This window comes from Dipodomys merriami, unplaced genomic scaffold (genome assembly GCF_024711535.1).
Source record: "Dipodomys merriami isolate MVZ:Mamm:240054 unplaced genomic scaffold, mDipMer1.0.p SCAF_712, whole genome shotgun sequence".
Taxonomy (NCBI): Eukaryota; Metazoa; Chordata; class Mammalia; order Rodentia; family Heteromyidae; genus Dipodomys; species Dipodomys merriami.
In genome coordinates this window covers 119,701-188,679 of record NW_027206305.1, presented here as the reverse complement: position 1 = coordinate 188,679, position 68,979 = coordinate 119,701, and the positions used below count along the sequence as shown (strand labels likewise).

At 53.0% G+C, this 68,979-nt stretch overlaps 3 protein-coding genes across 7 annotated transcripts; 1 reads left to right on the top strand and 2 right to left on the bottom strand.

Moving 5' to 3' along the window:
• Window positions 1-10,835: 10,835 nt before the first annotated feature.
• On the top strand, window positions 10,836-26,026 carry LOC138818116 (acyl-CoA (8-3)-desaturase). The gene is made up of 13 exons (XM_070009032.1): window positions 10,836-10,899; window positions 11,227-11,453; window positions 13,125-13,235; window positions 13,767-13,964; window positions 14,968-15,069; window positions 15,173-15,301; window positions 19,744-19,804; window positions 21,735-21,811; window positions 22,445-22,542; window positions 22,715-22,811; window positions 23,239-23,318; window positions 23,413-23,538; window positions 23,741-26,026. Exons 2-13 carry the CDS (start codon window positions 11,247-11,249, stop codon window positions 23,790-23,792), a joined length of 1,338 nt encoding a protein of 445 aa, XP_069865133.1. The 5' UTR covers window positions 10,836-10,899; window positions 11,227-11,246; the 3' UTR covers window positions 23,793-26,026.
• Window positions 25,998-32,683, bottom strand: LOC138818118 (flap endonuclease 1). Its single transcript, XM_070009033.1, has 2 exons — window positions 32,358-32,683; window positions 25,998-29,782 (listed from the first exon to the last, which is right to left on the bottom strand). The coding sequence occupies exon 2, from the start codon at window positions 29,762-29,764 to the stop codon at window positions 28,622-28,624; it is 1,143 nt and encodes a 380-aa protein (XP_069865134.1). The 5' UTR covers window positions 29,765-29,782; window positions 32,358-32,683; the 3' UTR covers window positions 25,998-28,621.
• Window positions 32,684-36,476: 3,793 nt separating this feature from the next.
• On the bottom strand, window positions 36,477-67,202 carry LOC138818114 (myelin regulatory factor). 5 transcript variants are annotated; one of them, XM_070009026.1, is made up of 27 exons: window positions 67,063-67,202; window positions 56,503-56,590; window positions 56,117-56,380; window positions 53,384-53,445; window positions 52,232-52,502; window positions 51,308-51,558; window positions 51,095-51,218; window positions 49,525-49,720; window positions 47,884-47,960; window positions 47,587-47,697; window positions 47,079-47,169; window positions 46,595-46,795; window positions 46,290-46,401; window positions 45,713-45,822; window positions 44,747-44,907; window positions 44,593-44,665; window positions 44,308-44,396; window positions 43,995-44,063; window positions 43,555-43,635; window positions 43,321-43,409; window positions 43,024-43,209; window positions 42,570-42,821; window positions 40,593-40,680; window positions 40,361-40,435; window positions 39,983-40,088; window positions 38,853-38,927; window positions 36,477-38,694 (listed from the first exon to the last, which is right to left on the bottom strand). In XM_070009026.1, the coding sequence occupies exons 1-27, from the start codon at window positions 67,106-67,108 to the stop codon at window positions 38,614-38,616; spliced, it is 3,429 nt and encodes a 1,142-aa protein (XP_069865127.1). In that variant the 5' UTR covers window positions 67,109-67,202; the 3' UTR covers window positions 36,477-38,613. The 5 variants fall into 5 exon arrangements, with proteins under 5 accessions (XP_069865127.1, XP_069865128.1, XP_069865129.1 ...); XM_070009027.1 differs by having other exon boundaries at window positions 43,321-43,406; XM_070009028.1 differs by lacking the exon at window positions 43,555-43,635.
• Window positions 67,203-68,979: the final 1,777 nt, after the last annotated feature.

Genomic DNA, 68,979 nt, shown 5'->3' with positions numbered 1-68,979 from the left:
CTAGGATTATGGGCGTGAGCCACTGGTCCCACCCACAGGCAACATTTTTTAGATTCTAGATAAAGTTGTTAAACTCTTTTTCAACAGAAGAGCTATAGCACAGTGCCTAGTACACACAAAGCACTAGGTTTAATCTCTAGCAGCATACATGGGCAAGTGTGTGCACACGCACACAGAAAGGTTAATCATTTTACACTCTCCATTCTCACCAGCAGCTATAGGAGCTGTTCTCTCCCAGTGCATTCTCGGTGCATGAGAAACCACTGAAGCAATGTGGGTTTCCCACAAAACTGGAATCAGGACACCCATAATCCTGAGGGTTCTTTTCTCATTGGAAAGTACTTTCTAACCATCAGTATAGTTCACATGCTGGTCATTTGTACTCACTCTTTAATTATCACTGTGCTGAGAATAGTCCATTGAGGTTGAGAATTTTTTTTTATGGTCAGAACTAGGGGTTGATTTCAACTTCTGAGATTCAGCTTGCTATATTAGTGACTTGGCTTTGTCTCACACCCCTTACTTTCCTGAAAGTGAAATTACTTGATCAAAGGAGTTCAGGCCATTTTATGGTTCTTGGTATACACTGCCAAGACACTGGGTGGGGATTTGTAGAAAGGACTATCATATCAGCTGGATCTTTCCGGCAAGGCAGCCCTGGCATCTTTATTGGAAGCCAAGACTTCTGAGTTTCCCCATGGGAAGGCGTGTGGGAAGTCCCTTCCTCATTCTGAATCTTGGTTTTCTATCTATTAAACAGATTAGGGTATTTCTCTACCAGATAGCCAAGCAAAGTTCTCTTAGTCTGTTCTGTATCAACCTCCTTGACCTTCAGTAGAAGCTCAGACTCTAGCTTGGTGTTTGAGTGAACTGGACTTCCCTCTCCTCAGATACAGAGTCCCATTGAAGTATCCCAAAGCAATGAAATCAGAGGACAGAAGTGGTTCAGACCACAGGCCATATATAAAACTGGGCCCTACTACTTACTAGCTGTCTGACAAAACAATTAACCTCTCTTGGGCTCAATTTCTCCATCTGGAAGGATGCTACTAATAGGGCCTTCCTTCTAGTATTATAAGAATAAAATGAGCTAATGTGTGTAAAACACTAAGAAGTATTTAGCAGAGAGTGGGCACTTTATAAAGTGCTAGGTTCAATTCCTGGGATTGTAATCAAGAAAGGATAAGTAGGGAGGAAGGAACATGGGCAAATAAGAAAATGGAAAGAAAAGAAAGGAAGGAAGGAAGACAAAAAAGAAAGAGAAGAAAACTAACTCGGGCACTTGTTAGAAATACAGATCAGGGTCCACATGACTTGAGCTGGAGCTGGAGCTTTAACTAGCAAACTTCCTGCCATCTTGCTAGATGGAGCACTTTGAACCTTTACTGTTTCAGAGAGCTGTCCAATTCATGAATTATTTCTTGGCTGAAATACACTGATACATAATTTGTTTTTATTGCTTGCTTTGAGCAGGTTGGTGCCAGAAATGGTATCTCCATTGACTTCCCTCCTGATCAGGTGATGAAATGAAGATCTCTGCCAGAGCCTATGGACTTCTTACATTAATTAGAGCCATGAGCCATGAGCTTATATATTACTCCATAGATATGTATTTTGAGGTCTCTGACTTTTTCTGACTAATTTTTGACTGGTTTGGGCCCATGATTGCATTGGATCAGATAATTTACTAGATTGTTCCCAGTTAGAGGCCTCAGATACATATATTTTTCTTTTTCTTTGTTCTTTCTTTATGTTTTTGCCAGTACTGGGGCCTGAACTCAAGGCCTGGGCACTGTCCCTGAGCTTCTTTTGTTTAAGACTAGCACTCTATCACTTGAGCCACAGCACCACTTCTGGCTTTTTCTGTTTATGTGGTACTGAGTGGGTTTATGAGTATTTAAGGTATTCCCTTAAATTGTTTGTAAATACTATTCTTCAAAAAAAAATCTCACAGGCTATATCCCTAAACACATAATTACTAGGAACATTTTTGTTTGTTTTTGCATGCTAGGCACACACTCTACCACTTAGCCACATTCCATGCCCTCAGATATACATCTTTTGAGAGAAAATATCCCCAAAATTGAGAAGTCTGGGATTCTTGGGATCTGGAATTCCCTTTCTAGGATATTGGCTAACTTTATGTTAAAAAATTATGGGCCAACTAGGCACTATTAGGCTCACATCTGTAATCCTACCTACTCAAGAAGCAGAGATCTTAGTATCACAGTTTAAAGCCAATCCAGGTTGACACATCCAAGAGATTCTTGTCTCTTGCCCAGCAAAAATCTGGAACAGGAGGCTTGGCTCAAATGGCAGTGTACCAACCATGAGTGAAAAAGCCGTGTGAGACCTTGAGGCCCTGAGTTCAAGCCCTGGTACCAGCAAACAAATTCATGTGTTCTTAGGCAAATGGGATAATCTTTTTTTTAAGTACAACTTAAAATTGCAGTGGCCAATATTAAGGAACTTTTAGCATAGATAAAATTCTTTCTGTATTTCATTAGAAAAGAAAAAAATTAATGGGATATGTTTTTGAAGTTTATACTCAGAGGCATCTAAATGACCAAATGAATAACAGATGGCCCTTTAAAAGATTTGCTGTAGAAATAATAATAACATAATAATGAAATAATCTTAACTTAAAAATATATAGCTAATAAAATTAGAGACCAGGATGGGAACATCACAAAAGAAACAAGCAAGATTCAGAAAATTATAAGGTAATACTTTGCAAACCTTTATACTAACTAATCTGGAAAGAAATGGAAGAATTTGTAGAGAATACTGATATGCCCAAATTGAACCAAGAAAATTTAAGTCAACTAAATAGACCCATAACAAGTAATGAAATAGAAATGCCAATAAAAGACCTCCTATCCAAGAAAAGCCCAGGATATGATGGATTCACAGCCAAATTCTATAAGGGCTTCAATGAGAACTCACTCCAATACTCCTCAGACTCTTCAATGAAATAGAAAGGGAAAGATCACTATGAAGCTAGCATAAAACCAGATAGGGACTCATCAAAGAAAGCCAACCTTAGACCCACTTCTTTGATGAACATCAATGCAAAACTTCTCAATAAAATTCTGGCCAACCAGGGCTGGGAAGGTAGCCCAGTAGTAGAGCGCTTGCCTTGCATGCATGAGGCCCTGGGTTTGATTCCTCAGCACCACATAAGCAAAAAGAAAAAAGCCGGAAGTGGCACTGTGGCTCAAGTGGTAGAGCACTAGCTTTGAGCTGAAGAGCTGAGGGACAGCGCCCAGGCCCAGAGTTCAGGCCCCACGACCGGACCCCCCCCCCAAAAAAAAAAATTCTGGCCAACCGAATTCAATAAGTAACCAAAAAAAAAAAATCATACACTATGATCAAACACGATTCATTTCAAGGATGCCAAGCTGGTTCAATAAATGCAAGTCAATTAATGTAAATTCAACACAGAAGCAAGGACAAGAACTACAGGATCATCTCAATAGAGGCAGAAAAAGCATTTGACAAGATTCAACATCCTTTATGATAAAAGCTCTGGAGAAGCTAGGAATCCATGGAATGTTCTTCAATATCATAAAGGTTGCATATGACAAACCTACAACCAACATTATAAAGGTGAAAAGTTAAACCCATTTCTGATAAAATCAGGAACAAGACAAGGATTTCCACTCTCTCTACTCCTCTTCAAAGCAGTAGTGGAAATCTAGCAAGAACATAAGGCAAGAGAAAAACATGAAGGGGATCCATATAGGGAAAGAAGTAAAACTATCCCTCTTTGCAAATGAGATGATCCTGTATTTAAAGAACCCTTTAGATTCATTTCCAAGTTACTTGAGCTGATCCAAAACTTTGGCAAAGTAGCAGGGTATAAAATTAACTCACAAAATTCAGTAGCCAACAATATGAAGATCAAGACTGAAATCAGGGAAGCAACTCCATTTGTGATATCTTCCCCAAAAAATACCTAGGAATTAATTTAACCAAAGATGTGAAGGACCTCTATTATGAAAACTTTTAAAATCTGAAAAAAAGAAATTAAAGCAGATCTAAGGAAATGGAAAAACCTTCCATGCTCTTGGATTAGAAGGATTAACATCATGAAAATGGCAATACTGCCCAAAGCTTTTTACAAATTCAATACAATACCCATTAAAATCACAACAACTTTCTTCAATGAATTAGAGCAATCCAAAATTTCATATGGAATAATAAAAGACTCTAAATTAGAAAAATCAATTGATATCAAACTTCAAACTCTATTACAAAGCCATAGTAATAGAAACAACTAGGAACAGGTACAAGAATAGGCCTGAGGACCAATGGAACAGAATAGAAGATCCAGAAATGAACTCACAGACCTAAAGCCACCTAATATTTGATAAGGGAGTCAAAAACACAGAATGGAAGAAAAACAGTCTCTTCAACAAATGGCGCTGGCAGAATTGGCTATTCACATGCAGAAAATTGAAGCTAGCTCCTTACATATTACCCTACAACAGAATCAATTCTAAATGGATCAAAGACCTTAATGTAAAGCTAGATACCATAAAAATATTATAGGAATAGGAAGGGGAAAAACTAGGGCTCCTAGGCATGGGCCAAAACTTTCTAAGTAAAGGTTCAGAATAATAACAAATCAAAGAAAGACTGGATATCTGGGATTGCGTCAAACAGAAGAGTTTCTGTATGGCAAAGGACTAGCAAGATAAATAGAAAACCCACAGAATGGGAGAAGATTTTTACTAGTTATGCATCAGACAAGGGCCTCATATCTACAATATACTAGAGATAAAAAAAATTAACACCTCCCCCCACAAAAATCCCTCCAAGAAACAACAATCCAATTAATAAATGGGCCAAAGACTTAAAGAGAGACTTCTCGAAAGACAAGTAAGAATGGCCAATAGAAACATGAAGAAATGTTCACCATCTCTGGCCATAAAAGAAATGCAAATCTAAACACCATAGAGATTTCACCCCACCCCAGTTAGAAGGGCCATTATCTAGAAAACTAACAATAATAGAAGCTGGAGGGAATGTGGCCAAAAGGAAACACTACTACACTGTTGGTGGGAATGTAAAATTGCTTAACCATTCTGTTCTTTTTTTTTCTTTTTGTCGGTCATGGGGCTTGAACTCTGGGCTTGGGTGCTGTCCCTAAGCTCTTCAGCTCAAGGCTAGTGCTCTACCACTTGAGCTACAACGCCACTTCCAGTTTTCTGGTGGTTTATTGGAGATAAAAGTTTCACAGACTTTCTTGCCCAGGCTGGCTTTGAACCTCGATCCTCAGATCTCAGCCTCCCGAGTAGCTAGGATTATAGGCATGAGCCACCGGTGCCCAGCTGTTTAACCATTCTGGAAAGCAGCTTGGAGGGTCCTCAAAAGACTAAACATATTGCTTCCCTAAGACCCAGCAATTCCATTACTGGGCAATTTATCCAATTGACCACAAACCAGGTTACACTAAAGCTAGCAGTACAACCATGCTCATTGCAGCACTGTTTACTATAGCTAAGATATGGAATCAAGCCAGATGTCTCTCAGTGGACAAATGGTCCAAGAAAATGTGGTATATACACACTATGCAATTCTAGGCTTCCATCGGAAAGAATGGCTTTGCATCATTCATAAGGAAATGGAAAGACTTGGAAAAAATTATATTAAGTAAAGTAAGTCAGACCCAAAGAAACATAGGCTGCATGCAAGTAGAATGTGCCTATAAACCTACAAGTGTAAAAGACAAAAGAAATATATTTTAGCCAGGTACTGGTGGCTCATGCCTGTAATCCTAGCTACTCAGGAGGCTGAGATCTGAGGATTACAGTTCAAAGTCAGCAGGAAAGTCCATGAGAGTCTTAGCTACAATTAACTACCAGAAAACTGGAAGCCGTGCTGTGGCTTAAGTAGTAGAACGCTCACCTTGAGCTGAAGAGCTGAGGGACAGCGCCCAGGCCCAGAGTTCAAGCCCCACAACTGACAAAAAAAAAAAAAAAAAAAAAAAGGAAATTCAGTTGGAGGCTAGCTGCTTAAAGGTTTTTTTTTAATTTTTTTAAATTTTTATTTTTTTATTGTGAAAATACTGTACAGAGGGTTTACAATTACATGGGCAAGATAATGAGTACATTTTTTTTTTTTGGGTCCGGTCCTGGTGCCTGAACTCTGGGTCTGGGCGCTATCCCTCAGCTCTTCAGCTCAAGGCTAGCGCTCTACCACTTGAGCTGCAGTGCCACTTCCGGGTTTTTTCTTTTTGTTTTTGTGGTGCTGAGGAATTGAATCCAGGGCCTCAGGCATGCAAGGCAAGTGCTCTACCACTAAGCCAACTTCCCAGCCCCAGGAGTACATTTCTTATCAAGCATTATAGCTTCCTCCTTTGTTTCCTCTTCCCATCCCTTCCCATCCTCCCCCTCCCCTGCCCCCCCACCCAATCTTCCCCGCCCCCCCCCCAAATCTTGTTTTTATAAGCAATCCAAGCAAGCTGCCAAGCATCAGTGGCCCACGCCTGTAATCCTAAACTCTCAGGAGGCTGAGATCTGAGGAACAAGGTCTAGAGTCAGCCTGGGTGACTCTTATTTCCAATTTACCACCAAAAAGTTAGAAGTGGAACTGTAGTTCAAGTGGTAGAGCACCAGCCTTATCAAAAATCCCAAGCAAGAATGTGAGAGAATGAGTTCAAGCTTGAGTATTCCTGCATGCATGCTCACACAGCACCTGCGCATGGTCCCTCACACACACACACACACACACACACACACACACACACACACACACACACACACACACACACACACACACACACACACACACACACACACACACACACAAGTAAGCTCTATCCTATCTCCAGGTAAAAGATGGCTTTCCTGTACTAGAAAACTTTAACGATGAGGCTGAGGGGAAGTTACACAACCATTTGATTCTCAGACTTAGCCAAAACAAAACCAAAACCAAACAAATATTCCTAACAGAGGCAAAATCCTGATCCCTCTAAAGTCTCTTACATCTCTTGTTATAGAAAGTCCTGTTCAGTATCACACTGACATATCTGCAGTGTGAGGAAGCACCATGCTTTTAGAACTTAGGACTGATGTATTTTCCTATGTACACAGGAAGATGTGACAGTTCACAATTTTTCTTTTGTGCTGGTACTGGGACTTGAACTCAGGGTCTCATGTTCTTGCTTGGTTTTTCTGCTCAAGGTTGGTACTCTACCACTTGAGCTAGACCTCCACTTCCAGGTATTGTTGTGTTTTTGTTGTTGTTCTGGTCCGGGGACTTGAACTTAGGGCCTGGGCACTGTCCCTCTAGCACTTGGGCCACAGCTCCACTCTGAACCTTTTGGTGCTTAATTGGAAATAAGAGTCTTGTGGACTTTACTGTTTGGCTTAGCTTCAAACTTCATCTTCAGAGCTAACTTCCTAATGATGACTAGAAAGTAAGGTCCCTAAGACTTAAAAATTCTAATTAATATGTGTAATTAAATTCCCTAGAAACAGTGAGGAGAAAACTATATGTAAGCTCTTTTGCTCTTCAAGGTTAGACTCCATCACTTTGAGCCACAGCACTACTTCTAGTTCTTGAATGGTTAACTGGAGATAAGAGTCTCACAGACTTTCCTGCCAGGGCTGGCTTCAAACCATGATCCTCAGATTTCAGCCTCCTGAGCAGCTAGGATTACAGGTATGAACCACTGGCGCCCAGGTTTTCCCTGTCTTTTTTTATTTATTTTTATTTTTTTGTCAGTCATGGGGCCTGAACCATCAGCTCTTCAGCTCAAGATGAGTGCTCTACCACTTGAGACACAGCGCCACTTCTGGATTTTCTGCTTATGTGGTGCTGGGGAATTGAACCCAGGGCCTCATGCATGCAAGGCAAGCACTCTACCACTGAGCTACTTTCCCAGCCCTCCCTATCTTTTTAAAAAGTCTATATAGCACCCTGTATTTCCAGACTGTCTCCCATCTAAATACTAAGGGAGAAATAACCCCTTCCCTTGGTTCTCTCTCTGTGCACCCTAGAATTCCCCAGCCAGCACCTGTAACCCAGGCAACTGGCATGTCTGGGGGCAGTGGGGGTCCTCCAGGCTCTGAGATCATCTTCCTGTCCACTGTGGTCACACACCCTCCCCATCTAATCTCTCTCCTCCCACCGTAAGCTCTCTTGCTCCCCACACCTCCATCTTGGGCTGGTTGGCAGTTCGGTTACTCTCACTGAATAAACCCTCTTCTGCCTGAACCGTATGAGCATTTCCTTTTGGCACCCCTTACACTAATCAAGATTAACTTTGTTTAGCTTCCACAGTAAAGGCATGTTCAAAGTTGGGAAGAAAAATCTGTTTGGCTAAGGGGAAGTGAATCATTTAGTCCTAAAGTAGGTTGAGAAAAAGTATGGGGAAAGAACAGAGGCACAGTGATGCATACCTATTAAGGAGTCTACCTTAGTCACTTGGTATTGTCTTCCTGATAGATTATTTTAACAGTCTTCCCTGATGTGTTTCATTTGAAATGCTCATATGCAGCCATCCTGTGTCTACCTACTGACCTACAAAACTACTAGAAGAAAACACAGCAGAATGGCCTGATGACCTTGAACTGGGTGATGAATTTTTGGATGTATTCTCAAAAGCACAAGAAACATAGTCAGAAGTGGAATTGTGGCTCAAGTGGTAGAGTGCTAGCCTTGAGCAAAAAGTTCAGGAACAGAGCCAGGCGCTGGTGGCCACGCCTGTAATCTTAGCTACTCAGGAGGCTGAGATCTGAGGATCATGGTTCAAAGCCAGCCCAGGCAGGAAAAGCTGTGAAACTCTTATCTCCAATAAACTACCAGGAAACCAGAAGTGGCACTGTGGCTCAAGTGGTAGAGCACTTGCTTTGAGCTGAAGAGCTGAGGGACAACGCCCAGGCCCAGAGTTCAAGCCCCGTGACCAACAACAACAACAAAAAAGTTCAGGAACAGTTTGGGCTCTGAGTTTAAGCCCCAGGATTGGCAGGTACACAAGAGGCGGGGAGGGGGGTGGGGTAGGGTGGGGGGGAAGAGCACAAGGAACCAAAGTAAAAATAGACAAATGTGAAAACATGAAACCAGAGCCTTCTTGCCCAACCAGGAAACAATCAACAACAGCGAATGGGAGAAATACTTGCAAATCACAAACCTATTATGGAGTTAACATCCAAGAAAATATATTAGGAATTCAACTCAAAGGCAATAAAATGAGAAACATAATTAACAGTGGTCAAATAAACCAGGTGTGGTAGCATGTATCTGTAATTTCAGCACTTATGAGTAGAAGTGGGAGAATTGTGAGTGTGAGGCAAGCCTTACAAAGCAAGACTCTATCTTAAAGCAGAGAGAGAGAGAGAGAGAGAGAGAGAGAGAGAGAGAGAACGCACTTTTTCAGAATTTCTTAAAAGAAGACATAAAAACGGCCGACAGGTATATTCTTCAAATGTTCAACATCAGTAATCATCAGGGAAGAGCTAATTATAGCATGAGATAGCATTTCCCGCTAGTGAGAATAATGATCACCATCAGGGAATTCTTGTTGACTGTTGGTGGAATTGTAAATCACTAGTACAGTGACTATATGGAGGTTCCTCAAAATATTTTTAATAGTTATTCTATGATCCAGCCCCCACTATTGAGAATACATTCCAAGGAAAGTAATCTGTATGTTGAAGAGATATCTGCCCAGGTGCTATTCACAAGGGTAGGATTTGAAGCCAGCTCAGGCAGACAAATCCATGAGACTTCTCCATTAACCAACAAAAAGCCAGAATCTTAAGTGATGGGGGATGGGGGGTAGACCTGCATTCTTATTTGTATTGCAACATTATTAACAATAGCCAAGATATGGGTTCTACTTAAGTGTCCATCAATGGATAAATGGATAAAGAAAACGTGTTATATATACACATCAGACTACTCTTCAGTCACAAGAAAACGAACAAAATCCAGTCATTTGCAACCACATGGAGAAAATGGAAGGATGTTATGTTAAGTGAAATGGTACATGCTCTCAATAAAGTTGTGGAATTAAAAAAAAAAGTGGGAATAGAATTGTTACCAGAATCTGGGAAGGTGGGGGAGGGAGTTAATGTGAAGCTATCTGTCAAATGATATAGAAGAGGAATATATTTAAGAGTTCAGTTATACAGTATGTCTATATCAACGACATCATATCCTTGTGTGTTGTAATATCCTGCATTCCTCTAATATGTAGAGTGGATATTAAGTACTCTCATTACAAACGCTATAAAGCTATGTGAGGTAATGCGTCTTGTTAATTAGGTTTAACCATCCCACAAAGCCTATGTACTTAATAGGTAAATTGCAAGCAGAAATTATTTTGTTGGGGGAAGTCAGGGCCTAGCTTAGGGAACCTAGCTTTCAGCCAATCACAGGCCGCGAACGCCTCACTCATGCCCAAATACAGCAACCCACTGGGGTCCATAACCAATCAGATGGCTTTCCTATGTTCCTTCCTCTCTTCCCCCCCCCCCTTTTAGGTGTATAAATTCTTCCTCGCCTCATCTCCACTAGATCAGGGTGGTGTTTCCTCCCTCACTTAAACGGCTAATTTTAATTCTGTCCCAAGCGTTTTCCACTCAACATACCTACAGGGACAGAAGCCAGGATTCCTGCAGGCCCAGCTGGGCCCATGGGTGCTCTGGGCCTCGGCCTGGGTCGTCGAGCTGGAGCGCACCCAAGGGCTCCCAGGAACCGTTATTCCGTCCGTCTGCGACGGGCGGCGGGGGGGGGGGCGGGGGGAGGAAGGGCATCCCCGGAGCCGCTAGCTCGCCGCTAGCGGGTCGCGGAGTCGGGAAGCGGCATCAGGTGGCGGTCGCTGTCTGGCGTCCGCTAGGAGGCGCTCTCCCGAGGACCACACGTCTGCTGAGGCGCTCGGCGGAGGTGGCGGCGGCGGTAGAGGGTGGGTGGGTGGAAGGATGCCCGCCCTCCCGCCCTTTCAGGCTGGCCGAGTGGGCGTGGTCAACTCCCCACGCCACGCGGCTCGGCCAATGGGAGTGCGCGCTGCTCCGCTCGGCGGTCCGCGCCGCGGGTGCTGAAAACCCAAAGGCGCGGGCGGAGGGGGCCGGGCGCGCGCTAGCGGACCAGCCTTCTCCTGCTCCTCCCGGCGGGCGGCGGGCGGCGGGCGGCGGGCGCTCCCTTGGCGTCCCGAGAGCGCGCCAGACGCGTCCGCGACTGACGGACGGACGGACGCACTGACTGGTTTTCCAGACCTCGCCAGCCAGCCAGCCATGACTCCCGGCGCGGTGACCGCCGGCGGCGAGGCCCAGCGGCCCAGCCCGCGTTACTTCACTTGGGAGGAGGTGGCGCAGCGCTCGGGGCGCGAGCGGGAGCGGTGGCTCGTGATCGATCGGAAGGTGTACAACATCAGCGAGTTCACCCGCCGGCACCCGGGCGGCTCCCGGGTCATCAGCCACTACGCCGGGCAGGATGCCACGGTGAGCGGCTGCGGGCAGGGGGAGGCGCCGGAGGGGACGCGGGACCCGGCGGCCCCGGTTCGAAACGGGAAGTGTAACCCGTGGCGGAACACCCCGCCGATTCCGGAGGAAAGCCACCCCGCGGACCGATCTGGTGTTCGGAAGGAGGGGAGAGAGGCTCCGAGGAGGTGGGGTGGCATGGAGGCCGGCAGCGTGCACGCACAAAGAAACGGCTGGCTGCGGCCGTGCGTTTCCTCTGTGGTCCCCGTCCTCCGTCGGCAGGATTGGGCCGGATCCTGAGCTGGGTTGGGAAGGGGAAGGCGTCAGGGGGAGAAGGCTGGGATGGCGCCGGGGACGGATGGCGATCGGTGCTGCCCAGGACGGGGTTGGGAGCGGAGCGGAGGAAGAGGGAGCCTCGGCTGGTCTCGAGGGCTGGGAGGGGAGCGCGCAGCCGCGTGGGATTCGTGTGCGGGGGGGCGGGGGGGGGCGCGGGTGTGCCCACTCGGCCAGCCGAAGCCGGGAGGGAGCCGCAGAGAGCCGGCTGTCCTGGGATCCCCTGCGCGGCGTGACGAAAGAGATGAGGGTTTCTCCTCCCCCACGCTTCAGTAGGCGCAACGCGTAGCCCAGTCTCGGTCCTGCTGCTTTGTGTCTTTCTAGACCATCCATCCTCAGAGCCGTCCCCTAGACCAGAGCGCTGGGATCCCCTAGGGATCCAAAAGGTGGGGCGGTTGCTTCCACTCATTATCTACTCAGGATCCTTTCTTGTTGGATTCCTCTGTCATCCTATGACTTGTAGTGTCTTGGGGTGAAGTCTCCCCCGCGCCCCCTCCCCCTTAGCAACAAGAGTACTGTTCCTTTTCTTTGCCCCTGGACTTAGAATATGGGGGGGTGGGGTGGGGGGGAAGAGAACCCACGGCTCCCTTTGAAGTAGCCTCAGGGCCAGGCCACAAGCTGATCATTCCAGTGACCTCTGTAACCTGGATAGCTTTGCTGGCCTACCTAGGCTGGCGCGTGTGCAGAGGGAGCCTTAGCAGTTGGCCTTCCTACCCAAGTGTGATTTGAAGTGGCCAGTGTCATTGTGGGAGAGGGGTGCTCCTCCCCCACTGCCCGTTCTGTGGTTTATTGGGCTTGGGGTCCCCCCATCTACAGACATGAATCTTATCTGGGAGGACCCCACCTTACATAACCGAAATTTAATCATTATGGGGACAAGGAGTGGTCAGGGTGCCGGGAGAAAAATAGGAAATCTTGCCCAGAACAGCTGTGGAGGGAAGACAGAAGATCTGGGTCTTCCTCATGGCCGTTTATGGAGAAACGGGCTAAGAAAGGAAAGAACTTGTTGAAAGTCCTGCTATAAAAGAAATCCACAGTTCCCTGCTCTGGCTTTTCTAGTGGATGCTAAATCCCTAGGTAAAAACTGCCTTCAGACCCAAAGATCAGCCCAGTCAGGTCTTTCTGGACGGCCCTCAGGGGAGGCTACTGATTCCTCTGTGTAGCAGCCCCGTGATGGGAACCTAAACACTAGGAGATCTTGAGCTGTGGCAGTAGGGATGCCCAATCACCTTGGAAGGAAAGCTAGCAGGAGGAGGTGGTCTCTTCTTCAACTTGCCAGCAAGAGGATGGCCTCTGATGTGAACCCCAGGAGCCTCGGACTGACCCCCTCACCTTGTTGCCTTCTCCCCATACTTACAGGATCCCTTTGTGGCATTCCACATCAACAAGGGCCTTGTGAAGAAGTATATGAACTCTCTCCTGATTGGAGAACTGTCTCCGGAGCAGCCCAGCTTTGAGCCCACCAAGCATGTGAGACCCTGTTTGCTCTTGGGGAGGAGGGAGAGGGACAAAAGCCTAGATAGGATCACAGGTAGCCATTCACAGGAGTCTTTTGGTCTCTGCCTCACAGGCCATACAAAGCAGGGCTTTGAAACCCCTGCTTGTCTCAAGGCTTCCACTACTAGTACTACCAACATCATCATCATCATCATCATGGAGACCTTCCTGTTGAATACTTATCAAGCATAAACTTACACAATTCTCATGCATTTACATATGAGAAAATGGAGGCTCAAAGTTAAGTGACACAGCCAGGGGGGGATCTCACACAGTAAGTGGCAAAGCAAGAACCAGAGTCAAGTTTACCCAGCTGTTGGGCCTGAGTCCATTCAGATTAGTACCTCTTTGTCAGACTTCCTTGTTGTCATGGTATTTTTGCCTCAGACTGTAGACTCCCCACAGCTTCTACAGGTACTTGAGCCTGAAAGGGCCCTTGTGTCCAGCACATGTGGGTTGTAGGGTCATGGCTGAGAAGAATTAACAGCCCCCATTTTTCCACAGAAAGAACTGACTAATGAGTTCCGGGAACTGCGGGCTACCGTAGAGCGAATGGGGCTCATGAAGGCCAACCACTTCTTCTTCCTCTTTTACCTGCTGCATATCTTGCTGCTGGACGTCGCTGCCTGGCTTACTCTGTGGGTCTTTGGGACATCTTTGGTGCCCTTCCTCCTCTGTGCGGTACTTCTCAGCACAGTTCAGGTGAGAGCCTTTGCCTGATCAGAGGCAGAGTTGTGCTTGGCATTGTGGCGAAAGCTTTCAGAAGGCCAAGAATCCTGCCTGAAGATTTGAAGATATTCAGGGGAGTTGATGCAGAAAGTAACTGCATATTCTATTGTCTTGTCTTTGGGTTTGAACTCAGAGCCATGTGCTTGCCAGGCAGGTACTCTACCATTTGAGCCACCAGACTCCCAGCCCTTTTTGCCTTTGTGGGTTTTTTGTTTCATTTTGTTTTGTTTTTTTAATAGGGTCTCACTTCCCCCCTCCCCCCCCCGAGTCTAGCCAGGACTGTTATCCTTCTAGTTAATAGCTGAAATGACAGGAGTGTAGCATCATGCCTAGCTTTTGATTGGTTGTATGGGATCTCATGTACTTCTTGCACAAGGAGCCTTCAAACTGTGATCTTTCTCATCTCATCTTCTCAGTTGCTAGAATAAGCCACCTTGGCTGGCCAGCTATGGCTCTTACCTGTTCACAGACCACGTGGCCATCTTCATTTTTCTCTCTCTCCCTTTCCAGTTGCTCTTCATGTGCTTCCCTTCTTCATATAGAATTTGTTTTCTGAAACTTCTTGTTCAGGTTCTGCCACAGCCCAAGTATGCCAAGAACCAAGATCCTGACTTTGCACCTGTACTTGGCCTTCTCCCTACCCTGACTTTTTTCCACCTGCTAATCATGGTTGGGCCCCCATACTTGGCTGTCAGAACCCATTTGGCAAGCCTTCTCCCTACTTCTGAGTCCTTACTGTATTGTGGATGTTGATTGCACTTCAGAGCAGGCAAACTGATTTGCTTCCACTCACATGTGAGTCGGTGACCGAGGCAGAATTAAGACTGGGGTTTTCTCACTCTTCTTGAAGTGCTCCCTTGGGGGAGAGTGGCCATTAGACTGCATGGATAGAGGGTGAGGCTGAAGGGACTGCTAAGGTCAGTGCAAGGGATTGTGGGTGGGTGAGCTGCTCTCAGTGTTAATTTTTCTCTTCTAGGCCCAGGCTGGGTGGCTGCAGCATGACTTTGGGCATCTGTCAGTGTTTGGTACTTCTACCTGGAACCACCTGCTGCATCATTTTGTGATTGGCCACTTGAAGGTCAGTGGTGTGAATAGGAGTTCTCTGAAACTCCAGTCAGTGGAGGGCTAGGGATGAGAGGCGGTGACACTAGGTTTTCCTCCTCTCCTTCCATCATCTGTAGGGAGCCCCAGCCAGTTGGTGGAACCACATGCACTTCCAGCATCATGCCAAGCCCAACTGCTTCCGCAAAGACCCAGACATCAACATGCATCCCCTCTTCTTTGCCCTGGGGAAAGTCCTGTCTGTGGAGGTGAGTGGAGGTGTCAATGCAAACATCTTGGGGAAGGGAGAGAGCCAGCATGGAGGGCTTTTGGGGAAAACAGTGTTGGTCGTGTATAGTGACAATGGGCTGTGCTGGCTGAGACCCTTGCCCTTGGGAAGTGAACAGGGTCATCCAGGAGAGAATCACCCAACCCTCCCTGTGAATTCCATTGGCAAATAGTTAACCACTTGCTGCATTAGATCAAGAGAGTAACAAGAGACTTCTGGGCAGGCCCCTGCTCATCCTTGAAGGTGATGTGTGACACCTCCCAGGGGACTGTTTGACACCCTGCTGCAGGGCAGGTGTCACCCATCCCGTCCTCCAGTGCTTGGTGCTTCTTTCTCTTACACCAGATTTCCTGCTGTGTCAGTCCTGGCCTGTCTCACTCTGCCATGATGCCCAGTTCCTGGAACATTCCTTCACTGAGCACAGCTGGCTAGCCATATGTTTTGAGTCAGCATCTGTGCATTTAAGTAACCATGGATCTCATCAAACGTGCAGATATGTTTTATTTGTTTTTCATTATTTGTTAACACAGAACTATTTTTTTGTTTGTTTTGTTTTTGTTTTTTGGGTCCGGTCGTGGGGCCAGAACTCTGGGCCTGGGCACTGTTCCTCAGCTTTTCAGCTCAAGGCTAGCGCTCTACCACTTGAGCCAAAGTGCCACTTCCGGCTTTTTTCTTTTTGCTTATGTGGTGCTGAGGAATCGAACCCAGGGCTTCATGCATGCAAGGCAAGTGCTCTACCACTGAGCCACCTTCCCAGCCCAACACAGAACTATTTACATAGCATTTACATTGTGTTAGGTATTGTAAGTAATCAAGAGAGGATTTATAGTATATTGGGAGTGGGCTGGCTTGCCTAGCATGAGTGAGGTCCTGGGTTCAACCCCTGGCATCACAAAAAAACCCAAAAAGTAACCAATCAAAGCCTTATCTCACCAGCGTCATGGGACTCAATGTAAAGTATCCTGGGAGGCTGTACTTCTGTTATTTCCAAATAAGATGCCACTTTGTAGAAGAGATTGGAACACCTACAGGGGATCCTGGTACCAATCCCATGGAACCAAGGGAGAAGTCTGCTTCTTCCCACCTTCCTGAGCCCAGCCTGACTTCCAGATGACTTATTATCTGAGGTTATGAGTGAAAATCAGGTTTTTTTTGTTTTTTTTTTTTTTGGTCAGTCATGAGCCTGAACTCTGGGCCTGGGCACTGTCCCTCAGCTCTTCAGCTCAAGGCTAGCGCTCGACCACTTGAACTACAGCACCACTTCCGGCTTTTTCTGCTTATGTAGTGCTGAGGAATTGAACCCAGGGCTTCATGCATGCAAGGCAAGCACTCTACCACTGAGCCACCTTCCCAGCCCTATGAGTGAAAATCAGAATATAGGTACGGTGCCTGCCTAGCAAGCACTAGGCCCTGAGTTCAAATCCCAGAATGCAGCAACCGAAGGAAAAATGATTAGGAGACCTAATGAGTTTTCATTGAGCATAAGCAGTTAAAAGTTCCAAAGGCCAGTAGAGTTCCTTAGAAAGTTAATTAAAAACCCTTTGTCCCCAGGTTCCATGCTGTCGTCAAGAGTTCTGCCAGATCCCTTCCCCCAACCTAATGACATTTCAGCTTGCCAGGAATTAATCGGTTGTGGGATATGTTTGGGTTTCAGGCATGAGTTCAAGGTAGTGTGACCCAACTCTCCCCTCTGGCCTGAGGCACAGCTCTGGAGAAAGGCTTTGGCAGCACTGGCTGTCCTGGCACCAGGCACTCAGTGCTTGAGGTTTCTGCCTTACCTGTCCCTCGGGATCTCATTTTCCCTTCTTTTTCCTAAGCATTAACTTCTTTATAGTTTGTTTCCTGTCCTGTGCTGTGTGCGGGTCAGCCCTGCACGGGCTACCTACCAGCCCCACTCCACCCCCCTTCCTGGATCCCAGAGCTGCTTTGAGGGAAGCATGGGTTACTTATTTAAAGCAACATCAGCTGGGTTCCTAAGGAGAGGGGCCAAGTGGAAGGAATCTCCCACTGCCTGCACTGCTTGCTGGTGCTGGGTTTTCAGAGAACATCTGTCTGCAACCATGAAAAATCAGAATGATTGGGGAGCCAAAGTAGCTCCTCATGTTTTTTTTTTCCTCCTAGCCTACCTCTTAGAGCATGTCTTTGCTCTAAGTTGTTTGGGCCTGGTCTGGTCCCTCTGGGGAACAAACTTGGCATCTGCCCAACACCTCCTACCTCTCCTGGATGACAAGGAGGTGGAAGGGGCACTGCCCTTAACAGAACCCTTCTGACCTCTGGAGATCTAAATCCAGTGAGGGCATCTGACCATCTCAGGAGGCAGTGGTGAAGGGGCCCCTTCGCACAGCCGTTTCCCTGCTCATGCCAAGAGGGCACTTCTCTGTGGGGTCTCCCCTCAGTTTATGTTGCTCAGGATGGGATGACGTCATTCCCTTCTCTTACCTACCTGCCTCCAGAATATGATGCAGCTCCATCAAACCTGCATCTCTACTACCTCCTCTCCCCTGGTGTATTAGCCCATCTTCCATTGCTGTAAGAAAATGTCCTAGGGTTGGGTACTTCCTATAGAAAAGAGGTTTATTTAGCTCACAGCTCCTGAAAGTTCAGGAGAGGTGGCCCTAGCCATTTGGTTTCTATAAGTCATGCAGATGCCATGACAGTGGCCAAGTAAGTACCTGTAAGGAATAGTCACCCGAGGAGATAAGGAGGGCAGGGCAGGCTTGCTCTTGTAACAACCCATTCCAAGGCAATCAACTAGGGACTTACATGGGAAGAATTTCACTGGTCCCCAGAGATCTAATTCCCTCCCACTAGTATCCAGCTCTAAGGTCTCATTACTTCGCAATAGCTTCACATTGACCAAGCCTCCAACACACGAACTTGTAGAACATAAACCATGTTAAACTCTAGTCTAATGTATCTCGGTGAGAATGAGCTTTGTAACTACATCTGCCCTGTGATTCATTTCCACACATCTGGCCAGATGACCCTCTTAAAGCATAAAGCAGGTCATGCAACACTTCCGGACTTGATTACCAAGGCTTCTGTGAGGTGCTGTATGGCCTGGCTCCTCCCGAGTTTTCTGGTCTTGGACAACACAAGAGCCTTCATTCTTGCTGTTCCTTCTGTTTTTTGTTTTCTTTTTTTGTTGTTGTTAGTTGTGGGGCCTGAACTCTGGGCCTGAACACTGTCCCTCAACTCTTCAGCTCAAGGTTAGCACTCTACCACTTGAGCCACAGTGCCCCTTCTGCCTTTTTCTGTTTATGTGGTGCTGAGGAATCGAACCCAGGGCCTCATGCATGCAAGGCAAGCACTCTACCACTGTACTACCTTCCAAGCCAGTTCCTTCTGTTTTTAAATGCTCTTTCCTAAGCATTTACATTGCTGGCCCTTGATAACATTCATGTCCGAGTGTAGGTGTCAGATCTGTGGACCTTTTCCAAATCGCTGCTTCTCTGTTCATGTTTCCCATCTGCAATTTCCTGTTGCTTTGAACTCTGTCTACAAGTTTTTTTTAAGCAACTTGCATCCCTTAATTTACAAGCATTGTATAGGCAGGCATGGTACCATTCACCTCTGTACCCTCAGCGGGAAGAACAGTAGTTGGCAGAGTAGGCCTCCAATGTTTGAATGAATCTGACCACCTACAAAGAATGCTCTGTCTAGCTCAAGTGTCCTGTACAGCATAGGTTTTTAGTGAATGACCTGAGAATGCTTTCTGTATGTGAGAGGACAAGCCAGAACTCTGCCTGGTCACCAAAACTACTTGGAACAAGAAATGCAGGAGCCACGGAGAGAGGCAGACATGGGAACCCACTAAAGGGGCTCTGCACTGACCCCTTGGTCTGCTAGCCTCAGCCTGTCCCTTCTGTGGCCCAGCTTACAAAATAACTACTACCCACTGGGGAACACTTTGCCAGAACCTTCAGATGACTCCTTATGCTCAGTAACCTTTGCACAAGTATTTGCTATACTTTGCTTAGCTTTCAAGGGATTTTTTTTTCTGTAGGTTACCTTGAGATCAAAAGATTTTGATGGAGATTAAGCATAGATCAAATACCCACACAAGGGTAAGACAGCTTTCCTTACAGACTCTGATGTCCCATAACTACAAGATGGGAGATAGCAAGTGTAGGAGATATCAAGTGTGGGAGAGGGGGCCTGGGAACCCCAGGACAGAGAGTCTTTAGAGAAATGTGACAAGTCCAGAAGACCTGTAGACAGCATTGCGCATGTACTCTACATGACCCTCACTGAGGGCAGCCCAGGCCTCTTGCTCCAGGTGATGGGCCTAAGGCTGGGTCTGTGGATACCTTCCAATCGGCCTCAGCTTCTGAGTAGGGAAAAGCCTACGTTATGGGGAGGAGAGAGAGTGACTGGTCCATGAATGATAACTGCTGACCTTGTGTTTGCTCTGCTTCACAGCTTGGGAAACAAAAGAAAAAGTACATGCCCTACAACCACCAGCACAAGTACTTCTTCCTCAGTGAGTAGCTGCAGTCACCTGGGGGTTGGCCTTTGGGAGCTGGTGCTAAGGGATATGGAGGACATGGCTCCTCAACTACTTGTGAGCAGATGTCTTCTCCACTGAGCAAAGGCAGCAGGCTAAAGTTTTAGTACTCAATTGTGTTGGGGGCAAATGGGTTCTTCTTGTCTCAATCTTGCTCCCATGAGAAAATTGAGTAGTCTGTAGGGACCTCCTATTGAAACTCCGTGCCTGTCTGTGTGTGCGTGCATGTACAAGCACCAATACTGGGGTTTGAACTCAGGGCCTTGGGCTCTCAATTAGGCTTTGTCACTTACTGCTGGCATTCTGCCACTTGGTGCTTTCCCACACCTCTACTTCTGGCTTTTTGCTGGCTATTTCGAAACAAGAATGTCAGATTTTTCTGCCTGGGTTGGCTTTGAAGTGCAATGATCAGATCTCATACTCCTTAGTCATTAGGATTATCCATGTGAACAGCCAACACCTGGCTTTCTGCTAAAGCGTTCAGCCTTGTCCAGCAGAGATTAGAGGTCATGTCAGGGTAAACGGATAGGGTGTAGTTTTAATTGTTGTGGCTATTGGGCAAAAGACTTTTGTGCTGTCACTTAAGCTCTTTCGAGAATCTGCGTGTAGTTCCTGCTTTGAAAGTCTGCTCTATAATGCCACGAAATTTGACTTTAAAACTCCAGTAAAAGTTTGAAGGCAGCTGGATTCAAGTGGCTCATGCCTGTAACCCTAGCTACTCAGGAGGTGAGATCTGATGATCATGGTTGGAAGCTAGTCTGGGCAGGAGAGTCAGTGAGACTCTTTTATCCCCAGTACACTACTCAGAAAAAGCTGGAAGTGGTGCTGTGGCTCAAATGGTAGAGCACCAGCTTTGAACAAAAGAAGCTCAGGGAACAGAGCCCAAGGCCCAGGGCTGGCAAAATAAATAAATAAGTTTGAAGGCATTTATCCAAACTATTTATCATCAACGGTTCCTACTGAGAAAAGTGGGTAGGGAAGATGGTAGAACAGAGGCTTCTATAAGAAAGAATATTAGAATCCAGAGCACATCAAGATGCAGGAGTCACTGGGCACTGATGGCCCATACCTGAAATCCTAGATATCCAAGAGGCTGAGATGAGAATTACAGTTCGAAGCCAGCCTGGGCAGGAAACTCTGTGACACTCTTAACTCCAGTTAACCACCAGAAAGCTAGCATGGAGCTGTGGCTCACATGGTAGAATGTGAATCTTGAATACAAAAGTTCAGGGACAGCAGCCAGGCCCTGAGTTCAAGCCCTAGGACCAGTACCAAAAAGAAAAGATAGAGGAGCTGTGAGTGGACATTGCAATGAAGGGTTAAAGATAGCGTCAGGTGCATCTCTAGGGCTGGGAGGGGTCAGCAAGGTCCATCCCACACTTTGCTGCCCCTTAACCTGCATGATGGAGGTTGGTGGAGGAGTCAGGATAAAGGCAGGTGACTCAGAGTAAGGCTGTGGCCCAGGCAGTGCCGAAGGTATTAACAGTGTCCTTTCAAAGGTGTGGGAGCAGACCATGTACTAAGCCTGGGCCTTGAGTTTGTAACAACCTACTCCAAGACAATCGACTAGGGGCTTACATGGGAGGAATTTCATTGGTCCCAGTGATCTAATTCCCTCCCACTAGTGTCCACCTTTACAGGTGGACCTTTAGTTCCACAGTGACCAAGCTTCTAATGCAGAAACTTGTAAAGCCCAAATGTCAAACTCTAGCATCCACTGGGAAAAGGGAACTCTTCCCCCACTTGACTCCTGACACCATCTGGAGAGCTTGTATCTGTGCCCATCCTCGGTGCCTGTTGGCTTGGAGCTGCTGGAGGGGCGACAGGGGGCAGCCGTGCTGAGGACGTCCTTGTGTGACCCTGCCACTGCTCACAGCTCCTCTCTGTCTCCTCCCCCCCCCCCCAGTCGGGCCTCCAGCCTTGCTGCCTCTCTACTTCCAGTGGTATATTTTCTACTTTGTTGTCCAGAGGAAGAAGTGGGTGGTGAGTATCCAGGACCTGTGGCCCTCTATCTTCTCCAGTGCCCCAGGGGACCGGGCCTCTGCAGGTGGCACTGCCCATCTCCAGGTCCAGTTGAGAGCAAGATCGGAGAAGTAGGTGTGAGGTACTCCTCTGTAGGACCATGTGACCTGGGCTCAGCAGATCACCTGACTCCCCAACGCTGCAGTCATTGTCCCCCGATGTTCCTGGGCTGGGCAGAATATTGGAGCCCTCAGGGAGTGATGGGGAGGATGAGCTGGAGATAGTCCAACTGTTGGCTCCAAGCAGAGAAGCTGGGAGGGGAGGGAAGAGCTGAACCACTGGCCTGCTGGGTATAATGGGTCAGGGGGAAGACTGGCACTTGGTTGATGGTGCAGAACAGGAGTTGGGGCTTTGCCAGATTGGCTTAAATGGTACCTTGTCCTGGATGCTCCTTCTGTGAGCAGTTAGACAGGTTAGGGGCTGGAGGCAGGGAGACCCTATGTACCCTAGAGAAGGTGGCGGGCAAGGGGCAGCAGTGCCACCAGGAGAAAGGTATATCGACACTAGATGTAATGGGGCAGGGTGCTGGCCCGGGGCTGGGGGATGGCTGGGGGGTGGGAGGTGGGAAGAATCATTCTGATGTTCTCACCGCAGGACTTAGCCTGGATGGTCACCTTCTATGTCCGAGTCTTCCTCACGTATATGCCGTTGTTGGGGCTGAAAGGCTTCCTGGGCCTATTCTTCATTGTCAGGTAGCGCACGAAAGGCAGGAGGGGCTGGCACGGGAAGGCACAGGTGCTGGTGCTGGGCCTAGCCAGAGGTGATTGTGGAGTTGGCTCGCACAGGCAGACAGGGCCGGGTCAGCTACCCGAAGAGGGGTAGGAACCTTGGGCTCTGCTTGTACTGTTGATGTCTACATGCCAGGTTCCTGGAGAGCAATTGGTTCGTGTGGGTGACACAGATGAACCACATTCCCATGCACATTGATCATGACCGGAACAAGGACTGGGTCTCCACACAGGTAAGGGACAGTTACTCAGAACACCTGGGTAGAACAGAACTAATAAAAACATGGGCCAGACACCTGTGGCTCACACCTGTAATCCTAGCTACTCAAGAGGCTGGGATCTGAGGATCGTGGTTCAAAGCCAGCCTGGGCAGGAAAGTCTGTGAGACTCTTATCTCCAATAAACCACCAGAAAACCAGAAGAGGCGCTGTGGCTCTTGTGGTTGAGCGCTCTCCTTGAGCTAAAGAGCTGAGGGACAGCGCCCACGCCCAGAGTTTCAGCCCCATGGGTGACAAAACAACAGCAAAATAACCTGTGGGTCATGGGCACTAATAGAAAGAAAAAAAAAGTCCTCTGTGCTTGAGGCATCTGTCCTGCTGGCGGGTGGAAAGGAGCCCTTCTTTCCCTCTCACACATCATGCTCCCCCCAACCTCCTCCAGCTCCAGGCCACATGCAACGTCCACCAGTCCGCCTTCAACGACTGGTTCAGTGGGCATCTCAACTTCCAGATTGAGCACCAGTGAGTGGGGAGGGGAAGCAAGCACGGTCCTGGGGGGGGAGGGAGGGGGGGCGTGGACACCAGCCACTGACTTTCCTCTCCCGCCCTCCTGAAGCCTCTTCCCCACGATGCCCCGACACAATTACCACAAAGTGGCACCCCTGGTGCAGTCCCTGTGTGCCAAGTATGGCATCGAGTACCAGTCCAAGCCTCTGCTCTCAGCCTTTGCGGACATCGTGCAGTGAGTACTGGCTGGCGAGAGGGGCCAGGGGTGGGGGGGGGGAGATGTTGCCTGTGGGGGGAGGTGACACAGGAAGGTGACAAAGGCAGGTCAGGACCTGCTGTCTGGGGCTATCTAGTGGCATGGCCGTCACAGGGCTTCTCCACTGCTGGTGGGCTCTGTTCCACCTGCTGACTCACTGTCCACCCCTGTGTGCCTGCAGCTCATTGAAGGAGTCGGGGCAGCTCTGGCTGGATGCCTACCTTCACCAGTAACAGACCCCTTGGTGTGGAAGAGACTGAAGCCAAAGCAGAGGGAGACTCGAGGGACTCAGCCACTGGTTCTTATGTTCAGAGGGGGGTGGTGGGTTTGGGGACAGAAAGGTCTGTGCTCAGACCTCACCCCTTTGCCTGCGAGGCACAGATCTATGACTAGCGGGGTGTGGGGACACTTGCAACAACTCCCCGGAGGAGTGTAAGTCTGTTGAATTGTTTTTCTTCTTTTGGTGGTGGTATTGGGGTTGTAACTCAGGGTCTTGTGCTTGCAAGGCAGGCACTCTACCACCTGAGCAAAGCCCAGGATTGTTTTTCTCCACTTTGGTTATATGCAGTTCGTGAGCAAAAGGTAAAAGGGGAGAGGGTTCAGTTGATGGTAACTCCTGAGCCCAGTGTCAGGCAGATGTACCCCAGAACTCATGTAAAGGGGGGCATGTCTCCCTCTCCTCCCTCCCCCCTCACTTGCTAACCTCAGACTGATCAGCTGAATGTTTATAGCAAGATCTAGAAAGGCTTTGAAGCATTCATGTGTAGAATTTTGAGTCTTGACCCAACTTCCCTGTCTGGGAACTCAGTCACTACCCTGGGCAGGTGTCACCCACATCTGGCTGGGGTTGCCAGAAGCCATTTTCCAGCCTTAGAAGCAGGTGGGGCAAAGACCAGGAGTGTGGTTTGGGAGTCATTCAGCTGATGATCCTGGCACTACTGGTTTTGCTCTCGTGTTGCCTCCGGTTCCAGAGGGAATGGCAGGCATGTTCTTTTGCCAAGCATATGGTAGAGTCACTGGGAATGAAAAATCCCCTTGATCCACTTCTAACCTCTGCTTAGAACAGACATCTGTCAAGACTGGGAGAATGCTCCTAGCAAGGAGAGGGGAAGAGTTTTCTTCCTCCCCAGAAACAAATGGGGCTCTCCCTTGTTTCCATTTGCTGCCCAACCTGTAATTCCAAGTTTAATAAAATAGCAGTAAGCACAAGTGAGAAAAGTTTATGACTTTTTGTCATAAAGTCCAAGTGTAAGGGCGGTAAGCAGAAACAGTTTTTATCTCCTAAATTATAGCGTTACTAGGAGTGTGGGGTTAAGCAAACTACTTCCTAGTTGTAGTAAGTTTAAACACTGGTTTGTGACTGTCGCTGTAGTCAGAGGTCTCTGTCCACTCTCTCTCAGTATCTTATTCTGGAGACCAGATAGGAATTTAGGATAGCCTTTTCCAAAGCATATCTGTCTAACACTAAACTAGTCTACCTAATCTTCCAGTCCAAAAAGATAAGGAATGTCTCTCCCCAAAGAGCACACATAGGAATGTGCCTCGAGTCTGACCTAACTCCCAGGGGCCCAGTATCAGCAATCACTCTCCTGCACCCCAAATTCCACAGCCTTACAGTCCAGGTGAAGATATTTCTTTGCCTGTTCAAACAATCTAAGCTTGTTAACTATGAGAAAAAGTAGAAAAGAACAGGCTAGAAGGCAAAAGCAGAGCCATCTTGAGTTTTGTAGGTAACAGCGGGCAGTCGGGATGGAAGTGACAGAGTCAGCATTGGGCACGAGGCTGCTGGAGTTGGACATCTGACAGAACCGGGCATGGGACAGCGGGTGGCAGAAGAGTTCGTCTTTGCTGAAAGTTGGCCCTGCAATTGGTTTGCAATAGGCTGGGTAGAAAAATTAGAAGCAAAACTGAACAATTCCGCTTTCATTGGATATTTCCCTCCAGACCAGGTGCTCATCCCTCCACATTCCTGTTCCCTGCCACCTGGGGTGTCAGTGTGGGGCCACCAGCCTGTCATGCCAGCTAGCTCTGGCACAAGCCACCAGTCAGAGCAAACACTAGTGCACCTGCTCTACTGTGCCAAGACCAGGTCTTCAAAGCACCTAAACCACTGTGGCCTTCCCGGCCTTCACCTGTGTGGCCTCGGATGGCCACAAGGGCCATGGAATAACGAAAGACTAAGAATGGTGAAGTGGGTAATCTCAGATGGACTGCAGAGAATAGGAGTCAAGAGAAAAAGCTGACCCTGGGTCATAGATGGTGACGGGACATTGCACTCACCTCAGTTTTAGAACTCTGATTTCTGAAACTGTTTTTAATGACTTTACCCTTTTTGCTATCTTGAGGTGTTTTCTTTAAATTGGGTCCAATGTCAGTGTCTTCTATGTGTTAGTGTTACCACTTATCCTGATGAAGCTAAAAAAAATTAGTTAATTTTGACCAAATAAAAACTATTTGTTTAAAAATCCATGCTGCTTGTTGCCATGTTCCCTAGATTTCTTGTGTGCACCTGTGTGTTTCTTTCCAAACAACCATCATCACCCCAAAGCCCCTTATGGAAGCCTTATTATGGGTAGAGCGAGGACCAGGACTCTCCATGCCAACACACAGGTCAGAAGCAAAGACATGTCCTCCTCCTAATACCTGTAGGAACTGGACTGCTTAGCCCCCCTTGCCAGCTTTCATGGGCATCACTGCCTCCTCCACACCCTTACCCTGTCAACGTTTCCAGTTTGTATGGTTGGTTTCCCTACGCCCTACTTGCCTTAATCTTTGCAAACACAATGACTCCACAGCAGCGCCTACTAAAATAGCTTTGAGCAAAAACAATGGAACCTTTCTAGGCAGGTGTGATCCTGCAGGGAACCTGTGCAGAGCTATAGGTGAACAGACTTCTAGAAGACTAAGCAGTTCTGGTTTAAGAAAAAGTACTGCCAGTTGGCACTGCTGTGCTGAGGGGGTGATGTCTGATCTCCCCTTAGTGCCCACCACCATTACTACGGGTTTACACCCAAATAACCTGAGTCAGAAAATGGAGCTTAAGCTGGCTATCAGTGGCTCACACCTAGCTGCTCAGGAAGCTGAGATCTAGGGATCATGGTTCGAAGTCAGCTGGGGCAGGAAAGTCCATGAGGCTAATCTCCAGTTAACCACTATTTAAAAAATAGGAAAGGAAGCAGTGGCCCAAGTGGTATAGCACTGGCCTTGAATGAAAAAACTAAGAGAATCCAGGTCTGGAGTTCAAGCTCCAGTACTCTCACCAAAAATTAATTAAAAATTCTAAGTACAGAGCTGGGACTGTGGCTTAGTGGCAGAGTACTTGCCTAGCATGCACGAACCCCTGGGTTCAATTCCTGAATACCACATACACAAAAAAAAGCCAGAAGTAGTACTGTGGCTCAAGTGGTAGAGTGCTTAGCCTTGAGCAAAAGAAGTGCAGACAGTGCCCAGGCCCTGAGTTCAAGCTGCAGGACTGGCAGAAAAAAATTTGTCAAGTACAAGTGACCCAAGTTCCTTCCCTGGGTAGAATGCATCTCTTGGAGGACTTCAATCTTGCTACAGGGCCATTGTTGAGAAACTATCCTGCGTTAGCTAAAGTTCATCCTGAGGTTTTACCTAAGGTTTCACTTGGACAATTGTTTCCATCAATAAAAGGCTAGAAACCATGCTAGGTGCCGGTGGCTCACACCTGTAATACTAGCTGTTCAGAGGGATGACATCTGAGGATCGTGGTTCAAAGCCAGTCCAAGCAGTAAAGTCTGTGAGACTCTTAGCTCCAATTAACCACCAGAAAACTGAAGTGGCACTGTGGCTCAAAGTAAATGTGCTAGCCTTAAGCAAAAGAGCACAGAGAGAGTGCCAAGGCCCCAAGTTCAAGCCCACAATTGATAAAAACCACCACCAAGATCAGGAACCAATGGTGTTTTTGTGCATTAGATGTCAACACACATTTTGGACCGTTAATTCCCTTCAAACAGCAATGTTACTAATGCTCAAAAAACAAAAACAACTAGAAGCTAGCTCCCCACCAAACTCTGAGGACTAAAATTTTCAAAACATTCATTTCTAGGAAACTGACCTGAATTCACATATCACAGACTGGGTTTCTGAATGGGAGTCTAACTTAGAAACTAGCAAAATAAATGCTGTTAGGAGCTGGTTGATGTAAATTACAAAGCTTTCCCAAAAAAGCTTCTTTACCTCACAAAGTAGGTGGGACATTAGAGATCAACTAACTCAAACTCCTCTCAGCAAAATAAACTAGGCATCCTCTAAAGGACGCACAACTGCCACAGCAATTGTGTGGGGCACAGCGCCACCTCGTGGTCACTCTCAAACTGCCTATGAATCCCAACCTATCTTATTTTAGAAGGGCAATGTAAAAGTCCTCAAAGAATAGGACATCTGACAACTAATGCAATTTTATTTTTTTTTCTCTTCATATCTTCAAAACGAAAACAGCACATGCAAACCAACGTCTTATCCCGAGGTTTCAACTCAGTAGATGCCTCAAAGAGGCCACAGAACATTTACTCCTCTGAATAGCAAATTCAAGTTTCTGCTCAACTCAGCCACTATAAGCCAACCTTTATTACCCATGACAGACTACTGTGCTCTGCTTGTCTCTTGTTTTCTGTGATCTGCTAGACTAGGAAGGCAGGTTGTAGATGAGGAAGAAGCAGGCACATTCTGCCATCCCTTCCCATCAGCCATAGCTGGCCAACCAGGAAGGCCTCTCCGTATACTCATGCCTACCATTTAGCTCTTTTTTCTTTAAAACTTTTCACCTAACAACGGGTCCAGTGTCCATTAAGCTGCCTGAGAAGTGGCTTGAGCCTAACACACTTTCCTGAGCTAAACCAAGAAAATAAAAATAAAAAGCACTCTGTGGCCTTCCTGCCATAAAATCAAGTGAAAAGGGGGGGAAAATGCATTTGAGAAGGGTAGCACTGGCAAAGCAATGGGATCCCCTCCCCGCCCCATGGAAAGTGCTAGCTCTAGCTCGTGGGAGGGTCTAAGGCAGACATTCTGGGGTTAAAGAGGGACAATGTGGGGGATACATTTATTTTCCCCTTTTGAACTTCCCCGCTGCCCCAGTCTTGGCCTTCTTCTTCGCAGCCCCCTTGGGTTCTGGCTGCTTACGCTTAGCTGAGGAGAGCGAGCCAGTGACCTTGAAGAAATCGTCCAGGCGGCCCTGGGTGCTACCTTGGCGGCTCTTGCTCAGCCGCTTGACCCCACTGCGGATTCGATCCTCAGAGAACTGCTTTTCACCACACATAAACTTGACCAGCTCTTCTTCATTTGGCTCACTCCACTTCAGCTCCACGGACTCTGCATCCAGGACCTCAGGCTCCAGGAAGAGCTGTTGGGCCTCCTTGTGGAGCCAGTTTTCTGGCACAGGGTATTTGTTGGGGTCAAGCCGCCGCACGATCTCCTCGATGCTCTTGTGCTTCTGGATGAGGTCTACAGCCCGCTTGGGCCCGATGCCCCGGATGCTCTCACAGTAGTCGCTGCCCAGCAGGATGCACAGATCCACAAACTGCTCCTGGTTCAGACCCAGCTCCTGCAGAATCCGGTTCAGGTGGAATTCCTGGATGGGCAGCTTCTTGGCCTCGCTGGCTGTCAGGTGTCGCATCAGCACAGGGCTGCCGAACGTGAGGCAGTCCATGTCTTCAGTGGCCGCAGCGTAGACCTTGCCGGCTTTCACCAGGGCAGCACAGCTGGCCTCTGCCTCGCTGGGGGCATCCAGATATGGGATTCCCATGAGGCTCAGCAGATGCTTGCACTCGTCGTTGTGCTGCTTAGTGACCTTCACTAGCCGTTTGGTGAATTTCTCTACCTCTTCCTCGGCCCCGGCCGCCTGAGCCTCCTGCAGCTGCCTCTCTGCCTCGGCTCGCCGCTCACCGCGTTTGGCCAGCTCGCCTGACTTGAGCTGCGGTGGTTTGCCGTCAAAGACGTACACCGGCTTGATGCCGTTCTCCATCATGCGGATGGTACGGTAGAACATGCCCATCAGGTGGCTTGTGGTCTCCCCCTCCTCGTTCTGGAGTACATCCCCACCCTGACGAACAGCGATCAGGAACTGATAAATGCTCATGGAGGCATCAATGGCCACTTTGCGGCCAAAGTAGCTCTTGATGTCATTCTCCCGGATGGCACTGGGGGCCACATCGGCAATTAGTTTGGCCAGGCCTTGAATTCCCATGGCAACACAGAGGGGTCGCTACAAAACAGATGAGCAAGAGAACTGTAAGGATACAAAAGGAGCAAGGGCTATCCCATCAACTTCATGTCTAATCAAATTTATCACTCCCTCCTCGCCCCCCCAAAAAAGGCACCAAGCCAACAAAGCAGATGAGAGGATGAACAAGACCAGACCCCTTATGCTCAAGATACTTATACTTTAGCAGTCACTCAGTACTAAGGCTTACTAAGATCAGAAACTGATTTGGGTGCTTAGAGGAAAGAGATACTGTTTTCAAGTTCGTTCTTTAAAAAACTTCAAAGGTTTCAGGCTGGGAAGTTGGCTCAGTGGTAGAGTGCTTGCCTTGCAGGCATGAGGCCCTGGGTTCGATTCCTCAGCACCACATAAGCAGAAAAAAGCCAGAAGTGGTGCTGTGGCTCAAGTAGTAGGGCACTAGCCTTGAGCTGAGGGACAGCGCCCAGGCCCAGAGTTCAGCCCCCAAACTGGCTAAATAAATAAATAAATAAAAATAAAAAATTAAAAAACTTCAAATGTTTTGTAGACAAGGTGATGGCTTATACCAGCATACTGCTACATAAGTATGCACCAAGGACAGGAAGAGTTCATGGCTCAGCATTAGCAGTCCAGGGACCTTAATGGTAGAGCTCAGCCCTAAAGAACAGCATTAATATCAGTTAAGCAAATACAATGTGTATGGAAATTGTTTCCCTAGGAAGCTGACTGATAAAGCATCCTCAAGGGATTAGCAAGAACAACATATCTGAATGGGGAGGGGAGGGGTTGTCTCATACACTGCTTTTATTATCCTCAACATCCCCTTTTGTTTATTAGAGTTCTGACTTTTATTAGGATGTTCCTGGGAAGTCCCTTTGTATTTTCTCCCCACCACAGTGCAAATATGGTATCATGGTAATTACACTACCCCACCCAAGGCTCTGTATGCTGTGGTCATTCAGCATTTCCATGGCGCAGGCCCTCTACCAAATCTTTCTTTGAGAAGTCCTTTCCTGGGCTGGGAAGGTGGCTTAGTGGTAGAGTGCTTGGCTAGCATGCATGAAGCTCTGGATTAGATTCCTCAGTACCACACAGATTTTTTTTTTAAAAAAGAATTTTCCAAAGCACACTCACAATTTTTGCCAATTACAACCAAAATGTGAATTTTTATTCACTATACATTTTCTTTAAATTAACAACTTTCTGTGTGTGCACACTGGTATTTGGAGCTTGAACTCAGAGCACTGCATTTTTGCTTGGCTTTTGTTCAAGGTTGGCACCCTATCACTAGAGCCATGACTCTACTTCCAACTTCTTGATGGTTAATTGGAGATGAGTTTCTTGGATTTGTCTGCCTAGGCTGGTTTTGAACAGAGATCCTCATATCTCAGCCTCCTGAGTAGCTAGGATTACAGACTTGAGCCAGTGGTGTCCTGAAAACACAACTTTTTTTAAAAAATGAAAATAAGTTTTAAAAATCCACATTGTTAAGTATGTAACCTAGTAAAAAGGATTTTCCAGTGTGCAACTTAAAGTCATTTTGTACTCTAATGGCACGTGCCAATATATCAATTGTTTCTACTCTTCTCTCTCAGCTTTAATTTTCTTAAAACTTTTTTGCTTCTGAGGATTGAACTACTTCAGTTGCAAGTGCTCTTACCATTTTCAAGCACACTACCACCAGTCCTCCACAGGGCTCTCCCTTACTGAATGAGGACAAAGACTCTGCGGAAAGTTCTGTCTCTTGGTCATTACACCTGACTTTAGGATCCCAAAAATAAATGTTTTGCAGCTGGACACTGGTGGCTCCCATCTTTAATCCTAGTTACTCAGGAGGCTGAGATCTAAGGATGGAAGTTCACAGCCAGTCTAAGCAGAAAACTCTATGAGACTTAGCTCCAACTAACCAACAAAAAGCAGATAATGGAGCTGTGGCTCAAGTAGGAGAGTGCCAGCCTTTACCTTAAAGCTAAGGAGCAGCACCTAGGCCCTGAATTCAAGTCTCAGTACGGGCACACACACTTTTTCCAGGTCATGCCTTCTACATACTAACGTTCACCTGTTCGTCTGTGAAGTGGGTACAATGGGAACACACTGGTCCATAATTTTTTCATTGTGGTGTTAATCACATCTTATGAAAGGATGTGTGATCCACGAGGACCCCCCCCCCCGCACCCCAACCCCCGAGCTTAAGCCTTGCTGATGCTGTTGGGAAAATTCGAAAGTTTCCGCAATATCAAGAAGAGAAAAAAGAAAAGAAAGGCGGGGTGGGGGAGGATCCTTCGGCTCACGGATACCTCCCCCTGGCTTCTCTCTTCAGTGTGTACAAAGAAAACAACGGTCTGTCGGTTTACGCCTCACAGGCATAGGAAGGAAGCCAAGTTTCAGAAGTTCCAAGCACACGGAAAGCTACACTACGACCCCGGCGGGTGGAAGCCATTATCCTCTTCCAAGTGGAAGAAAAGAGAGGTTCGGAAGTCTGCAACAGGTGGCGGGGCCTCCCGACTTCGAATCCCGCGCGCGCCGGAGCCCGGCTCCCGTAGTGCCCGGCGCCCGGCGGCCCCCGGCTCGGTCGGAGGCGCCCCTCGTGGGGTCTCACCTGGCTTCTGGGGCGCGAGACCTCGGCAGGTAGCGCTGGGTTCGGCGACGTCCGGCACGGTCTCAAGCCCCGTTCTACCGCAGGGCCGCCGGTCGCCGCTCACACTCCACAGTCTTCCAAAGCCCGCGCTGCCGTCACGTGACCTGCACGCCACGCACAGCCTTCTGGGGAGGGTAGTACACTGCCCGCCCTTTCGGGGTCCGTGTTCACGGCATTTACTTCGGAGACAGCTGATTCTCTCGGCGATCCTGTCCTACCGTTTCCCACCGCCTAATCTCCGCTCGTTCTACACCAGGTAGGCCTCCACAGCCCCAGCTCCAACCACACCTAGAAACTCAGGACTACAATTCCCACAATGCCACTCGCGCGAGACACTTCCGCTTCCAGCTAGGCTAGGCGCCTGCTCCTGCCGACGTGTTCTTCCGGTGGCCGAGACGCAGCTTCCACTGAGCAGGGCAAAATGGTGAGAGGGCTGAGGGAGTTCCCGACGGGGCTGTGGTCCGCGACTACTGAGCGTCCCACCCACAGCGCGTTGTTTCGCGGAGGCCCCAGACGGCTTCAGAGGGCGGGATGCTCCTGGAACCCCCCGGCTTGAGCTGGGGTGTGGGGCGGGAAAGGCCTGGGACTCCTCGGGCTGAAATTTACATGGCACTGAGTTTACCGTCTCCGGGATTGTAAGGGTGAGGGGTGTGCGAAGCTCTGTAAGTCCCTTTGAGTTTGTATTTCTGGTTCCTGTGATCTGTGATCTCTGTCTGGAAAGATTCCCCTGTTGAACTCGTACTCATCCTACAAGGTCCCGGGCAAATGTCATTTTTCGGTGAGGCACTTGGCCCCGGTCTGCTAGGATCGCCCAGTCTGCAGACTTAGTGCCACGTTTCATGGACTTCTTTGTGATCTGCCACGCCTCCTAGTGACTACCGTCCGACGTGCCTGTAGCTCTGGGATGATGTCTATTCATCTTTGTATTCTCAATGCCAAACACAGGGCCTGCAATTGGGAGCTCAATAAAGGACAGCAATTGTCTTTATCGCTTTGAGGGGGGTCAGGGGGACATAATTGTTTACTGAATTGAATTCTTGTGTCTCCTAGAACAATGGGGTCCATTTACTTCTTGTAGAGTTGTTATGTTCTGGATTTTCACAGCATTGGCTGATGGGTGACAATGAAAGCTAACATTTGTACAGAACTTTACGTTTATAGCCCTCTTTCACAGGCATTATCTCATAATCGATTTGGCAACCTTAGGAAGGAAACAAAAACAAACCCCTATTGAGCAAACTACTCTATACCAAGCATTGAACTCGATGCGTCATTATTCATCATCTTTCTTAAATCATACAGCAGTCCTGTGAAACAGACTTTATTATAACCACTTTACTCAGACTCAGATGATTCAGTAGACACAGAATTTTTTTTTTTTTTTGGTCCGGTTGTGGGGCCTGAACTCTGGGCCTGGGTGCTGTCCCTCAGCTCTTCAGCTCAAGGCTAGCACTCTACCACTTGAGCCACAGCGCCACTTCCGGCTTTTTGCTTATGTGGTGCTGAGGAATCGAACCCAGGGCCTCAAGCATGCAAGGCAAGCGCTCTACCACTGAGCCATCTTCCCAGCCCCAGAATTTTTTTTTTTAAGAAGAGGTTTATTTTAGCTCCCAGTTCCAGAGATCCAAACAGTGGGAGAACATCTGCAGTTGGCCTTGATGGTAGAATCTTGGATGGTGCAATGCATCATCACATGGCAAGAATTGTGGAGTGTGTCACATCTAGAGTAAGAATTTTAACTGATGGCTTTTGCTAGTAGATCCTAAGATTCCATAACTGTGTAGTGAGCATTGTGCAATTGAATTAGAAGTGGTCATCTGGGTGTTGGTCTAGGCTCTGCTTTACAGCAAGGATAGTAGCGTGGAGTTTGTAGACATGGATCCATAAAGCTCCGGAAATGGTAGGTACGCTGTGTGTGTGTGTGTGTGTGTGTGTGTGTGTGTTTGTGTGTGTGTGTGTGTGTGTTGTTTTTGCCCCAGGCAGAGTCCATACCATCTATCACCTTTTCATAGTGGACATTGGGCTCCAAAATTGCTAAGGACCATTGATCTGCAGCTAACCACTTGTGTCAAAGCCTGTGATTCCCAGCTGTCTCTTGTCTTATACCACAGAGAAGGTGCCACCTCTGCTTCAAGATACCATTGTCTTTGTCATTCCAACAATGTATTGCTTGATATCTGTTCTTAAAGGAATCCCACATTTCCCAAACTGAAATGAGCTTCTGGCCGTCCCAGCGGCACAAGAGTGCTCCAGTGTCCTACCCGGATCGAAACCATGGGATTCTGTGACAGCTCTGATCTGCCCTCTCCTAGGAGCTCGAGGCCATGAGCAGATACACCAGCCCCGTCAACCCGGCTGTCTTCCCCCATCTGACCGTGGTGCTTCTGGCCATTGGCATGTTCTTCACTGCCTGGTTCTTCGTGTATCCTTTTATTGAGTAGTCAGTGGGCCAGAATCAGTGATGTGGGAAGCTAAGGAAGAAACCATGTGAAGTCCATGCGCCCTGCTAGTTTGGTACATTGGGGTGGGGATGGGAGAAGAGAAACAGATGGGTCATGCTCTTACTTGTCAAGTTCAGATGAGCTCAGTTTGCTCTTCAGATTTCAGTGAGCTGAAGGCCTGGCCTAGAGGAGCTGAGGCTGGAATAAGGAAGAGTGTGCTCAGGGCTGGGAATGTGGCTTAGAGTGCTTGTCTCGCATGCATGAAGCCCTGGGTTCGATTCCAAAGCCGGAAGTGGCACTGTGGCTCAAGTGGTAGAGTGCTAGCCTTGAACAAAAGAAACTCAGGGTCAGTGCCCAGACCTGAGTTCCAGCCCCAGGACTGCCCCCCCCCCAAAAAAAAAAAAAAAGTATGCTCAGCTGTCCGCAGGTCTGAAAGCTTGTCCTGGCTCCACCACCCATGAGCTGTATGACCTGGGACCAGTTACCTTGCCCTTGGGGGTCTGATCTCACAGATGGTAGATGATGATGATAGTATGGAGTACCAGCTCTCAGGTTATCTCTTGGCTATACCAAACCAGACAAACCTCTCAGAAAGCCTTCAGCCTCTATCTTATAGCTTGGGGTGTTAGCAGACAACCTCCTGCATCCGCAGTCCATCAGTGCTTCTCCTTAGCAGCCCTGCCCAGTTATGAGGTTACCTCCACCAAGTACACTCGGGACATCTACAAAGAGCTCCTCATCTCCTTGGTGGCCTCACTCTTCATGGGTTTTGGAGTCCTCTTCCTCCTCCTCTGGGTTGGCATCTACGTATGAGCCCCCACGGTGAGTGGTAACAGGGTGGTACATGCTGGACCCTGGGGTACAGCCCTGAGAAGCCTCCCTGAGCCACAACTCAAGCAGGCTCTCACCTGCAAGACTTCATAGTTCATGTTCCAGACTCACTGGCATGGATGGTGACCCTGGGCACATGTGCTCTTTCCCTGCCCCGCATGTACCTGTCAGCCTTGTCCAAGGAGCATAGGATCTCAGATAAAGAAGTGGGAAGAAGGGGTCTTTGGGCTCATCTTGATACTCCTGCCTTTTTACAGGTACCCACCAGATGGCTTCACTGAATCCCTGCTTTTGTAATTTAATTTTTTTACTGTTGCTGGAAGGGTCCCACCTGCTGACTCCAATAAAAGCAGATGTGGGACAGTCCTATCTCCTGTCCTTTCTGGGTGTCGGTGGGTTGGTCAGGCCCACAAGACTGTCCCAGACCCACCTTACATGTGTGGGTCTGTCTCGGGGCAAGGGCTGTGTGGCTGGGATATCTGGTCACTGGACTTTAAGGCTTATTTGTTGATAGAAAGGATCCAGGCCTACCTACCCTCTTCAGTTGTTTCTGTGAACATCTGTCAGTTTGTGCTGGGCTAATCTCCTTAGAGCCCCACCATCCTGCTTTGGGTTGGATGACTTTACTCGGCTCAGTCCTGAGGCTGCTTTTCCATAGGCAGACAGGTGGTCCATGGCAGGAAAGGTATGCCAGGGAGAGGTGTCTGGGGCAGGGGTCTCTGAATCCAATCCTGTAATGAAGCTCTCCAGCCCCTCAGGTGATGCCCTCTCGCACCAAAGCAATTGCAAGAAGAGAGAGGACGCGAGCTCAGATACAAAGCAGTATTTATACATTTATTTATATATGTATATTCCTTCAGAAAAGGACAATCCAGGGAGACAGGGAGCAAGCAGGCCTCGGCTTTCCTCTGCCCACCTCAGAGTCAGACTGGGTACATGATAAATATGAGTCAGCGCTGGCTCAGGGAGAAGCCTGGGAGTTAGGGGCGCTCTGTGCGTGCACGCATCACTAAGGGGATGTGTGGGCAGGGGCTCTGCTGGGAAGCCTTATGTACAGCTTGAAGCTAGGAGGGAATTAGCCCAGGGCCTGCAGGAGTAATGCCAGAGAGGAGAGAGGAAGGGAGGGTGGCCATGGGGACCTCCGGAGGGCTGGCCCGGCAGATCGCCTCCAGCCGGTGGCCCCTCACCTTCCCTGAAGCCCTTTTATACCTTGGGCTTAAGGCAACTTTGGTCCAGGGTTGACCCCCTCAAGCAGCTTGGAGCCCGGACTTGACCCCAATTCTTGCACTGAGGACTCTTCCTCAGGCATGGCTGAACAGCCAGCTGCCATGGGACCCGGGCTCTCTGTGTCCAGATGGACTCCAGGGGGCAGCGGAGGGTCACTTTCCAGTTAAGGACTGAGGGGCTGCAATCCAAGAACACCCCTCTAGTGAGGAAACCCCATCATCCAGTTCGGGGACATGGGGTTAAGCAGTTGAAGGCACTGTCGGCAGGAGGCACGGGAGTCGTACAGTTCCTATGGCAGAAGGAGGTGGCGCCACGTGGGGGGTACAAGGCTGCAAGGAACCCTGCTGTCCTTGAGCCCCTCGGGAGTTTCCCTGTCCTGAAGATAAGTGCTTTGAGATCTGTGGCAGAAGAGGGCCCACAGCTCCCACTCAGAGCAGAGAACGAGAAGTCGGAGAGCAGCAAGTCCTCGTTCCCAAAGAGATGGCAGGACATCACAGGGCAAGGATGGCCACTCCCTGGCTCGCTTCTGACCCCAAGGCAGAGGTGGCTAAGTGACTGCCACGCTCTCCCGTGAGCCTGCCTGTGGCCTCAGAATGTTCTGGGGCCCTGGTAAGAAAATGGTGAATGAAGTTGGCACTTGATAAGAAACTTCTTCCTAAGCCGAAACCCACCACTCTGCTCCTGGCAGAGGTGGGGACTGTTGAGCCTTTCCAGCCTGACTCTAAGCCTAGCAAAAGGTGCCTCTAGATTTCCGGAGACAAGGTCACTGGCAGGCCAGAGTGGAGGGAGAAGCCAGCCTTGCACTGGGGTGCGATGGGTGGCCAAGGTTCCTCGCAGGGACCAGTGCCGCAGCCCTGTGGTGGTGGGTGTCGCCCCAAAGCTCCAGCCTTCCGCCCCTTCTGGCCCTGGTTTAAGTGCATTTAGTGATGACCTCATTAATGACAGTTATTTGCGTCCACCCACCAGCCCAGGCCCGGCTGACTGCTTGCAGGGATTCCTGCTCCTCTGCTCAGAGAGAATGATGGGCCACAGTGCGCTCTAGGAGCCCCCAGGAATGCAGGCTGTCCCCTTCGAGGACATGCCAAGTTCAGGGTCCAGGGTTTACCTGGCTTACTGCCCCCCTCCCCTGAGGCCTGCACAGGACTGTGGGTGGTTTCGTCAGGCACAGTCGTCTCCAGCCCTGTGGGGCTGCCCTTGGCTGCCCTAGGAATGCCTGGGAACCAAGCTCTTAAAGCTTAGAATGCCAAGTCTAGAGTAACAGTCAAACCCAAAAGGTCCACCACCCAGCCATCCCCTGGGGAACAGCACCAAGGGCTGTCTGTTCAAGATGGACTCTGAGGTCCCAGCCAGGTCTTGTAGGGGTGGGCCCAAGTTCCTGGTGGGTCTTTCCTCCCCCCTCAGAAGCGGAGGCAGGGAGGGTGGATCCTGGTAAGTCAGGGCCACAGCTGCCCCCTGCCCCCTGCCAGCCAGTGGGTCTAGACCTCCTGGGTGAAGGTGGTGGCAGGCAGGCTCAGGACATGGATCATTTGTCTCTCCCACTCCCTCTGTCATCGAGGGCCACCAGCAGGCTCAGCTGCTCCAGTGTGAAGACTTCCAGTTTCCCCAGTCAGGGAGGTCTGTGAGGGCGAGCGGCCAAGAGCTGGGCAGCCGCAGGCTCCAGTGTTACACCATGACATCCAGTGTGGAGGGCAGGGACCTGGCCCAGTACGCATGCGCAGCTAGTCACAAAGGCGGTAGAAGTGGAAGTAGTAGTCTGTGGCTGGCTGTGTGAGGGCCTCTGAGCTGCAGTTGGCCTGGCCCTGGGTGGAAGGGCAGTGGGACAGGTGAGGTAGCTCTAGGGATACAGGCAGGTGACCCTTCTGTTGACCCTAGACTCTGCAGAGCCCCCGTACCTTTCCCCTAAGCCCCACCCTGCACCCAGAGGACCTGGACCTTGGGGCAAGGTGGCCATGCTCACCAGCAGTGCCACTCGGAAGTGGTAGGTGAATTCACGGAAGGACAGGATGGTTACTGGCCACTGATGGCAGGTGCCCTGGAGAAAAGGGGGGGGGAACGCGGGGGTCAGAGCACTCCTGGTCCCATCCCAACCAGCATCCTGCTCACTGGGATGTGCAGTGTGTTTATGTGAAGAACAAAGTGCTACAAAGAGAGGACAGGATGATGTTCTGCTTTGTGGAGCAACAGCAGCCACATTCTGCGCATGCACCTTGTACCGCCAAGTCACGGTCACCTTCCTTGGGTCCTACCTCCTTCTCAACCACTGTTCCCTCACCCCTGTACTCCTGGAAGTACCTCATGAAGCCTGTCTTTACAGATTAGGAAACTGAGTCACTTGTCTGGGGAGATGTAGGGCTAGAGTTCAACCCCAAGCCTGTCTGTCTCTTCCTGGTAAAGCGGCTGGCCCGCCCCTGACCTGAGACTTCGGCTTGGCTCTGCTATGTGGGTTCGGACCCAAGCTTCATGTCTAGCAAGGGGCCAGCTGGCAGCCCCTCTACTCTTTGTTCTCCCTCCCTCTGTCCTGTACTCCACTGTAACTTGTTTTTTACCAAGATTTTTGTCCCTCACTAGAAAACACATTCCTAGAGGCCAATACCCAGATGTGTTTGTTTCACCTCTGTATCTGAGCTGGAAGCACTGGGCCTGAGTCAGGCCTCAATGAATACTGACCCACCAAATCCTTTACCTCCTGTAATTAATCCTATGGCCTTTCGGGCTAAGGAGAAGCCAGTGTCCAGGTTGTGTGGCCAATGGGGAGCCTGGACAGTGATGGTCCAGCCTTCCAGGAGGCAGCCCTCTGCTGCGGCCCGAGGGCTCTGGTAACACTGCACCTCTGCCCGCCTTCCCTGGCACCCACCGCCTGGGATACCAGCAGCGGCTCCATCTCCATCATTGCACTCACCACGCTAGCCCTCGTGAACTGCCTTCCTCCCTGGGGCTCTGTGCCACCAACATGTGTCTACACCTCCCTTCCTCAGGCCGAGGCCCAGGCCTCAAGGGCCCCTGGCGGACACCCAGCTCCCTCTCCTCAGGCCCTGAAGACATTGTTCGGGAAGAGGCCTGGCCAGCCTGTTCCCCAGCCGCCCCTACCTGGGTGTCCTGGTGGGGGTGCAGAGTCTGCAGAAAGCCCCCCTCCTCACACGGCTCCTCCTTTGCCGTCAGACTGCACAGCACCACGGACACGGGGGAAGAGGCGCTGGGGAAAGGCCCAGATATCAGGGAGTGGGGCTCCTGAGTCACCCCAACCCCATCCCTGGAATGAGCACCACCCAGCCAGTGAACCACACACGGAACATGAGGCCTGGGGCGGGACACAGCCCTGCCCTCCCCACCCACAGCCATGGAACCACAAGGCAGCATCACAGGCCAGGCCCACCATGTAGCAACAGGCTGGACTCTGATAGGCCTTTCTGTGGCTCTGGGCGTGGCCTCTTCCCATTCTCCTCCCTCCATCCCCCCTTCACTTACTTCATCTGCAGGGTCAAGGTGAGGTGCAGTGGGGTGCTGCCGCTGACAGGGATGTGGTAGGTGAAGTTTCCCGGCCTGAAGGGGCAAAGATGGGGGCCTCAGCCTCCATCTGCACTGGAGCCTTTCAGATGACCAGAAAGGGGCTGCCCTGCCTTGTGGGGGGACTCCCCTGAGGGCACAGGCGTGTGTCACCTGAGGCCTCTCTGGAGGGACAGGAAGGAGCCAAGCCTACCTGCAGTGATCCTCTGCTGTGCAGTACTGGGAGGTGATGGGCATGGAATTCTCCAGCAACTGGATGGAGGTCAGGGAGGGCACTAGGGCTGCAACAGCCAGGAAGGGGACAAAACGGGACACACACACAAAATGTCAGGTGTTTTCTCACAAGACTTGGATCAGACACTTACACCTTAGTGTGAATAAGCACCAGGTTCTTTGTAGACCACCACAATGTCTGGGGTCACTGCATGTCCCTTTTTCAACAGCCCTAGAAGCAGGTAGTTGCCAGAACCAGAAGGCTGGGAATCAGGAAGAGAGCTTTACGTCCCTGGACTGTGGTAGGTGGAAGTCAGTTCATAGACCTCTCTCTGTTCCTGCCTGTGCTCACTCTCCAACTCTAGGTTCAGTGGTGGTACCCTGGGAGTCTGAAATCAGCCAGGAGGGAGCACTGCAGACAAATCAGGCTGTTCCCTGCCACGCAGCCCCCCTGGGACATCTGCCAGCCCACCCCTGCTAGTGTCCTTCACCGAGCAAACCCCCCAGCCTGGCTGGCTGATGTCAGACTGAAGCATGCAGTGTGAGGTGAGGGGGGGAGGCGGGGGGTTCTTGTTCATCTCACTTCACCCCTGGATTTGCTGCCACCTGACTTCTAGCTGGGAAGGTAGGACTGCTGGCCTCTGAATAATTGCTGGATTCAGCACATTTTCAGCTCATTAAGGCCCAACCCAAGGACCCCAAGCAGGACCCAGAGTGCCTGAGCTGAGCAGATAGGGGTAGGTAGCAGACGCAGATGAGATGGAAGGTGCCTGTCCCACTTTGGGGCAAACCTCTAGTGTCCTTCAAAGACAGCTCCAGCGGCACCTCCTGTAAGGCAGCCTTCCCTGGTCCCCTCCCTCCTTGGTCTAGATGACATGCTCTCCCCACTCCCAAGCCAGTCCCTGCACATAGCCTTGTCCTGCCATGGAGTCATGTCTCCATCTGTGCGAGCTCTCTGGGACAGGGCCACATCTCCGTTGCCTGCTGCCAGCAGTGCTGGGCTCCCAGAAACCTCTGCCTCTGCAGCCTCTGCCCCCTGCCGCTTCCCCAGCACTTTGACCTTCAGCCTCTGCAAGCCAGGCGTTCCAAGCTTTTGTTTTTAAGCCACAGAAGCCACCAAATGATGGCGTTAAGACTTGAATCCTAGCTCAGCGCTGCTGGCTAAGGGGCCGGTCCCTCTGCAGCCCAGGCAACCTCCGTGCCAGTCTGAACACTTCTACAACCAAGTTTTCTAGCTTTGTTAAAACCAAAGGTTGGAGCCAGGCGCTGGTGGCTCAGGCCTGCAATCCTAGTTCCTCAAGAGGCTGAGATCTGAGGAAATAGAAAAGCCCTTGAGACTCTCAAGCAAAAGGCTGAAAGTGGAGGCTTGGCTTTAAGTAGTAGAGTGCCAGCTTTGAGAATAAAAAAAACCAAGTGAGTGCAAGGCAGAGTTCAAGCTCTAGTACATACACACACACACACACACAGGCTGGAGGTTCAAGCCCCAACACACACACACACACACACACACACACACACACACACACACACACACACACACACACACACACACACACACACACACACACACACACACACACACACACACACACACACACACACACACACACACACACACACGCTGGAGGTTTGAGGAAAAGCTGGGAGGACCTGGGACAGCACTTTCCTCTCTGGCACAGTGACAAATGAGCCAGGGCCAGGTGCTTGGCTACTGCTTGGACAAATCCATCCCATGGGTCTCTATGTCCTCACCTGGACAATGACAATTCCTTTCTCAAAGTGGCTGAATAGAGCAACATTAGGCTCCTGCCTGATTCCTGGAGTTTAGTACACGCTCAGTAAAGGTATGCTGACTGCCAGTTCTGTGCTCAGGCAGCCTGGTGACTGGGCTGAAATGGGGCCCTGGCCACTGAGCCTTGCTAGGCTGGGCTGGGAAGTGTTGGGGTGCGGCGTGTACCTGGCTGGGCCTGGGTCTGAGTGGGCAGAGCAGAGCCAGCGCTCGGCTGGGGGGCTCCTCGGCGGGCCCGACCATGGAGACCCAGGCTGGGGCTGTTCTTGGCCTTGCCTGGTCCCCCGGGGAAAGGGACTGCAGGGCTCGCCACAGGCTCCAGGCTCTTGGGATGCTTGAAATGGCCAATGCCATTGGCTGAAATCCCCCAGGACTTGGCTTTGATGTTGGTGACGGGCAGTGGGGCCATCTGGCTGGAGCCTGTGAACAGAACCAGAGACAGGCTGAGAAGAAGGGGTGCAAGCTGCCTTCTGTCCAGCTGTCTTTGTGAACCCCATGTGTCTCCTGGTCTTCTTAGGGAGACTCCTCCAGCTTTTTTCCACATTCTGGTCGTTAGGAGATCTTCCCATCAACGAGTCTTTGGGGCCTTTCTCTGGTTGCAGGTGACCCGAGGTAGCCATACCTGAGTGGTTGGTGGCAGGGCTGGGGCTGGCGCTGGGGAGCAGGTTAAAGCTGGGGCCGAGGCTCGGTTCCGAGGCAGGGCTGGGGGTGGGTGCAGAGCAGCAGACAATAGGGCAGGGGTGGCTGGAGCACAGGTCCAAGGTGCGGAGAGGCGGACTTGGGGCTGAGCTGGTTGGGCTGGTGGTAACTGAGGAAGCCAGCGGCTATATGAGCTGGAGGAGAGCAGCACCGTGCCCACCAACAACAGAGCCGCCCATCCCACCCCATCTTCAGCCCTCAGCCCTGTCCAGGCACACACCCAACAGCAAGGACGGCTGTACGCCTGAGAGCCCGGCGGTCACGGGAGACTGTCGGAGCTGAGTGGCTCCAAGGCTCTGGCTGGACCTGCTGGGGAAGGGTGGGCTGAGCTCAGAGAGGCTGGCGGCAGGCTTGGAGTCCCAGGGACGGAGGAGGAGGTAGAGGGCAGGTGGAAAGGAGGCAGGAAGAAGGGCCCAGGAGTCAGAGGAGGATGGGTAGTGGGTCAGACACATACCATGGGCACATGGCCTCACTCCCCCCAGGGTGCTGGGGCCGGAGCAGGGCCAGAAGACAGGAAGTAGACACGGCAAAAGAGCTAAGGGGCAACAGAGAGACCAAGAGGGTGACAGGCCAGGGAGGAGAGAGAGAAGATGCAATCAGAAATGGTCCCTGCAGCTGGGAGTAAACAATGGTAGACAGAGCCTAAGGTCCTGCCCAGGGCCACCTTCCCTGTACCTCTTGTGTCTATGAGAGCCCTCCAAGATGGCCTGCCTGGAGGAGCAGGCCACAGGGGGACTGGGATTGGCTGCCCAACCTCCAGGGAGATCCTCCCTCCCACCTCACCAGACCTATAGTGGGCTATGAGTGGTGGTGAAACCTCCTCAGATAGCATCATGGTGCCCGTGGCCGGCCCTAGGCTGCCCCCCAAAGCCCACCTGGCCTCCAGAGACATACCCATCTGCATCCACCAAGTCCTCCTCAGCACGCAGGCTCAGCACATACAGTGTGGACATGGACACCACGCTGGGAGCCACAGAACAGGGTCACAGTCAGAGCTGGAGTGGCCCTCCAGCTCCTAGGGCCCCTGTGGTCCTGAGCCCCAGGCGCTGGGCTCCCAGCTGTGAGTGGATCTCCCCATTCCAAGAAGGGGAGACACGAGAGGCAGTCTACTTCCCCAGCCCTCCCCAAACCACCCCTACCCGCCCCCCCCCTCAGGGCCTGGCTGCGGCTGACCCCACTGGGCAGTGCTTCTGGGGAGATAAGTCACCTGAAGGCCATGACCACCACCAGGGCGATAATGGTTCCCTGCAGGAAGCGCTGACTGATGCAAGCCTGGTCGGGGACTACTGAGGATGCCTGAGGACCCAGAGGAGAAGAAAAGCAGAAGAGGCAGATTTAGGGTGCTGCTCCACCCAAGCCTAGTGTCATGTTCCCGGAGGTGAGGCAGAGAGGAGGAGGCAGAAAGAGGCTAGAGGGCATTGGTGAGGCTGCAGAGGTACCAGTTGGAAAGGGAAATGGGGAAACACCAGTCCTCTCTGCCCACCCCCTTTACCTTGCTGGCCACTTTGGGGGGCCTCTTCTTGTGGGGGACGCTGCCTGCTCGGCTAAATTGGCTCCCTGCGTGACTGCAGCAAGAAAACCAAGGTCAAGGGTGCCTCTGAAAGGGGGGGGGTCTCCCCCCTTCCCACTCCAAGCCAGGCCCCCACCTGAAGGCGCTGGAGCTGCCTGTGGACTTGAGGCTGTCTAGGCGCCGCAGTTTGGCCAGCCTGTGGCTCCAGCGCTCCAGCTCGTCGATGCGCGTCTCTAGGTTGTCTGTGAGCTTGCAGAGCTCCTTCACAGCCCCCACGTTCTCCATGAAGATGCGCTCCTGCCGGGATGATGGGCTGTCAGGGCTCGCAGCCTGGGAGCCATCCGCTGCAGACTGTCCCACAGCCACAGAAACCTGATCTGGGCATGGGCCTCTCCATCCCGGGCCCTACTGAATCCCTCCTGCCCAGGCCGTCCTGACTGCCTGAAGAACCCCACACTCTTTTTTGTCAGTCTTGGGGCCTGAACTCTGGGCCTGGGCACTGCCCTTAGCTCTTCAGCTCAAGGCTAGTGCTCTACCACTTGAGCCACAGCATCACTTCCGGCCTTTTCTGCTAATGTGGTGCTGAGGAATTGAACCCAGGACCTCATGCACGCTAAGGCAAGCACTCTACCATGGAACCACCTTCCCCCCTCCACCCTCCTCCCACTCTTCAGAGCCAGAGCACTGCCCTTCAGAGCCTTGGCCCCGCAACCGGCCACCTCTGGGCTACCTTTTTGGGCACTTGACTATTTGGGAGGGTGGAGTGGGGGGTAAAACAAGTCCTATGTCTCCTGGGTGCACAGTTTCATGCCACATAAGGGGTGCAGTGGGGGGGGGGTGAATTCAGTGGTGGTGCACTTGCCTGGCACGTGTGAGGTTTGATCCCCAACATGCCAGAAGATAAATACATCCTACATTCAGGCCTTGAGACCAAAGTGTCAATGTCTTATTGACACGTGGGGCGGGGAGGGGGTGAGTGACCTTTAGCTCGATCCCTATTGTTCTCAACCTTTAATGTTTGCCTCTTCTTCTGTGGGGGCAAGGAGAGGGGCCTCCTCCACCACAGTGCCCTTGGGCCCCTTCTGTTCCCCATCCAGCCCACCTTGTTCACTACCAGGAAGTTCTCTATGGTTTTCCCATTGGCAAAGACCACGTCTCCTGTGTCCTTCACCGCCTCCGGCAGGATCTCCTTCACCTCCTGGGCGATGACACCTGGGGAGAGACCCACCAGGGGTTGGGTAGGGGCTGGCCACAGCTCTCCAGAGTAAGGATGGGGTGGTTGGTCTGGAGGGTTGGGTCTTGGAACCCTGGAGCTGTGGGGCTCCCTCAGACAGCCCAGCACCCACAGGGCCAGGCTTGGAGCTACTGGGTCAGGTAGGATCCTGGAAGTAGGGGTCCTAGGAGAAGGGACAGGGTTCTGGGAGGATGGAGGCAGGATTCTGGGAGGAAGGGTAAGCAGGGCAACGATCTGGGGCCGTGGTCCTCTGTGCTGGTCAAGAGGTGAGGTTCCAGGACCTGGGGGACGTAATTTCCTAGGGACTTCTAGAGGCAGAGTTCCAGGGTCAAGGGAAAGGGTTTCTGGAACCAGGATTTCAGGGGACAGAAGGGCTAGAGCCTGTGGGCAGAGGCCCAAGGTCACTGGGTTTCCAGTCCCCAACCCACACCCAGCAGGTCCCTACCAGTCTCTGGCGTGGTGGCCTCGATGCCTGCGCTGGCGGCAAACTCGGGCTTATATCTGTAGTGTACCAGCCGCATGCGGGAGATCCTCTTCAGCTGCTCTGTGGTGTCCACCTGCCAGGAAACCAGGCCCAGATCGAACCCTCCCTCTCGAGGTCATCCTGAGTGGGCCCCGAAGGGAGGTAAGTGGGGGACTATACTGTGCATGGGAGATCCTGCTGCTGGGATCACAGGATGAGCCCCAAGGGCGGCCTCCCCTACCCAGGCAGCTGTCCCAGCCCCGCCCCTTCTGGAGCCCCGCCCCCACCTCCTGCACGTGCTCCTTGGCCCGCAGGTCTGAGGGGTGCATGAGTGAGCCCATGACCTTGACGTTGCCATGCACAACCAGTGCCTCGTCCGGTCGATCGGTGTTGATGCCCACTCGGCCGTGGTGGAAGACGGTGTCGGGCACCTGTGCCCGCTGCCACAGCACATCACTGTCGCTCTCAAACTGGCCCGGATTAGAGGCCTAAGACAAGTTGGGGCTGATTCAGTCCTGGGGGATCCGGAACCTGCAGAGCCTCAGAGGAAGAACCCCACCCACCGCCACCCCTCCTACTCCAGCCCAGGTCTCCTGGCTCCACCATGCCCAACTTAAGCTGTCCCGCACCCAGGAAGTGACCAGGACTGAGCCACCAACACGCTCTCCTGTGTGGGAAACACTGCTACCCACAGAGGATGACACAGTCAGGTCACAGCCAGTGACATTCAAACACTGTCTTAGTTCCCTCTGGAGAGGCTTCTGCCCTTACCCGCACAATGATGCGCTCTGAGATCTGAGCGGCCAGCGTGTAGTTCTGGTTCTGCGCATGCGCCTGGAGAGCTACCACCAGCATGAAGTACCTGGGACGTGCGGGAGCCAAAGGTAGGGGGAGAGAGAGGATAGAGACAGTCGATGTTCTACCCATCTACCCCCGCCACCCTTCCAGGGCCAGGTGTGAAGTAGACATGGATCCCCAGTCTTGTCATCTTACCCCTCCTCCCCCCAAAAGGTGTAGACATTAACCTGGCACCCTGCAGGAGAAACCTGAGCTACCAGTAGAGGGCAGAAATCCCCCAAGGATGCACAGTCTGGAACCCATAGAGCAGCTCCTGAGTGGAGCTGCCAGGCCTTTATGGTCCCAACCCTAAGTCAGGGTCAAGCTCTGTAAAGGGAGACACAGGGCAGTCTGGGAGCCCTGGGCCTGGCATGCTCCTAGGTGAAATAGCTCTGGTTGCATCCTGGGGTCTGGGGGCTCCGAGTCAGGGCCAGCTGCTCACCTCTGGTCAGGGTTGGGCTTGCCCTTCTTGCGCATGTTGTTGGCAGTGGTCTCGCTGAAGTGCAGCCGCCCCACGGTCACCTTGGTGACCTGCTCAGGGGGCAGATTGACCCTGAAGAGAAGAGGCAGCATGATCAGAAGGGCTGGGGGACCGGAAGGGAAGCAGCCAAGAGCTGGGCAGTGGAGGAGGACCCAGGCTGGGAGCAAGCAGTGTTCTCCTGTGATGAACCCTCTAGTTCTTAAGCTCTAGGGCGGGCCCTTTGGGCACCATGGGGATAGGGGGGGGAGGGTCACTCACGTGACAGGGTTGAAAGGCCGCTTGCTCCGGTCAGACTGAGACTGCTCAATATTGATGGACTGGTTTAGGGCTTCCAGCTGTGGAAGACGGAGCCCAATGACATCACAGGCTAAGGCCCAGGGCTTAGTCCTGCCCTGGTTACCTTCTCAGCCCAGGCCTAGCTGGAACCCATGAGGGAACAGCCTCGCTTCACCAAACTTAGCCACACCCCTCTCCACCCTCCCTACTCCCCCACTTAGAGTGCACACACAGCCTCTGTACCCCCCACCCACAGCACACTACTGCGCCCACATCTGCACAACAACACAGACGTCCCCATGGCAATGACACCTCTTACAGACACACCCATTTAATTTCCTATACTTCTTCAAGCTTGCTTCCTCCTCCATCCCCTCCACACCTGTACCCCCCCATCTCATACCCCAGACCCCTGCCTCTGAGACCTTTTCCCCACAACCATAGCCCCACCACCTTTCCATGTGCACCCACCGAGCCATGCCAATATATATACCAGGCCCATCTGGAGACACCATGAAAGAGCTAGTCATGTCCTCAGGCAGGCCGGTGTGGAGCCTGCCAGGAGCCATGGGATGGGGTGCTGGGAAGATATCCCAAGGAAAGGGAGAGGCATGAAAGAAGGTAGCAGCTGTGGGCATGAAGGGCAGGGCACAGCTGGAATGAAGGCACGCGGTAGATGAGCACAGATGGCTCCTGGCTGGGGATGCAGATTTGGGACTCCCAGGATAGAAAGGAAGCAGGGTGTAAGAGGGAGAGGGCTAGGAAGCCCGGCATCTTGTCAGTACAAGGAAGAAGTGGAGCCAGGTGCCATGGCTCACACCTGTAATCCCAACTACTCAGGAGGCTGAAATCTGAGGATCACAGTTTGAAGCTCATCTGGACAGGAAAGTCCGTAAGACTTTTTTTTTGGGGGGGGGTCCAGTAGTGGGGCCTGAACTCTGGGTCTGGGCGCTGTCCCTCAGCTCTTCAGCTCAGGGCTAGCTCTCTACCACTTGAGCTACAGCACCACTTCCAGCTTTTTTCTTTTTGCTTATGTGGTGCTGAGGAATCGAACCCAAGGCCTCAGGCATGCAAAGCAAGCGCTCTACCACTGAGCCACCTTCCCAGCCCCAAGTCCGTAAGACTTTTATCTCCAATTAACCAACAAAAAGTTGGAAGTGGAGTTGTGGCTCAAGTGGTAGAGTGCTAGCCTTGAAAGGAAAATAGAGCTCAGGAACAGTGCCTAGACCTGGAGTTTAAGCTCTACTATAGGGACACACACACACACATACACACACACACACACCACACCACACCACACCACAAAAGAAATAGTGGAGGACTGGGAATATGGCTTAGTGGTAGAGTGCTTGCCTAGCATGCATGAAGCCCTGGGTTCAATTCCTCAGTACCACATACACAGAAAAAGCCGGAAGTCGTATTGTGGCTCAAGGGGTAGAGCACAGAGAGGCACAGGGACAGAACTCAGGCCCTGAGTTCAAACCCCAGGACCAGCAAGAGGGGGCGGGGAAGACTAAGGTAGGGTGGTATTTAGGCACAGGCACCCCATGTGCTCCCCATATCCTGGAACCTCTCAGTGCGTGCGCATCCTGACCCTCATCTCCTTCCAAACCCCAAACCTGCCTTCACTCCATGCAGCTTCAGGTAGAAGCAGTCGAGGGGCTTGAGGCCTTCCGGAGTCTTGACGTACTTGGGCTCGCCCAGCATGCCGATGTACACTGTCACCTGGAAGTGGTTCTTCTTCTGGCACACGAAAGCGTCGTCACCCACCGAAAAGTTGAAGCCCTTGTCAGCGTCCACGCGGTAAGTGAGCATAGGCCTGCGGGGGTGGGGGCCAGTGAGGGCAGTCACCAGAGGGCCCCTGAAGCCCCTTGGGGACATCATACTTGGTTGTTTCCGCCTGCAACCCCCTCCCTCATGGGCGATGGGGTGAGAGGGGCTGCGCCTGCAGAACCTCACTGAACCTGACAGCTGGTTGCCATGGAAACGGTGGAACCAGGCGCCGGCTCCGCCATACACCGGCCCCAGCCCACCAGCTTGCTCAAGCCCCCAGACACCCTCATTCCGACTCCCTCTGCTCTGCCCTGTAAGGAGAGGGGGCACTTTGGGACTCCCCCACAGGCTGAAGCTTGCCATCTGCTGCTGCCATAGTGTTCCGCGTCTGACCCTCCTCAGGGAACCTCCAGGTGGCAGCAGAGAGGGTGACTGCTGGCTCAGCGCATCCTCCCCAGGTGCCCCGGACAGTTTCCAGGAGTGCCTGGAGGAAGCTGGGCAGGAAGAGGGTGCCCAGCTAGGGGAGGAGGGCTCGGGGCCTGGCCAGGGACTACAGGAAGGCCTGGGGCCCGTACCGCTTCCCACAGGCTCAGCACCTGGCTCAGCTAGCAAAGTGTTCAAAAAGTGCCCAGGTCACACTGCCCCTCCCCACCTCATCTCTCTCCCCCCACCCTACCTCCACCTGGCCTGAGACCCAGAATGGGTCTCAGGGGTTGGCCCAAGAAGTGTGGAGGTGACAGGAGGGGATTCTTCCCCGGGCGTGGGCAGGGCCCTGTGTAAACCGCTCCCCAGACCTCCACCATAGGAAGCGGACACCCCCTTCCCCAGCCCCGGAAGAATCCCACAGCCTGGGCGCCCAGCTCCAGGAGGCTGGAGTGGCCAAGGCCACTGTGGTGGTGAGAGGGTCACCTTGTTATGCCTCTGGCCTGGGGAAGCGAGGGGAGTGGGCAGCGGGGCCCAATGGGGCTGGGAATCGGGAACCATTGGGACTTGATGGTAGGCCAGGGATGCCCGGGCAGCCTCTGACCCAGTCTTCCCCCATGTCCTCCCTCCATAGGGAGGGGGCTGCTGGAGGGGCCCTCCCCATTCCCATTCCACTTCCTGTTACCTTTCTGGAATGCAGGAGCAGAGGGTGGAGAAGGAAGGGAGGGAGGAGCCAGACCCAACACAACCCCGCCCACCTCCTCCTGACTTGGCTCCCACAACCCTCCCTGGCAGATAGATAACCTCTCCTTCAGGAGGCCTGGGCCTAGCTAGGGGTCAGGCAGGCTGAGCACCAATCCTGGTTCCTCCTAGAGGAAAGCTCTTTCTGCCCACCCTGTACCCAGGGGCTCCCAGTCTCTGATTGAGAAACTCAGTGGGGCCCTGGGATGCCCCAAAATGAGGAATGAGGTAGTGGGGGGGGGGAACGGTCACTCACAACTCCTTGTAGTTGGCATCATACAGTGTCGCCCACTTGTTCTGCTGATGTGGTTGCCACTTGATGGACTGGTAGTTAGGGTCCAGGTAGGAGCCACTGAGGCTATCATTGTCCTGCAGGAGACCTAGACAGCGGGAACAAACACCCACATGGGCCCAGGTGACCAGGTCCCACCCCCCCTCCCCCAATGCCAAAGGTTGGCCAACCACGTACCTGGGGAGGGTGCACCTGGTGGGTGCCAAGGTGGTGTCTGGACCCGGGCGATGCTGAGGGGCAAGGAACCAGGGCCTGGTGAGAGTGGGCCCTGGGGAGGCCAGGGTGGGGACGGGGCCCGGGCGGGGTGCGGGGGCAGGGCTGTCATAGTGCCCGGCTCTTGCTTGATCATTCCATTCAACATCTGAGCATTGAGGGTGCTGGGGGGGGATTCGGAGTGCTTCCTCTTCTTGGAAGGGTGTGTGGGGAGCCTGGGGGACAGAGGTGTGCAACATGGTGACTACCTCTCCCTGAACTTCTTTCCCACTAGGAAGTACCCACACCTCAACCTGAGGAACCCTAATTCCTTAAGCTATGCTCCCCACATGGCTGGTGTTAGGGGCCACTCTTGGTGTCATTCTTAATTGTGTGTGGGGCTGGGGCGGGAGCATCTCCAGGGTTAGAAAGAGGCCAGAGGCCCGGACCACAAAAGCCAGGGAGGAAGACCTTCTTTGGATCCAGGTAGAGGGAGCCTGGGGAAAAACGTTCACAGCCTGCAGGATCTTTCCTTGAGAAAATTTCAATCATTGACAAAGGACTGCAGCAGGCAGGTAGAAGAGCTCCTAGTGTCTGGACTGAGTGTTCAGACCCCAGGTTCAGGTCCTGACTCTGCCCTTCCCCTGTTCCACGATCTGAGCAAGCCATTTCCCCCTCTCAGAACCTCAGTTTACCTATCTGTGAAACAAGGCAACCATTGGCAATTTGTGGTGGCTGTAGGTCCTCAGAGGACTGCTGGGCAGTGGGAATAACTATGCCAGCCTCCACATTATGGGCAGAACCTCTGCCCTTCCTACCCCTTGTCCTTCCACCCTGATGAGCCCAGACCCTCACCCCTCCACTGACCCCCACCCCCACCTTCCCAGGGCACCGCTGCCCAAGTCTTACTCTGCTCCGTGCTGCTGCAGCAGTTGGTGCAGCACCTGGGACTGCTGGGCATGGTGGAGATCGGTGGGCACCAGACCCTGCCCCATGGCAGCGTAGGGAGGGACAGGAGGCTCAGCCTTCATGTACAGGTCCCGCTGCAGGACAGGGTAGTGAGGTGGGGGTGGGGGTGGGCCGGGCAGGTGGGCTGGAGGTGGGGGCGGGTGCTCCAAGCGGGAAGCCACCCCCACGTGGCACAGGGTCTCAGGGGTTATGGTGCGCAGGAGATGGGGGTCTGCGGGAGAGATGGGGGGGAGTGGACATCAGAGACTGAACTCAACTGGTTTGGGGACACTTTCCTCCCTAGGCAAGATCTCACGCTCTGCCCCCCTCCTAAGCCATACCTGGAGGCTGGGTTGCTAAAGTCTGGGGAGAGAAGCAATTTCCTGGGCAGGGGGGGTGTCTGCCCTTCTCCCCATCCTAGTCAGCTCCCCCCCCCCACCCCAGGGTTGGTCAGGCTCAGCATTCCTCCAGCCCCAAGTCCTCTCAGACCAGATCCTCTTGCCATAGTCCCCGAAAGGACTCTCCTGGGACCCCAGTGTTGTCCTCAGTCAAGACTCCTTCCTGCAGCAGCCCGGACCCTGGCTGGGGGTGGGGGGCCTGGGCCCCCAGCCCAAGGGGGGCCTGCAGCTCCCTTTGTTCCCCAGGAGGCATTCCAGGGATGTTTTGGTAAGATAAACAGAACTCTTGACCCCTCTTCAGGCTGCAGGGAGTCAGCTGCCCACGGTCATTCTGCTCTTGACCACCTGGGGGCTGCTGCACACCCCCCCCAGCACCCGGAAAGGTGAGGGGGCCCAGCGGAGGGCAGGTCCATGCTCAGTCTGCACCCGCAGCCGTCCCCAGCTGTCCACTTACCCCCGAAGGGCGCGTCCATCATGGCGCAGGCGGCCAGGCGGTGGCATCACCAGCAGAAGCAGGGCCCGGCTCCCCACCCGCCCATGGGGAAACAATAGCCCAGCGCCGGGGAGTATTTGACCAACGATAATCTGGGCCCATTGGGCAGCTGCTGGCCCCCTCCTGCCCTTCTCCCTCCCTCCCTCGATAAGGCCGCCCCAACCAGCCCCAACCACTTTGCCCAAACCCAGAGGGGGAGGCGGTGCCTCTGACTGGACTCACCATTCACCTGCTGGGGGGAGTAGGCCTCAGAGCCAGAGTCTGGGGGTGAGTCTGGCAGTGTGCTGCAGGGGGGGGCCAGAGAGAAAGGCAGTTGGGCTAGCAGCCGAGCCCCCCTAGGCTTTAAGCTCTGGTGTGTGTATGGGGGGAGGGGGTGGTCCCAGATCTTCCATAGCTGCAGTACTGAGATTTCCTCACACCTACCTCTGGCCCGGGGCTCAACTGTAGGTAAGGGGCTTCAGAGTCCTACCCAGAATCCCCTCAGACCAAATGGCCACTGTAGGCCTGTTAGTTACCAGGTCCCCGAATACAATCTGGAGATTCAAAGTCACGGGTCCTGGCAGAGGGGCCAGGCCCCCTTCCCTTCTTGTACCCACCAAGGCCCTTCAGCTGCCTGGAGACACGAGGCCCTTGGAGCTGGACCTGGGGTGGGGTTCACTGGGTCACCAGGGGCTGCCCTGCCAGAGGCGGTGTGGACTGGGCAGGGAGCCAGCTCTGCCAGGCCTGGGATTCTTTTTTTTTTTTTTTTTTTCTTGTAAGTTTTGTTTTATCAGTGGTTCAGGAAAAACAACAAACTCCAGCAGCCCCAGAGGTCAACACGTCCTGCACAAAGCCTATGCTTGCCCAGGGAGAGACTGTGGCCACCTGGGGTTCTCCAGCAATTTGGCCATCCCTGGCTCACAGGTCTGGAGAGCCTTCCCGTCACGGTGCCCAGGGAACCAGCAGAAAGGCCAGTGAGCTGTCATAGACACAGCCCTGCTCCATCACAGACCCAGCTCATTCCTGGACAAGCCCTCACCACCACCGGGGTGGCCTCATTTACACTGAGTTCCGTGAGGGTGACAGAGGAAAGTGTCACACCCCCTCACCACAGCTTCGAGTCCTGCAGGCCCACCCCAGGGCTGTTCAGCTCCAAGGCCATCTCCCATCTGTCCCTGCACTTCGTGATCATGGCTTTGGCTTTCTCTAACATGCCACGCCTCCAGTCCCCGGATGATCAATACCCCAAGTCTGTAGGACCTTGTATTTTGTCCTCATAAAACCCTGCCATTGAGCAGGGTACAGGTGGCTCACGCCTGTAATCCGAGCTACTCAGGAGGCTGAGATCTGAGGATCTTGGTTCAAAGCCAGCTGAGGCAGCATAGTCTGTGACTTTTCTTTCCAATTAATTAGCAAAAATCCAGAAGGGGAGCTGTGGCTTGAATTGCCAGCCTTGAGCGTAAAGCTAAGGGACAGCACCTAGGACCTGAGTTCAAACCAACACACACACACATACAGAAAATATAACAACAACATCAACAAAAGCTGTAACTTCTCCTTATGCCTCTATTTGGTGGTGTTTGGTTTGATGTTTCAAGGCTGGGGGATGAGCAGAGCACGCAGGGTCATCGCTTTACCATCCCCGGCCCTGGGATCCCTCTTTCTCCACCATCACCTACAAGTGCCTCCCTGGAGCAGGCTTGGCTTCAGGATCTCCAGAAGGCTTTGGACAAACCCCCCTTCTCCAGGAGGCCCTGGAATCCTGCCATCAGGGGCAGTCAGGACCTCCAGAGCTAGCTCCTGGGGAAGGCAGATGAGCCCACACCACTGGAGGTATTTAGCACCTAGAAAATGCTTAGTAAACACTAGGATTCGGGCTTAGGGACGGCATCCTGGCCTCCCACAGCCAGTCTACCTTCTGCTGCAGCCCCAACCAAGCCTGCCCTCCATTTCTGTCCCCCATAAGCCAGGGTCTCAATCCACCTTCTCCATTGTCCCCACTTAAGACTTACTTAATTTCCATCATGACCATGTGGAGGAAACACAGGGAGCTCACCTATGACCTGACATAGGTCAAAAGTCATAGGTCACCAGAGCAGGACACTAGCAAATGGAGCCAGAGCCAAGACTAGGGCTAGGGCTGGCACCAGCAATCTAGGCTTCTTCTACCAAGCCAGGTCCCTGACTCTGATCCAGGAAAACCAGAACTTTCCTAAGGTCCTTGAACCATTGAGCATGAACCTGGGGGCTGCCCTGGAGTCAGGCAGAGCTGGGTCTGAGAGCTGGCTTGGATTCCTTGGAGAGCCAGGGGAGGATGGGCAGGACCTGGTTTTCTCAGGACAGAGCTCTGGCTCCACAAGCCTTTTTTTGGGGCAGGGGAACTGTCTGAGCCACGGCCCACATTCTCTGGGTCACAGGAAATGTCAGCTAACTGTATGGGCGAGTAGACCGGTGGCCTGTGCCTGGTGTCCCATGGTTGTGCACGCGTGTGTAAAAGGTCCTGTGGCCAGACTCACCCTCTTGCTCCCCTCTGCACACTACTTTCAGAGACTTTTTTCTTTTAGGTCATGGGTCTTGAACTCTGGCCCTGGGCGCTATCCCTGAGCTCTTCAGCTCAAGGCTGAAGCGCTCTACCCCTTGAGCCACAGCGCCACTTCCAGCTTTTTCTGCTTATGTGGTGCTGAGGAATCAAACCCAGAGCTGCATGCATGCTAGGCAAGCACTCTACCACTGAGCCACCTTCCCAGCCCCTCAGAGATTGTTTTTCTAGCATTTCTTTCAGCCCTCATCCCTGCCCTGCTCTGAACACTTGTGTCTGCCGACTGCCTCAGAACAAAGCCCACGGTACCCCCTGCCTCAGCCGGGGGTCCCCCCATGCCCCAACTCTGTACAGGACAGCCTTATCCCCTAGGCCCTTTCCATCACAGATGCTGAACCCCTGTATCCTGTTCCCACCCACTTTCTGCCCTCACTCACCCTGGGGCATAGGGAGCCTTTGGCTCAGCCTTGATGGGGGGCCCAGAGCCCCCCAGGAAGGGCTTAGGAGCAGCCCCCATGCCATTGTTGTTGTTGCAGTTGAGTGGGGTGCCGTAGCTTGGGGGCGGGAGGGGGCCGTGGCGCCCGGGGGAGGGTCCGCTTCCTGGGGGGCTCAGGTGGTGGAGCCCACTGGAGCTGGGGATGGCAGGCTGCCCGTGGGGGAAGGAGGCCGCACTGGCCGGAGCCGCCATGTCAGGGAAGCAGCTGTGGGGAAGAGAGGAGGCTCAGTCCCCAGAGGACCCAGGGGTGAGCACGGGGAAAGGATGAGGACCGGGTCGGCCTCCGGGCTTGCACCGGGCCCTCAGGGCAGAGCCAGGGTGACTCACAGGTCGGCAGCATCCTCCTTGCCGATGTATTCTTCCAGGATGCTGGTGTCGATGTTGGAGGGCTCCAGGGCACCGCTGATGTCATGGCCTGCAGGGTGAGGAATGGGCTGGGCTGAGGTGGCTCCCCATGGACCCCGAAGCCTTGGGCCCCAGCCTACTTCCTTCCAGGAGGAAGTCCCTCCACTCCCTTAGAAGCAAGTCCCAGCAGTATCCCAAGCCTTTCTGCCCTAGGTCTTCTTATAAGGGGCCGTGGAGGGTCCGCCACCCTGGGCGCTCAGACCCAGTACTCGCCAAGCCCTGTCCCCTGTGATGGGTTACAGGTGGCCCAGCTGCGGGTACGTGGAGGCACGAGGCCTAGACTGGGGGGAGCACACACCTTGGAGGCCCAGAGACTAGAGGAGCCACTGCACCCTAGACTCCAGAATCAGGAATGCCTGATCCCAAGCCGCCCTTGGTAGGCAGGCCCACAGCCCAAATACCCCACATCGGGGAGGCAGAAGTCCCGATCACCTAGCCAGGCCTGGCATGGAGGCTCTCCCTCCTGGCCCTGGGCCCATGGTGGGGAGGGACTCAGAAAAGGTGGCCCAGGACTGCGGGGCATCGTGAGGGAGGAGAGGGGGTGGTGCTGGCCTTTTTCTCTCCCAGGGTCACCTTGTGTGTGGGGGAGCTGGAGGGTGAGGTGATAAGGGGGCTGACGTGGGGAGATGCGTCAACCTTGATAATGGCAGACGGCCCCACCCACGCCGCTGACCTGGGCTGGCCAGCTTCACCCAGGCAAAGGCCCGCCCATGCTCTCCTGGGATCTGGAGTCCGGGGTGGGCAACCCCAGGCCGGCTCCCCTGGGAACAGAGAGCTCAGACAGTTCAGGAACAAATCCCAGCTCAGCCACTCCCTGTCATGTGACCCTGGCGGGGGAGGGGGCAGGGTGGGTGGAGCCCATGGTGAGCCTCAGTCTTCTCATTGGGAAAATGGGGGCATGGGCAGCTAGCACTTCCTTGGGCAGGGGAGATCTAGGTGATTTCTAGCACCCACTAGGAGCTCTGCAAAATGGAATGGCTGTCCTTGCTTCCCGGCCTCCAGAGCTCTGGGGACCCCAAGCCCCCCACCCCTGTCCCCTCCCTTGGCCCCAGCTGGCATTTCAAGAATGCTGAGCCCCGCTTAGGTGATTAATGAGCAGTTAAGCCCTCCCAGGAGTCACGAGCTGCTCGAACAGGCCAGGCCCTCCTACTGACCCCCACCCGCTCACCCAGCTGGTAGCCGAGGTCACCCACCATGCATGACCCATGGCCGCACCCGGTGGAGCTGGGAAGAACCACTGGGTAGACCTACCTTCCAGTACCCCACACCATCCTCCCTGGCAACCACAGTGCCTGTTTCTTGAGCACCTACTGTGTGCTGCTTGCTTTTTGAGGCACGGGAGTTCACTGTGCCTGCACAGTACCTGCAAGCTCTTCAGGTCCCATGTCACAGAGTTGTTTTTCAGTCATGACCATGACAGTGATGGGGGGTGACAGGGATGTGGGGGCGGGTCCTAGTGACTGACAGGGCACTATTCTAAATGCATTATGCAGCTGACTTCCCAAACACCTCCATGAACTGGATCACTGTTCAGAGAGAGGTCAAGTCTTGCCCAAGACAGCACAGCAAAGAGGAATCAACTCCAGATACAGGGCCAGACTCTAGGGAAGAAGGTGTGGCGAGGTGAGGGGCCTCCCCCAACCCCTGCCCTGCCCACGTGGTCTGTCCCACCTAGTGGCTAGGAGGGAAGATCAAAAGCCCAAGATCTAAGAGTCAGGAAGAGGGACAGGAGCTCCTCCCCACCTCGCCCCCACCCCCACCACCCAAGCTGCAGGTTCTTGAGACTGAACTTGGAATGGAGAGTGAATGAATGATGGGCTGTTGCCGTCAGGATGCTGCTATTTATAACAGGCCCAGCTCTCAGTCTCCGGTTCCTCCTTCTCCTCCTCCTCCTCTGCTAGCCAGGAGCACTCCTAATCACCCCTAATCTCCCCCACGGGTGGGGGGCGGAGGTGGGGGCACAGGCAGAGGCATCCTGGGAGACCCTAACAAGAACCAGATGTGGCTGGGGGGAGGAGGGACCCTCCGTGCCAGGGGCCGGGAGGACCGAGGGGGGAGCAGGGGGCTGATGGCAGGGTAGGGGTGGGCCCAGGACTGGAGGAGATGCTGAAGGGCCTCCCAAGGCATGCCGACCCCCGCCTTCTTCTCTCTACAAGCCTGCCTTGGAGGCCTGTCTTGTCTTTGACCCATGCTGTGTAGTTAGCCACTGGGCGGGGGCGGGGGAGCAGCCCACCCCACAATCCACACTGGGGGTCTGTCCTAAACAGGGGCTTGCTGGAGACCGGGATTCAGAGGTGGGAGGGAGGTACAGTCCCTAGGGGACATTCTCAGGATGCCCCTCCCCACCATGGCCAAAGTCCCGAGAATGTCACTGGATCTCATGAGGGCACTGCAGGCAGGAGGCTCGGGAGAGGCACAGGTTCACCCCAATCCTCAGGACACTCCCCTGAGAAGCAGGCTGCTGAAGATGGCCCAAGGCCCCACAAACAGAGAGGGGCACCATAAGGCAGCCAACCACCAGCTTCTCCGCATCCTCCCTGCTTCAGACCCTCCAACAACTTCCCACCACTTGGGACAAACCCAGAGACCTTCCCTGTCCAAGGCCTGGCATGGTTGGCTCACTCCTTGAGCACAAACACTTCCTGCTAGCTTTCCTTCTGCACAACTCTCAGGAGTCCAGACCCTTCCCAGGCTAGGCCAAATACAAGCTCCACCACTGGGCCTTTGCACTTATAACTCTCTCCGCTGCAAAAGGCAGACTCTCATTTCCTTCCATTTCCAGTGCCCCCCGGGGGAAGATGCTCTGACTGTCCCCTGGGCCTCGATTCTACTTTCCCATCAGATTGTCCACTCTTCTTCCCAGATCATATTCCTGGGAGGGTGAGTGTCCAGAGAGTGGCCAGTGTGCCCAGTTCGGGCCATACCCTTTTTGTGGCTCATGGTTAATTTTCCTAACCACCTCTCCTAGCAGGTGGGTGGCTTCTGCATTTTACAGATGAGGAAACTGAGGCCGAGGGTTGACACCTTGTGAATGGCTTCCAAGTCTAAGAGCTTGGCTATGCGCTCCCTCCTTTGGGGTGTAAGATCTTAGCACACAGTAGGTATGCCAAAAGTACACCTGGAATGTGTGTGCCCAAGTGGGCAAGCTGGGGAACATGACAGGCCAGGCTGGGCAGAGGGTCTGGGACTAAACAGAGCTCCTCCCGTCCCGCTCCTTCCTGAGGCTGTTTATTACCTGCCTGGAACAGGAAACAGCCACTGCCCCTTTCCAGGCAGGCTGGGGTCTGCGTTGTGGGGAAGTAGAGCCCTCCCTTTCTCTCCTCCTCCCTTTAAGGCCACCCAGCTGAGCAGGAGGAAGGGGTACGGAGGGGACCTAAGCCCAGGTGCAGGACATGAGCAGCAGGACCCCAGGTGGTCCCTGCACACTAGACCCCTCCATTCCTCCCCTCCTCGTGCTCATACCCCCCCCCCCCAGCACCAGCTGTGGCTGCTGGCTGAGGCCCGGCCATTGTCCTGGGGGACGGGGGAGGGTGGGGACCCGGCACAGTGGGAGGCTTGTGCCCTGCCCACCCCCTCCCCTGCCCCGTCAATGGGGCACTTGTCAATTCATGCCCAAACATGGCGGAAATCCCCTCAGCCACGTGGCCATGGGCAGGGTGGGCAAAGACCTGAGCATATAGGGGCCAGAGGCCTGCTGGGTAGGTTTGCACTCGGGATGAACAGGGCATGGGGGCCCAAGGCTGGTCCCTGAGTGTCCCCTCAAGGCGTCTGAATCACAGAGAATCACGCGCTGCCCACCTGGCACTTCTGCGGGGCCTTCAGAAAGGGACCTGACCACCCTGAGCCTCGGCTTCCTTTGGTCAAATGGAGTACATCGTGGGTGGGTTGGGGGTCCTGAGCCCAAAGGCTGCCTCTGCCTGGGCTCTATCTGTTCTCAGCCTTCCCACAAGGAAGTTTCTGAGTCTCTCAAAGCCCCTCCAGTTTGTCTAAGGCATGACTATACTATGCTGACCTTCTTCTAGTCTCTAGGCCATGACCAGATATTGTCCCCTGCCCAGTGGTAAGCAGATGCCTGCAGTCCCTCCGCAATTACCCCAGTCACAGACAGCCCCCCACTGCTGTGGGTTGTCTCCTCACATTCACAGGCTCCTCTACAGCAGGGCTCAGAAGGGCTCTGGCCTCCCCTGATTGGGACTTTCTATCTTTATTGATGCGATCATGCCAGCAAGACTTTGCGTCTCTGCACCAAATTCTCCTCTTGGGCCCAAAAGCCATGCTTGAGAGAAGACCTGGCTCTCCAGTCATTGTCCCCTCAGATCATCAAACCCAAGTCACACCTGTCTCCGTTTCCTCCCGACTTCTCAACAAAATATCCAGCCGGCCTGCAGAGAGTCCGGGCTGCCTTCATGTCCCGGGTCCCCTGTCCTCAGGATGACACAAACTGACCTCACAGCTCCAAGACGCGCCCACGTCTCAGCTTAGATCAACTGAGGTCATCACCTGTGGCTGGTTCTTAGGGAACCTACACTTTCCCAGAACCTCACTTACCTCTGGAAGCCCCTACCCAAATTGCCCAAGGGGCCAACTTATATCCCCCCACAATGCCTCTGACCCTCTGCCACAAGGCCCAGAACAGGAAGGCCACACACACGCTGTGTAGTGGCCCTGCCCACCTGTCTGCGACACTCCATCATGCTCTCCTGACCACAGCGCCCACCTCTACCCGCACCAGGACCTCCACCCACCCGGGAGGTTTGCCTTATGTGTCAAGCAGGGAGCTGGGCTCGGGACTCAGCAGTAAACGAACCAGGCCAGACCTGAGGCCCCAGGGAGCTGATACGCTAGAGGACAGAGTCAGATGACAAGACAGGTGAGGAGAGCCCAGGTGAGCCTGGCCCAGCCACCCCCTCTCCAAGACAGAGCTTCATAGTCTGGACCAGGCCCCCCAGAAGGACTTTGCCCCTTCTTTTTCCCTTCCACTCCCCTCTCCACTGGCTGTGGGCAGGCCCTCTCCACTCCAGATGCTAACAGATCCAAATGAGCAAATGGGTTTTAGGTGTAGCTATCCAAGCTACACCCCCCCCCCCGCTCTTCCCTGCCTACAACCAAAGGGGGCGGGGGCAGGGCATCAGGGGCCAATGTGGGGCTGTGGATCCATCCACCTAGGTCTCCTGTCCCACTGGAACAAGTTCTGCATCTCTGGGATGGAGGATGACACAGAGGGGACCAGAAACAGGCACCAGGGCCAGACTTGTCACAGTGCATGTAGAATGTACCCCAAAGGTGGAATGTGTTCCTCACACCCCCCCAGAAAAAGGAGATCAGAAATGGGGGGTCCCCTGAAACACACAGTGCCAACTAACAGGGCCCAAGCCTGAGTCTGGGAGGGGCACCATCCTGCCCTGTGGGACACAGCACCTCTTGAGACAGGCACATAGCACATAGCACCTGCCTCTGGTTCAGGCATCAGAGGCGTAGCCAGGCCGGGCGCTGCAGGCTGCCTTATCCAATCTCACAGAAACCTCCAGAGGTAACCGCTGAGGAGGACTACAAGTAAGCTCCCATTTTACAGATGAGAGGAGGAGGGGAAGAGGCTAAGCCAGCAGTGGCTCCCGCTGACCACCCAGCACAGGGACAAATCCAATCTGCTGTCCTCCCTGCGTCCAGCCCACAGACCACCCACACCCAGCAATCGCGAGGACTGGAGATCTGGAGATGGGAGAGGAGCCCCTCACGGAGGGAAACTGAGGCCCAGAGGAACAGCTAGGCTCTGGGAAGGAGGAAAGAGGAAAATCAAGGGAGGCAGCCTGACTGGGCCAGGCAGGGCCACCCCAAGTTAATGATTCAGTTAATGATTTCTGCCCCAGCCTTATCGGGGAGGGCAAAGTCCAAGGGGAGCAACCAATCAGCAGCCCCCACTGGGTTGTTACCCAGCAGCCTCTGCTGCCAGCCTCCTCCCCCCACCACCCAGTGCTGTAACTCCTTAGGAGCTGAGGGGGGTGTCCCCAGGAAGAGGCCATTCTGCCTAGAGTGGCTTGTCTGTCCCCTTTTGCTTCTGCCAAAGGCCTCTCCCCAAGGGTACTCTATTGAGACCCTCCCAAGATTCAGGTTAGGCCCAAGAACAGGAGCTGGTGACTGCTCCCTGACCCTAGCTAACACTGATCTCCACAGGTGCGTCCCACAGCTGCGTCCCACAGCATACCCTCCACCCAACACTTTGGTTCCAGTGTGGCCTCCATTGGTTGGGGCCATTTCCTGCACACCCTCTGGCCCACAGCTGGGTGTGGGGACCTGGGGATGAGTCAGACCCCTCAAGCATCTCCCCCTCACCTGGCCCAGGGCCCGAGGGCTGGGTCTGGCAAATCAGCTCAGGGATGGGAGCTGGGACAGGAGTCCTCCTCGTCTCATCCCAACCCTGTTCCCCACTCCACTCACTTCCTCCTGGGTATACCACAGACAGACAGATAGAGAGGATTCACACAGCCCGCCTCAGCCCACACTGCTGTACAGGTGGGAGCCTCTCAAACCATCAGGTAGCCTCCACTTGAGGCTTGGAGGCAAAGATGCTGTCCCCAACAAGTAGCCCCTCCCCCGGGCCCAGCTGGCAGAAGAGAGAGCTGGGGGCCAGGTCAACTTGGGCTGACTGGCTAAGTCACCCTTCCTCTATGAGCCTCACTCTTGGCCCCTTGGAAAAAGGCTGACCCCGTACCTCACCCCGCGCAGTGCCGAGCCAGAGGTGTCTCTCAGACCCTGGTCGTGGGGCTCTGGAGAGCCAGCCCCCAATTGTCTGCCTTGTGTGTCCAATCACAGGCTATTTATTGGATGTCTGAAAATGATCACACTGGAAACTCTGCTCGGATCCCATCCACTTCGTACACTTGCGGGGAACGGAGGCCAGAGAAGGAAGTCGGCCAGGCCGCCCTTCAGACTCACTATGGGTGAGACCCAGGCCACCCCATCCAGCCTGGGGGACTCCAGAGATTGGATGGAGGGCCCCAAACCCTTAGTGGAGACCCAGCCTTCCCATCTAGAGGCTGGGAGGCAGCCCCAGAACTCAGTAGCTGTTACACCCTGGCTGGATGCCAGATTCCCAGCAGTTGCTGAGGCCCCTCCATACCCACCTGTGTTCTGGGGGTACCGCTGCTCATCCCAGCCTCAAGTCAGAGGCCAGCCCACCCCCTTCAGGCTCAGCCATCCCTACAGTGTCCCCCTCTTCTCAATACTGAGGGGGCTCACCAGGGCTGAAGGCATCATGACCACCTCTGCTTTTACAGGTGAGGAACAAAGAGTCCATAGAAGGCACAGGTTTTGCCCAGAGTCACACAGCCCTCATGGCCTTGCCAGTTAGGTGATGAGAAACACACCTATTCCTACACCCCGGTTACCTGCTGAGAGCCAGTGCATCCTGCCAGGAGGGTTCCCTCTGACAGCCCTGTGCCCGCTGGTCTGGGCTGCCCTGGCTTCTCTGGAGGGGATTAGCTGGATGGTCACAAGGGCCCGGCTGTACCAGCCTCGAGGGGGCTGCCCTGTCCCGGCCTCCCGCAAGAGGCCCAAAGCGCCTTAGTCCCCCAGTCTCCCATTACCCGCCCAGCAGGACCAGGCCCATGAGGAGGCACGGACAGCAGGTCCAGTGTGTGCGTGTGTGTGTGTGTGTGTGTGTGTGTGTGTGTGTGTGTGTGTGTGTGTGTGTGTGTGTCTGTGGTCTTTGACATGATCACCCCTTCCTGTCTCCCATCCCAGAGCTAAAAGCCTGAGGCCCTCTGTTCACTGTCTAAGTTGGAGCCACTGAGCCCACGAGGGGACGAGGTCAGGACTCAGGGATCCCCAGCCCTGAGTATGAGAATATACGGGGTCCTCCGATGAGCTCAGAAATGACAGCCACACGCACAAAACACAGCTTCCTGATCCCTCTTCTAGTTCTTTCTCAGGCTTTTGAGTTCAGCCTCAGGGATGCCATGCCCCTATTGGGACCCCACCATCCCTTCCCCCCACCCCCATTCTCTGCTGGGCCTTCCCATTCCAAAGGGCCTGAGAGACCAGCCCTTGGTGTCTAGCACCCTGCCTCCATCTCAGATGCTGTAGCCTTCCCTAGCCCAGCCCTCCTGGGCAGCCAGCCCCACACCCCACCCTGCTCCCCACAGACATTCTTGAGTCTCCTCTTATCTCTCTGGAGGGAGCAGGGCAGCCTCCCCACCAGGCAGCCGCATGGTTGAGCCGTGGCGTCAGCCCCCGCGCCCCCCCCTCCTTCCAGGGCAGGAGAGAAGGTTTGGCTTAGGAGCAGGGAGCCAGACCAGCCAGGCTCACCCCTCTGCCTGAGGCCCAGGTCTGGGGCAAGCAGTGTAAGGGTATCTTTAGGAATCAAGGGGATCTGGCCCACAGGCCATCTGGGTATTTTGCAGGTACCAGGCACCCCAAGTCAGTTCTCTATGCCCATCAAAGACCAGAGTCTTTCCCTTCTACCTGGGGACCCCATCCCCTTTCCCAAGGGTTCCGCCTAAAAGGTTGCTGGAGGACAAATGATGTCCGTGGAGAGTAAGAGTCCCTGGGACTGAGGGAGAGCTACTTAGCACCCCTCAATTACTCCAGGTGCCTCAGGATCCACCATGTGACAGTCCCGGAGCAGGACAGCTGAGGCTTGGGGGTGCTCTGGCCTGGCTGCTCAGCTAGCAGGAACAAAGGTTCCTGCCAAGCCCTCCCCGCTACCAACTTCACAGAGAGACTAAGGCAGAGGAAGGCCTTCCTCTCCTACCCAAGGGACTCCCCAGGAAACCAGGGACTAGACATGAAACGTTGGCCCCAATTTCATCCCTGTACCCTGTTGTCCCAGTATAGCGGGGACCAGGAGAGAGTCTCCCCCAAGGAAGGCTCTTCACCCACTAAGGAGCAGAATAGGAATTTAGGGACCAGGGGAGAGGATGAGGTAGGAGCTAGGATCCCCAAGATACTAGAGAGGGATGCCAAAGGGGCCAGCAGTCCTGGCTCACTGTCCCTGTGGGCATCTGAGACGCACAGTAGGCTGGGAGACATCACCTTGCACCTCCCCCCTCCCCCCTCCCCTCCTCCCCTCCCACACTTTCTCCCCTCCCTCCAGAGTACTCACAGAGGAGGGGCAGCCCTAGAGGAGAGGTAGGGGCTGCTCAGGAAGAGTGGGGGAGATGGTAAGACACAGGAACACACTTCTAAAACCGATGTGGGGGGTGGGGTGAAGAAAACATGATGGGGTAAGCACAGATGCCACTGTGAGGGAGGGAGGGTCCTTTCAGGTCAAGGTGAGAGCAGGCTGGGGTCGCTTCTTGTGGGGAAGAGGCGTAGCTCTCAGGACAGCTTGGGAGAGCAGCCTAAGGAGTCTCATGGGGCCGGTGGGATGCAGTTCTCAGTATTGGGGGGTGTCTCTAAGAGCAGAGGTAGCTGGTGTAGGGGATACCAGCTTCAAGAAAATTCTATCCCAAGCCAGCACCGGTGGCTCATGCCTGGAATCCTAGCTACTCAGGAGTCAGATCTAAGGATCGCAGTTCAAAGCCAGCCCCCATTAAGCTGGAAATGGAGCTGTGGTTGAAGTGTTGAAGTGGCAGAGCTCTAGCCTTGAATAAGAAAGCTTACGGACAGCACCCAGACCCAGAGTTCCAGTTCTAGAGAAGGCACGAGGGCGCGCGCACACGCGCGCGCGCGCACACACACACACACACACACACACACAATTCTATGCCTAGGAAGCATGCTGGAGAGAGGTCCTGCCTCAGGTAGGGGAGGAACAATTGCTTCAAAGTGAAATGTCAGCTGGGCACTGTGGCTCATGCCTGTAATTTTAGCTACTCAGGTGGCTGAAGTGTGAGGAAAGAGGTTCAAAGCCAGCATGGATGGGAAAGTCTGGGAGACTCTTATCTTCAATTAAACACCAAAGGAGGGGGGAAGGTCCAGAAGTGTCACCGTGATTCAAGTGGTAGAGCACCAGACTTCCTGACTTCAAACCCCAGTACTAGTCTCCGCTCCCTGCCCCAAAACAGCGTAATTAGCCTTGGGAAGAAAGAGCACTGAGCATGGCCATGACAATCTCCAAGGGGGTCCCAAGCCCCGTTCCGGGGAAGCCCCGCAGGGAGGCCATGGAGATGGGCGGAGGGGAGGCCACTACCTAAAAGGCATGCAAGGGGGTCTTGGTTTCTAGGGGGCAGGCTGGGCATCGGGCAACCAGCCTTGAGAGATGGAAGGTCCCAGAAGGTAGGCTCCAGACCACGGATGGGAAGTGTGCCGGGGCGGGGGAGGGGGGTGCGGTGTCAGCACTGAAGGTCCCAACGGGACGGCCGGAGGGAGACCGAGCCGGGAAGACGACACAGCCCCAAGGAAGCTGCGTGTCAGGGGAGGCAGCAGAGGGGACCCACGCCTGTGCAGACCCCCGCGATGGGGGCCACGCGCGGTGCCGGCGTGGCAGGAACCACCCGAAGCCCCCTCCCGGACGACGGTGCCCGCTAGCCCGCCGGCTCTCACCTTCGAAGAAGCGCTGGAGCGCCTCCGTCTCGTCCACCACCTCCATGTCCGGCTTTCCGGGCGTGCGCTCCGGCCGCGGCCCCCCGCTACAGCCCGGCCCGGGGGCGCGGCATCGCCGGCGCAGCCCGCGCGCTCGTCCCGGCTCGGCTCCCGGCTGCTGGCGTCCCGCACAGCGCGCGGTGCGCTCGCCCCCAGCGGTCTCGGCCCCGCCCCGCTGCCCTAGCCCCGCCCCGTGCCGCTACCCTGGCCACGCCCCTTAGCCACGCCCCGCTACCCTAGCCACGCCCCACTGCCTTGACACCACCATTCTCCGCCCCGCGCTGCTGACCTAGCCACGCCCCGTTATCCTGACCACGCCTCTTACCGGCGCCTCCTCCCCCCGCCCCCCCCCGCTCGCCGCGCACAGCGCCCCCTGCCGGCAGTTCCGCGTGGCAGGACGCGGCGCAGCCTCCAGGGGACGCTCGGCCCCGGATCCTCCGCCTGAGTTTGGGTTCTGGGTCGGCTTGGGCCAGGGCCAGGGCCCAGATGGGGACAGAAAGGGCGCCAGCTCAGCAGGCATCGCAGGCTGGGGTCAGCGGCTTCAGAGCCAAACCTCAGAGAGGGTTGCCAAGAGGGTCCTATGATTATCCCCATTTTACAGAAAGGGAAACTGAGGCTTAATGAGGTTAAGTCCTATCTGAAGAATCACTGATAGAACTTTCTGAGGTGCTCATTTTTTCTGTCTAGCAGGATCATCACCTGTCACGCGTGGCAACTGAAATGTAGGCCTGGGTGCTCTCCCTTGGCTTTTTCCACTCAAGGCTGGGGCTGTACTTGAGCCACAGCTGACTCCAGTTCTGGCTTTTTGCTGGTTAACTGGAGATAAGAGTCTCATGGACTTTCCTACCCTGGCTAGCTTAGAACCATGATCCTCAGATGTCAGCCTCCTGAGTAGCCAGGATTACATACAGTCATGAGTCACTGGCACCCAGCGGTGTTCACTTTCAATTAATTTAATTAAATAGCCACATGTGGCTACAGTATTGGCCACTGCAGATCTGAGAAGTCAAGGTCAGTAGGGTTCAGGACCAAATCCTGGTAGACCCAGGAGTCAGGGCTCTCATTCCTTGCTACCCTTGCCTGGTAAAGTGAGACATGAAGGTTTTACCCACAAGTGTAGCCCAATAAAGCCTTGGCCCTCAGTGCCCCCCATCCCTATCAGGCCTGGCTATAGCCCCTGTTCATTGACCTGTCTACAATCTTCCCATTTGCAAAGCCTAGGTCAGATCAGATCCATCCTTTGCTAAAAACCACTGATTTCCATTTGCACTCAAATTCCTAAACCTCTTATCCTGACATTTGAAGTTTTGAATGCTCTGCCCCTGCCTGGATCACTAACTCCATCTCCTACTTTCATCTCTTCACTAAAATCATGACCACTGACGATTCCTAGTCATCATCCAAACATACCAAGTCCTCAACCTGCCCCAGGGCCTTGGCACGTGCTATTCTATTTACAATACTTGTCCTTACATGGCTGGGGTTCTTTGTAAACCCAGGTCTCAGTTCACGTGTGAACAATCTACCTGAAACTCCACTCCCTGGCCCCTCTTCCCACCTGGGCCTTTCTCCCCATACAGATTTTTCTTTAGTAGTTCTTATCCTTTTCAGTCCAGAATGGAAGGTCAGTGAGGGGAAGGGATTCTTCTGTAGGGTCACCACCAAGGAAACACTACGGGACACATAGTTCGTGCTCCATTAAACATGTGCTCAAGGAACGGACAATAGTGTCAGCAAACTACAAGAATCCTTGAGTGGGAAAAGTCTGGCGACAGAGACCAGACCCAGCAAATTAACCTATAGCTTCCCAGGACCTTTACACACAGCACGTTTCAGGGGCAAAGACTCACTTACGCTGCCCCACCACTGCTAGGTAGA

Bases quoted from the DNA above. Each gene is read 5' to 3' on its own strand.
- LOC138818118 (XM_070009033.1), bottom strand. From the start codon at position 29,764: ATGGGAATTCAAGGCCTGGCCAAACTAATTGCCGATGTGGCCCCCAGT.
- LOC138818114 (XM_070009026.1), bottom strand. From the start codon at position 67,108: ATGGAGGTGGTGGACGAGACGGAGGCGCTCCAGCGCTTCTTCGAAG. The intron at 51,219-51,307 runs GTACGTGGTTGG...CCCGCTGTCTAG, and splicing joins ACCAGGTGCACCCTCCCCAG to GTCTCCTGCAGGACAATGAT. The intron at 47,961-49,524 runs GCAGGTTTGGGG...CGTCTTCCACAG, and splicing joins TGAAGCTGCATGGAGTGAAG to CTGGAAGCCCTAAACCAGTC.
- LOC138818116 (XM_070009032.1), top strand. From the start codon at position 11,247: ATGACTCCCGGCGCGGTGACCGCCGGCGGCGAGGCCCAGCGGCCCAGC. The intron at 13,236-13,766 runs GTGAGACCCTGT...ATTTTTCCACAG, and splicing joins GCTTTGAGCCCACCAAGCAT to AAAGAACTGACTAATGAGTT. The intron at 15,302-19,743 runs GTGAGTGGAGGT...TCTGCTTCACAG, and splicing joins GGAAAGTCCTGTCTGTGGAG to CTTGGGAAACAAAAGAAAAA.